At 42.1% G+C, this 62,035-nt stretch overlaps 2 protein-coding genes across 7 annotated transcripts; both read right to left on the minus strand.

Annotated features, from left to right (window-relative positions):
• Positions 1-1,414: 1,414 nt before the first annotated feature.
• mrpl24 (mitochondrial ribosomal protein L24) lies at positions 1,415-6,378 on the minus strand. Its single transcript, XM_055894223.1, has 6 exons — positions 6,269-6,378; positions 5,463-5,648; positions 4,895-4,990; positions 4,134-4,237; positions 3,502-3,632; positions 1,415-1,904 (listed from the first exon to the last, which is right to left on the minus strand). Exons 2-6 carry the CDS (start codon positions 5,643-5,645, stop codon positions 1,768-1,770), a joined length of 651 nt encoding a protein of 216 aa, XP_055750198.1. The 5' UTR covers positions 5,646-5,648; positions 6,269-6,378; the 3' UTR covers positions 1,415-1,767.
• A 6,000-nt stretch (positions 6,379-12,378) lies between these two features.
• On the minus strand, positions 12,379-60,396 carry LOC129831149 (semaphorin-4A-like). Of its 6 annotated transcripts, none has more exons than XM_055894229.1 (15): positions 60,269-60,396; positions 44,494-44,740; positions 28,269-28,429; positions 27,858-27,917; positions 25,702-25,800; positions 24,238-24,343; positions 22,956-23,078; positions 22,464-22,591; positions 22,161-22,342; positions 20,485-20,629; positions 19,426-19,615; positions 19,173-19,288; positions 16,819-16,982; positions 15,051-15,133; positions 12,379-14,387 (listed from the first exon to the last, which is right to left on the minus strand). In XM_055894229.1, exons 2-15 carry the CDS (start codon positions 44,588-44,590, stop codon positions 13,552-13,554), a joined length of 2,490 nt encoding a protein of 829 aa, XP_055750204.1. In that variant the 5' UTR covers positions 44,591-44,740; positions 60,269-60,396; the 3' UTR covers positions 12,379-13,551. The 6 variants fall into 6 exon arrangements, with proteins under 6 accessions (XP_055750204.1, XP_055750201.1, XP_055750200.1 ...); XM_055894226.1 differs by lacking the exon at positions 60,269-60,396 and adding an exon at positions 59,237-59,537; XM_055894225.1 differs by lacking the exon at positions 60,269-60,396 and adding an exon at positions 59,211-59,537.
• Positions 60,397-62,035: the final 1,639 nt, after the last annotated feature.

Genomic DNA, 62,035 nt, shown 5'->3' on the forward strand with positions numbered 1-62,035 from the left:
GATGTTTATGGTTAAGTACACATTGGAGCAATGCCAGTCATTGATTGATTGTTTTTTATAAGATAAGTTTAATGCTAGCTAGCAACTTACCTTAGCTTACTGCATTCGCCAACAGGCAGGCTCCTCGTGGAGTGCAATGTAATCAGGTGTTAGAGCATTGGACTAGTTAACTGTAAGGTTGAGTTTGGATCCCCTGAGCTGACAAGGTTAAAAATCTGTCGTTCTGCCTCGTTCCTAGGCCGTCATTGAAAATAAGAATGTGTTCTTAACTGACTTGCCTAGTTAAATAAAGATTAAATAAAGGTGTAACGAACAAGCAGGATGTCAAAGTGACAAAAAACAGACTTATGAAGATTGCTTTTCAGTTGACTAAGGACAACTGTAGGTTCTCCACTATTGACCGACAGAATATTATTACACTTCTGTAAAATAAAATGTAAAGATGAATCAATTATAAATCATGGACTTTCAACAGTTCAGTACATCAGTTTTGTTATTTTTTGGGGGTGGGCTTTTCCCTTCTTGACCATCATATAAAACCTGTATGAGTACTTTGTACACTACCCTGTGGTAAAAGTTTGAATGTCACATATCCAGCTTCCAACAGAGTCAAATGAGGTGACTGGGCATAGAAGACGACGCACCCTAATCAAATGAGGCGAGTGTGGTCCTATTGAGAAGACGTCCAGCTCCTCGCCACACCCTTGCCAGGGATTTACTTCTGGACTATGTCCATTACTTGGTCCTTCGCCTCTTTCCTTCAGACGGATTGAAAAGAAACCCAGACATTTGTCTTAAAGCTTAAAATGGCATTATTACACCCTGGCCCAAGTAGTATAATTTAACTAATTTTAACATATAAATGGCCAAAGTGGCAGTGAGCTTTCCCAAGATGAGTAATGACTTAAGGTATTTTCTACTTCTTCTTCCCAAACCCTTTTACAAGAGAGGCTGGCAGCTACATTTCTTTCCTGGCACTGCGTTTGCTGCAGCTCAAACTTTAGAGCTTTGACGTCTTTCTCCTTAACTCTGATTTCAGCTCGTCTGTCAAATTCTGAGCTCTCTATTTGTCAAAATGTCCCTCAAAAGCCAAGTTCTGTCCTGCAAAGTAAAAACCTGTTTTAAAAAGCTTGAACTAGTTGCTGACTGTGCAGTTTTGGTAACACGAGACGTCATTGCAGATTTACACATATTCATCTAAGTATCAGACATAAGTTCACTTGGGGATGCTTTGACAAGACCAATTGTTCAACATCTGAATGGATAACTAAAGTAGCCAATTCTACAACAAATGCAGATGTAGTAATTACAGCATGTACCTGCTCAATTTGTAACACAGAAACATTAGGATTACTTCTATTGTTAGTTTTTATCTCCCACTATCTAGAAAAACAAAGTCAAATCTAGAAGAGGATTGTAGATTACTTAGACATGTATTTATGACATAAAAACAAACCAAAACATTTGAGACAAACTCTGAAAGCATCATAAATAGTGACTTCTGCTGAATTTATGCCTGACAGAGGACCTGTAATGCAGTTACATTTCTATGTGCACATGAAGGTTCCCATCACGTTACTGTACTCACTCAACCCATTTCCACTGATATCCATCTGGACTGAGCGATGTGGAACATTTCTTTAAGACACAGATATAGGCCTACTGTAGGTCCATACAGAGCATTCAGTAGGGATACCGTGGATGCAACGCCCCAACCCCTAACCCAACCTGTGGCTGTGTGGCCCAGACACCAGAGGGTCTTCCCCCTCAGTACCAGTAGGTCTTCCGGTTCCTCCTGGGTTCCTCGATGCCCAGTTTCTCCATCACCTCCTCCTCCAGAGTCTTGAGGGAGGGCGTGTAAGTCTTCTCCAGGGTGTCCTCCGGACTGGTGTCCTTAGGGCCGTCTAGGATGGCAGACACCAACCAATAAGGGGATTCCAAAATTAGGGGTGGTTAATTCAGAAGAAAGGGCATACTTACACTAAGTACACAGCATGTAGCTGACCCAAATCACCTAACCAGTCTATAATCTGGTACACATCACCCTAGTAATTGTTCTGTGATTGACTGTTACGAAAATGCACTGATGAAGGAAAAAGTTTGTTGGCTTGATTGAACCATATTATGCAGTAAATGTAAGCGATTGGTTGAAACAGCGAGCCCTGTTTTCGTAGTGTGTGATCGGTCACTTTTTTGTGATATTGCGATGATTTTACTGTTTTATGCGGTAATTGATCAAATTTGCGGAGTATCGTTGACTTTGCAAAAATAAATAATCTAAAAATGCCATCGCAGAATCGCTAAATTATGGAGGGACTGCAAAAGGATCCTAATCATAGGCTAAATTCTGACTAGAGACGCAGTGAACTGTTAACTTCAGCACAATTCTCACATTGCTATAATACAATTATTTAAAGGCCCAGTGGAGTCGAAATGAAGTTTTCCTGTGTTTTATTGTGTAATAACAGCTGATGAAACTAGCACTGTACAAGTATTTATATATATATATATTTTTTAATCAGTGTTATTTTCTGATAGTTGCTGGTTGAAAATACAATCTACACAGGACCTTCTAATTAGTAGGTTTTGCATGGGTGGAGTTAAGGCCTGCCTGGTGATTTCACAAGGCGGTATATGTTAAAGGCCCAGTTCCGGCCAAAATGTGATTTATCCTGTGTGTTATATATATTTCCACTCTAGAGTGGTTTGAAAAGACCGCCTGCAATTTCAGCCTGTTTTGGTGGGATGGAGTTTTGGTAAATTAGTTAATAGACCAATAAGAAAGACTTCTCTGCCAACAGCAGCTAGTTTTCAGTTTTCCCCTTCCCGCTCAGATCAGTCCCAAACATTCCTAGTAATATTCTTGCTTGAGAAATTGCTCTTTGCTAAGAATTTTAATTGAAAATCATTACAGTAAATTACTTAATTGTTACTCAGAAATGATTTGATACGGAGATAAAAATAGCTGGATTGGGCCTTTAAAAGGGCAATCTGAAGTTGCTACCAAATTTTGCTACCAAATCCCATTGATTCTTGAAAATATAACTTATTAATGCCTCATGAGCTTAGTTCAACTGTCATACCCTATCAGCAGCCAAAAGGTAAGCCTGTTTTACTCCAATGTTTGAAATAAAATAAAACATAAAAACATTTTTTTAATTAGAATGTTGATATCATGGACAGTTTGCATCCATAACTCTGTGAATAAATTTGAGTGGTTACATTTCTCCAGTCCCATCCCTCAGCTTTTACCAAAACAGTGGCGGACACTACGCTTTGTTATTGTTTCAACTGCTGATTACAGCTTTAAACAAATAAAGGCGTTCCTTATACATCACCCAGACCAGCTTGTGTCTTGCTTTTCCACTCACTCATCTTCACCCAAATTGTTGACAAGCTTGACTCTCATTCACAAAAGCTCCCTCTCAACCTCATCAATCCATCTAGATTTCTTTACTCCTCCTCTAGCCTTTGTTCCTTCCTCCCCAAACGCAGACTCACCCTTCCACTGCTGCGGTACGATACCGTCTCTGCGCTGGAACACTGGTTTGGGGACAATGCGACCCGTCCTGAGGGAGACGCGCACCTTCTCCCCCTCCTCTGTGAACCTCCACTCCACCTCAGTGGGTTTCCTGTTGGAGCAACAGACAGGAGTCAGGTTTGGTATTAAACTCAAGACTAAAGTAGTCAAGATCAGTCAGGGTTCAAGTCAAAGCATTCACTAATCATAAACTATTTAAATACAATAGAAATGTGGGTACATCTATGCACAAAAATACTACTTATTGCACCATTAAATCCAACCCCTGCACATAAAATCTACTGAAAATCTAAACTAAATCCAGAACTAAACTCTGAGCATGGACACAAAACCCTGGTTGTAGATAGCTACTGGGTGAGCAGGCTATTGTCCCGCTTCTTTTTTGCCTGGGTGTTTTCTGCACCACCCTGTGGTAAAGGTTTGAATACCATGAGACTTTTCCACTGAAGCCCTGGTTAACTGAATCAGTTATTTCAGTATTGGACTGTTACCAAAGCCTGCACACCCAGCAACTATCTAGAAACAGGTTTGGTGATCATAGGCTTAGACAAATGTTAAAATCTGGACCTCCCCATAATGCACTGGGACTCACCTGTCAGTAGGGTCGACAAGTGAGATGTCTCGGATTAGAAGGGGAGCCTCGCTGGCAATATAGGTCCCCCGGTAACCTGCAGTTTTCCCAATGTACCTGAAATGCTAAAATTGAGAAATACTGGGTTCATTTAATCTATTCAAACATTGCAGAGATAACAGAACTTCAATTATTGTTGATATCAATGTCGATCGTTTGTAACGCAGCCTAAAAAGGGCAGTATTCTTTTTTAATAATATAAAGTGGGGTTCAACATAAAACATACCATACTTGTTAATCATCATAGTCCAAAACATGACAATGGATTCTCACTAAATTCACTGTAATGATGGTAGCAAAATAAATTACTGGATGGCATTAAGTCTAGTTTGTGAGTTGTAGGATCCTATGGTTCTAGCGATGAAACCGGGCCCTGGTCTTTGCAACTGTAGCTTGGCCTGTGAAGCCATTGAAAAGGCTACCCGGATTCAAAGACAGTGCACTAGAAACCAGTATGATAAAAATATTAGAAGGAAGCCCATCAAGCATTTATGAAGCTCCTCATTGGTAGTAGGGACAGTTTTCTAAAATGCAAAAATAAAATAAATATGTGACTACGCAACAACAACCATAGCTGGCACTATATCAAGTGGGTAATACCGTATGTATAGAAAATATTATACAACTGTTGGGTGTTTATACTGAATGTAGTGTATGAATGTCTTCTCTGTTATGGAAGTGGCAAACATATCCCGTCTTACAACGATGACTAGGATTCTTACCGTGTTCAGCCCGTCCAGGATGACCCAGTTTCTGTGTCTGAAGACCTGGGCCACTTTGCCCTGCTTTCCTTTGTCTTTCCCAGAGAGAATCTCAACCTGGTCAAGGTGGAATACCAGTTTAGAATATCAAAGCATCAAAACATCAGGCAAATGGCTGAATAAACCTTGCCAGTGACACTCCCTTTTCAGTCCTACATCTCATTATTGTGACCTTCCATGTGTTGCTTTTATAGCAAGGAATTGATCAACTCAATGGTTTGCCTAACAGATTGTTTGTGTCTAATAACTGGTATCTCTGCAAAGGAATTAGGCATATAACTGCAATACCAGTCTTTAGATGGAAGCATAACATTTTCAGTGTATAACATTTATTATTAGAAATTATAAAGTTTGTGGTATATGGCCAATATACCACGGCTAAGAGCTGTATCCAGGCACTCTGCTGCATCGGGCATAAGAACAGCCCTTAGCCGTGATATATTGGCCATATACCACACTCCCTCGTGCCTTATTGCTTAAATATTCCATATCTAAAAATCTTCATTGTCCTTTTGGCATGACCACTTACTGTGTCCCCTTTGAAAACAGACCAGTCCTCATAAGCTATGGGTTCAATGAACACCTTTCTTCTCTTCTTGCCTGGTGGGTTCAATCTCTTGGCAGCTATGGTCCATGGCCGACTTGTGCCGTAGCGGTAGTCTTTAGGGAAGGCAGCCTTAGCGGCCATCGACAGTATGGCTGTTAATCGCATTTCCTGGAGAAAACAACGAGAAGTCATTGTCTTTCAACATTTACTACTCAACAGCCTAATTATGGATGCCTATACAGTATAGTGACCATATAATTAGGATCTCTCTATGATAGTGACAGTATAGATAACTTGCTGGATACATAAGATGAAATGTGCTGATCAGCAAATTCTCCTGTGATGTAAAGTTGATTATGAAATAGATATATTATTTTTAAGTATACACTGTGTGAATAACTGTGTGCATTTTCATTATGTTTTGACACAAATGCAACACTGACATTGACCAGTTATGCTAGCTAGAATGGTAATCGTTCTTCTGGCTATAGCAAAACACACCTGCTATTTTCTGGTTAGTAGTACGTTCCCAAGCAAATATGTAGCTAGTTAGCTTAATGTTAGTAGCTAACCCCAAAAGACTAGAGCTAGCAATGTAGCTAATTGTTGTGACATTTTGTTGACAGTTAGCTAACGTTAGTTAGCTTGAAAAGAGAGATGCATGCCGAGGATTCAAGGAAGCTTGAAAGTCAATCGCCTCCACAATCCAGAAAACGCAACTAAAATAGATAGCAAACCAAAGCATATAACATTCATTTCCAAATTATCAATCAGAAAATTGCATTTACCCCTTCTCGTTTTCAATGTCACATGCGTAAATCGTTCCACTTTGACCCCTACTACTTCTTTAGGGGTTGTAATTAGTTTACTGGCTCTCTACCGCCATCTATTGTACGGGTGTAGTGATGAATCTGTGCCACTGTCAGGTGAATGAGGAATGACAGCCAAACGAAATCACCTGCAGACGCCCAAGTCACGAACTGACTTGGGCTCGGTGTCATTAATAGTAGTCTATGAGCCAGCCCCCCAAATTTGGGAGTTTTCTGTTATCTCTTTTTCTTTCACCCGCCATCCCATACATTTTTCCGATAGGACTTTTACCCTATGACAAACATTGTCAGTATAAAACAAGTTCTATAATTCAATCATAAATGGAATGCTTAGATTCACAGCTATCCATCAGACACATTTTCAGGACTGTTCAGTTCAACAGAACTTTGACCTCTAGGGTACCTTTCAGAATACCTGATACATGTTAAACTGTGTTTGACAAGTGGTTCTGAAAAGTCATGAAATTACCTTTTAATTATATATTTAACATAACAAACTTTGAATGCACTAGCTACAACTATTGTTGAAAAATCTCACAAATTGTGCCATTGACATTAGAATGTTGGAAACATAGACATGGAATTAATTGTAACTTTAGTGATAGAAGGACCAAATTGCACACACAGCTAGAACAGGTTTTAAAAAAAGACTTGTAGATAGGCCATCACAGGATTCATACATTAACCCCACAGAAGCCTTTTTCCAATATAGCTACCAAACAACTCATTGGATACATTTCGCCTGACCATACCTGTATGAAATATAATTGTAGTATCCACAATTATATCTTAAAATGTAAATTGTGATGACGAATACACAACCAAATGATCCAGGTGTGCCAGATATATATGTACAATTATTCACAGAATTGTGTTGAATGTGCACAAAAAGCTGTTTGAATCACTAACTTCTGGAGATGTTATGATCAATAAGTGCAATTTTTCATCTTCAAACAAGCAACATGGAGAAGTACATGTGAATAGTCATGGATGTGAGTGGATTCAAATGATATACAGTGTTATCCTATTAAAAGGTTATTGTGGTTATTATGACAGTTTGATAGTTTACTACCACCGGATATGTCCCTGTTCACAGGGTGGATTGCAGAACTAAATAGCTGAAGCTCCTTTCGTCATGTCTTTAGTCAAATCAGTATCCTAGTGTCGAACAGAAACAACAGCTGCCACAGAGGTCAAGTCTATAAAACTATAACTACAGCAGCAGTCAAACTCATAGGATAACCTATTTAACTCATTCATGGAATGACAGAAACACTTTACATTTTTCCATCGATTTAAATTAGTCAAGTGTGTGGCTGCATGTCAAATGTGTTACTAAAGTCTGGCATGGTTATAGCCGTATGATGAATCCAAAAGGGTGTAATTGGAACTTTCCCCCAAAGAAATTCAAATTTAGTGGAGACACAGAGGTGCTGGCATGTGTACAATAAATACATTAAATTAGAATTAATAAAACACAATAAAGCCTGGAGTCTTATTTCCTTTGTGATCCTTCTATTTAATGTTATTTCAATTCAATTGAATGCGGTTTTAATGTTATTGACCATTCAGCACTGGAAGCTGTCCCCACACAATTTGCCCAGTTTGTGACTTGTTAATTTCATACTCTGTTAATTGTAGTAGGCTAGTTTGACAGATTGATATTGAATATATCCAACTTACTGACTTGAACCTCATGTCATGTTTAACCATCACAATAAAATGGTGACAAACTAGTTATTTTATAAATATACAATTATTTTCACATACAAATGGATTCTATTTCTATGTTTTCACTCAATGTTCTTTGATGTACACTACATGGCCAAAAGTATGTGGACACCTGCTCGTTGAACATCTCATTCCAAAACCATGGGCATTAATATGGAGTTGGTCCCCCCTTTGTTGCTGTAACAGCCTCCAATCTTCTGGGAATATTTTTTCCCCCACTAGATGTTTGAACATTGCTTTGGAGACTTTCCATTCAGCCACAAGAGCATTAGTGAGGTCGGGCACTGATGTTGGGCAATTAGGCCTGGCTCGCAGTCGGCATTCCAATTTATTCCAAAGGTGTTCGATGGAGTTAAGGTCAGTGCTCTGTGCAAGCCAGTCAAGTTCTTCTACACCAATCTCAAGAAACCATTTCTGTATGGACCTCGATTTGTGCACGGGGGCATTGTCATGCTGAAACAGGAAAGGGCCTTCCCCAAACTGTTGCCACAAAGTTGGAAGCACAGAATCGTCTAGAATGTCATTGTATGCTGTAGCGTTAACATTTCCCTTCACTGGAACTAGGGGCCTAGCCCGAACCATGAACAACAGCCCCAGACCATTATTACTCCTCCACCAAAATTTACAGTTGGCATTATGCATTGGGGCAGGTAGCATTCTCATAACATCCGCCAAACCCAGATTCGTCTGTCAGACTGCCAGATGGCGAAGCGTGATTCCTCACATCCAGAGAGTGCGTTTCCACTGCTCCAGAGTCCAATGGTGGTGAACTTCACACCACTCCAGCCAACGCTTGTCATTGCGCATGGTGATCTTAGGCTTGTGCACTTCGTGGCTGAGCCATTGTTGCTCCTAGACGTTTCCACTTCACAATAACAGCACTTACAGTTGACCGGGGCAGCTCTAGCAGGGCAGAAATTTCACAAACTGACTTGTTGGAAAGGTGGCATCCTATGATGTTGCCACATTGAAAGTCAGTGAGCTCCTCAGTACAGGCTATTCTACTACCAATGCTTGTTTATGGAGATTGCATGGCGGAGTGCTTGATTTTATACACCGGTCAGCAGAGGGTGTGGCTGAAATCAACTAATTTGAACAGGTGTCCATATACTGTTGGCCATGTAGTGTATTACTGTAATGATCACAAGGAAACAAGATAGTTTTACGCAAAATGTATGCGTATAATTTTTGTCAACGCTTTAAGTTTTATGATAAATTGTTTTTAAATTGTTTTTTTCCAAAAGTTTCAGGTCCTGGCATAAAAAGAGAGTCACTGGATTCCTCTGAGAAGAGTGTCTGAGATTCGGATCTTGTCATTTGTGGCCTCTACTGCACATTCTGAAAACTGAAATTGTCTATGTTGTACCCTTGCCTTGTAATATTTAAGGTTTTCACACTCCATGGTGCCCATCCTCTATGTATTTCTCCAGAAATATGTCAAGCATTTTCTGGAGGACAGTCCCTGTCAAGTTGCTAACAATCTGAATACTCCTTCAGTACAGTACTTCAAACTCTTTTGGACTCGGTTTGCCCTCACAGAATCCAGACTTAATGGTTACCCTTAGATTTCTTCTGTCAACACCGTCAATTTTTCCATTCACAATCCGGATGACACCCTCTGCAAACTTGAGCCTAGCAGCGGATATGCTTGTTACAGCCTCAAAGCAGGTTAGATTTAAGTAATCTCGCGTAGTGGCCTTGGGTGGGCTGATGCTTTGCTGCAGATAAACAGAAATGATCATTAACATTTGAAAATACTTGGTCACAGTGAATTGTGTCTCCTCTGTAAATCTACAGAATCCATTTTCAGGTATTTAGATGTAGGAAATAGATTGATGGCACACCCCGGTCTCATGTCCCTGAGAAAATACAGCCAAATAGAGTTAAGGATGTCTTCTCTCTGTGTGCGTGTGTCTGTTAGTGAGAGTGAGTTTATTACCTGGGATCCTTAGTCGATCTATTGTTGGTGTTTGTACTGTTCTTTAAGTATCATTATAACAATGTTTAAAGCATGAGTGCTGCAGATTACCGAATATTACCTACTACTGTAAATCTAGTTTGAATAACTTGGTGATAAATGGCAAGATTCCAAGACTAATGCTAAACCACAGAAAGAACATTGAGACAGATATTCCACCGGATGTATAAATGTGAAGCATCCGGTTTGCGTTTCCACTCACTACCAAATATGGTGATGTCGCATACAACTGACCAATCACGCGCTACAAAAATAAGGGCTCGCAATTGAAACCAATCTCGCACATTTACTGCATATTGTTCAATCAAGGCTGACATCAACAAACTTTTTCCCTCGTCAGCGCATTTGTGACAAATTGGGCAAAATCATTGTCGGAGCATCTGGTTGGCGTTTCTACCCATTACCAATATGGTGATGAGAGGAAGCCCACCGGCCAGCAGTGGGAGAAGATGGAGCGAGATGGACTTTGGCCGACATTCTGATTCATTTTCTCATCGATGAAACATTTGATCGTCATACAGTTTTCTGTTTGCAAAACTAGAATCTGTAATAGACAGAGTGGACTGGGTTTTGTAGACTTTACCCTTTGCCAAAGTTAATTTTTTTTTGCATTGTTTAGGAGTGCAAGGGCGAATTGAGTTATTGCACACGGGCACTTCACAGAGTAAGAGTTCCCTAACGGAAATATGCAAATAAATGCTAGAATGCACCAATAGGATCTCACTAGCTTGTGCTTGGCCCAGCCCACCCTCTCGCTTCTTCTGCCGACTATGATTAATTTACTCCCATTGGACACGATATGCTCTGGTCTATCTTGGGTTAGTTACAAAAAAATCTTTGGCTAACCTTGCATCAGTTGTGTGGCTGTTTCTGTGTAGTGGTTGCCACCCAGTGGACAAATGGGAGAACTTTTAAAGTGACATTCAAAAATGTAATAAATTACCTATCTACATGATATGGAGCAAGTTCCTGTACTCCCTGTTCACTCATGACTGCACAGCCAGGCACGACTCCAACACCATCATTACATTTTCCGATGACACAACAGTGGTAGGCCTGATCACCGACAAGACAGCCTATATGGAGATCAGACACCTGGCCGTGTGGTGCCAGGACAACAACCTCTCCCTCAATGTGCTCAAGACAAAGGAGATGATTATGACCTACAGGAAAAGGAGGACCGAGCACGCCCCCATTCTCATCAACGGGGCTGTAGTGGAGCAGGTTGAGAGCGTCAAGTTCCTTGGTGTCCACATCACCAACAAACTAACATGGTCTAAGCACACCAAGACAATCGTCAAGAGGGCACGACAAAACCTATTCCCCCTCAGGAGACTGAAAATATTTGGCATGGGTCCTCAGATCCTCAAAAGGTTCTACAGCTGCACCATCGAGAGCATCTTGACTGGTTGCATCACTGCCTGGTATGGCAAATGTTCGGCCTCTGACCGCATGGCACTGCGGAGGGTAGTGTGTATGGCCCAGTACATCACTGGGGCAAGCTTCCTGGCATCCAGGACCTCTATACCAGGCGGTGTCAGAGGAAGGCCCTAAAAATTGTCAAAGACTCCAGCCACCCTAGTCATAGATTGTTCTCTCTGCTACTGCACGGCAAGCGGAACGTCAAGTCTAGGTCCAAGAGGCTTCTAAATAGCTTCTACCCCCAAGACATCCTGAACATCTAGTCAAATGACTACCCAGACTATTTGCAGTGACCCCCCTCTTTAATAACTCTACCTACATGTACATACTACCTCAAATAACCAGTGACATTGACTCGGTATCGGTACCCCCGATATATAGTCTCGCTATTGTTATTTCACTGCCGTTCTTTAATTACTTGTTACTTTTATCTCTTATCCGTATTTTTTTGAAACTGCATTGTTGGTTAGGGGCGTGTAAGTAAGCATTTCACTGTAAATTCTACACCTGTTGTAACCGGTGCATGTGACTAATAATTTGATTTGAAGTTCAGTATATTACATCAAGACACTGATGAAAATCAATATGATCATGTTGAGTCCAGTCATCTTATCAGTTCATTGTAGCAAGCCATCAAATGTATTTCTCAAACAAGCCCTTCTGTGTGGCATATGGTACTATGGCTGCGTTTACACAGGCAGCCAGATTCTGATCTTTTGACTATGAAGATTTATGGGACAGAGAATCACATCTTTGTGAAAAACTGTTTCACAACACAGCACAATGGCCAATTTATATGGAGATTAGCCTGGAGCCATTTTCTCTGTTAAATCCTACTCAACTAAGCTTACATTAATAACATATTACTGTGAAGCTTTAAAATGCTGTAAACTGTGATTTTCTCCAGTAGGCTTTAATTCAACTCAAATTACAGATATTATTTTTGCACAAATTGAACAGTTTATTTGCAACATTGAAACAGTAAGATACAATTGTATAAAAATAAAGACAAAACAATTTTTTAAAAAGTGGTTTGTGATCTGTACCGAAGACAAGGAGTACCATATATTTGTTTAATAACTATTAGTCTCTCATCGTTATCTAAAGCAGCTTAAAATGAACCAACATTCTCATAATCTGCTTTCAGTTTCTGAATAGCTGTCTAGCAAAAAAACACGTTTTCATTCAAAATGCAATTTTGGCAATATCACAGTTTTCAAAGTGATTTGAGGATTTATGTCCAGTTAATATGCTGACAACACAAATTATAAAAACTAAAAGGTCTCTAAACACCAGCATAATCTTGTTTGTTCTGGAAGAGATAAGCCCTACAGTGTCAAATCAACATGTTCTCATGGCTTCACAGACCGCAGGATAAAACATTTAAAAAAGCGTTTTGGGTGAAAGAGAAAAAAGAAAAGTAAATTGGCAGCACATTCAACAGAATGACAAAAAAAACAGCTAAATAAATAACAATAGAACATTGTACCATACAACGTGCTCCGCTAACTTTCGCAATGGCGCTGCATACAAAGAAAGTGGTTTAGCAATGTAGACCTGATGCCACAAAAATACTGTTAGAAAAAAGGCATTTTTTTGTGTTCCTCGCAATATGCGTCCACACTGCCTGTGATTTGAGCGGACACGTTAGTTAGTCAGGAGCCATTTTTCTTTTTTTTGTGGCAGTGTAGCGGCAGTGGCAGTTGTTGTGGCAGTGTGGTGATGCAGTACTTCATGTACATTCGATAAATCGGCTTTCTTGGCTCTTTCATTAAATACACTTAAGTCTAGTCAATGGAACCTCGTCTCCAAAGTATATACAGCACAATATAATACACATTATTATATAACAGCAGTGAGTCATGTTAAACAGTCTGCCCTTTGATTCACACCGGCTGGTATCGTACCAGAAGAAAACGGTGTCCTTTTAGTTGAGTTACCACATCAGGCCATACAGTCTTACTCGTTGCCATGACAGTCCACACACAGTGCTGCAGTTAGCTGTGTTCATGTAAAACCCCATGGCTCAAGAGTGACCACGTAAAGGCTACATTGTTCTCAGGTAGAGTGGATACGGTATGTCAATAGGGTGAGGTGTGGTTGACTGTGCTCAGATAGGGGTGTTGGGAAGATGCCCATTGGAGCCCCTCGGCGTGCCGTTGCACACGACCCCGGTGGCTTGGCCGTTGTGTGCCATCTGCCCATTCCGCATGCCATTGCTGCATGGCGACTGATCCCCCCGAAGGGCCTCCCGCTCCTGAGGGCCACCCCTCTCCGAGTCCCTCCCTGGGGTGCTGGCCTGGGGTGCCGTCCTGCTGCGGCAGCGCTGCCTCACGCTATATAGCGTCATAGTTAGCAGAATACTAACGCAGCACGCTAGCAGTACAGACACCACCACCAGCTCCATCAGGTAGGTTTGCCCCAGCAGCAGCTTCTCCCCTCCCCGCCACTCCGCCTCAGTCTCAGTCTCCCCCGACTGCTCCACCCAGAAAGTAAAGTTCCTGCTGGTCCACCTCGTGGTGACCGGAGTCTCCCTTGCTGGCGCGGTGGGCTCCGGCTCGGTCTGCTTGGGCCCAGTCAAGTGAGGAGTGAGCCTTCCTCCTGAACCAGCCTGGGTGGTTGGGGGGAGGGCTGGGCTCTGGGGGCGTGTGGTCGTCATGCCAGGGGCAGTGGCCTGAGGGGTGGGGCTGCTCTTCTGCTTTACCTGGTAGATGGCCAGGTTCTGCTGGAAGCCGTTCTCTGTGGAGAGACACAGGTAGTGGCCCAGGGTGGCGGGCGTGGCCAGGAAGTGCAGGCTTCCATCCTCCAGCTGCAGGTAGAGGTCTGGGGAGAGGCGGCTGTTGGGTCGCTCCCAGTGGCGGTGGGCCAGGCTCGATGCCTCTGGGCACTGCAGTCGCACCACCTCATTCAGGGACACAGACACCAGCTCACCTAGGGGAAAGGAGTCTAACAGAAATCAGGAGTCACTGACTGAGGCCCAAGCTTAGACTGAGCCGGATGCTAGTTATAGCAGTTGGCGGCTAAGCTAGCGGCTAACCCACAAGCAAAGGCTTGAGCACACACACACTGCAGTGTGTATCTATGTTTTCATGGGTTGCATGTTTCGTCACAATATTGTTCTGAACGTTCGTTCTGGATTGATGACTGAGCATTCTACTCAATGCATCCTCAATGAGTTCTGATTAAGATTATCACAAGAGCATTACGGTGGCTTCGAAATACTATGTCAACCTTTTGTCATCATTTTGTTGTCACCAGATTGACTTTAGATGCAGTATAACACTAGTTAGCTAGCTAAGATCGAGGCCACCGGATTTTAGCTAGCTAATGTTAGCATTGCTAGTTATTTTTGACAAACTTTGCTAGCTAATGACAACAGTGCTATCTGACTAAAGTACATTTGACGACATGATAACGCTGGCAAATGTCATCATATTTTCAGGCACTATGGTGTAATTTAGACAAAAGAGCAGTTAGCCTCCATCCAGAATGGCTGGGCTTAGCACCACTTTAGGGCACCACTATGTTGGTGCAACCTATGAATACTATACTATCTAGCTATACTAGTCTGACGGGATAAGGATAAGTATGAAGATGTGTGATTCTCACCTGCTTTTCCTTTGTGCAGTCCAAATCTGGATTTGGGCGAAGCACACGCCTCCTGCACATTCCCTCCTTCCACATCCTGGCCTCTGTAGAAGACAAGATAAACACTGTCAGTTTGTGTGTGGGTATATTTGTTTACGTTTGAGTGATTTATTCTGTGCGTCGGTCCATGCAAAGTTCCTGTTTACATTCTGGTTAACTCTATAATGATGCATAAAACGTACTTAAAAAAATATATATATTATTATTCACTGTATCAGGGATAGCGTAGCGTACACAGACGTTTTGGAATTACAACCTGTTTCACTGTGTAGGTACAAATTATTGTATTATTTTTTAGATTGGGATTACGATCTTGTCTCATCGCTGCAACTCCCCAATGGGCTCGGGAGAGGTGAAGGTTGAGTCTTGCGTCCCCCGGGATCGAACCCCGGGCTGTAGTGACACCTTGCCTTAAACCGCTGCGCCACTCATTAGGTCATACAAATATATATATATTTTTTTATTATTATTTTTTTTTATCCCATTTTCTCCCCAATTTTCGTGGTATCCAATCGCTAGTAATTACTACCTTGTCTCATCGCTACAACTCCCGTACGGGCGAGACGAAGGTCGAAAGCCATGCGTCCTCCGAAGCACAACCCAACCAGCCGTACTGCTTCTTAACACAGCGCGCCTCCAACCCGGAAGCCAGCCGCACCAATGTGTCGGAGGAAACACCGTGTACCTGGCCCCCTTGGTTGGCGCGCCCGGCCCGCCACAGGAGTCGCTGGAGCGCGATGAGACAAGGATATCCCTACCGGCCAAACCCTCCCTACCCCGGACGACGCTATGCCAATTGTGCGTCGCCCCACGGACCTCCCGGTCGCGGCCGGCTGCGACAGAGCCTGGGCGCGAACCCAGAGACTCTGGTGGCGCAGTTAGCACTGCGATGCAGTGCCCTAGACCACTGCGCCACCCGGGAGGCCTATACAAATATTTTTTGAATGAAGATTTGTACCTACACACTGAAGAAGACTGCAAAGCCGTAACTTCTGTGTACACCATCTCTGATGCAGTGAATTTTATTATTTTTTATATATTAAAAAATGAAGTAAGCTTTATGCGTCATCTTTCTGATCACACTTTTTTACTTTTCTGAATTCACAGGTTTTAAGCACCAACTACACTTCTGGGAGAGTGCAGTGGGCTCTATAACTCTATAATGTAAAAAAAAAAAGTTTTTTAAATGCCCCAATGAAAGTATCTACTCTACCTACACCCTAAATAAATACCCATTAAATGTTATTCTGTTAATTCTTAAATATTATGGGCCAGTTTAAAGGACACATTAAGCCTACTCCTGCACTAAGAAGCATGTTCAATGGAGATGATCAATTTAAAGTTATTTTTAGTAGAGGAATAGTCTCTTCTGTGCAGGGAATACAGCCCTGAAGGAAATAAATGAATTCCACAATATCAAACCTTTATCCAAAAGTTATTTTTAACACCCAGCTCTTTGCAAGTATCATATTATACTTGCCATGGTAAATTTTTTTTTTTTACATTTTAAGTCATTTAGCAGACGCTCTTATCCAGAGCGACTTACAAATTGGAAAGTTCATACATATTCATCCTGGTCCCCCCGTGGGAATTGAACCCACAACCCTGGCGTTGCAAGCGCCATGCTCTACCAACTGAGCCACACATACATTCTATTAATCTATTTGATTGGTGTTGTGCCTGCCGGGTGGAGTGGTTGTAATGTAACATGATGGGGTGTGACACTCACGCGTTGTCCTGGATGCTGGTGGCGTGGGTGCAGACGTTGACGGAGGGGTCCCAGCCACAGAAGGGATCCCGGGACAGCACACACCCGGCACAGCTCCAGTAGTAGGAGCAGTTGGAGACCGGGACCCTCGCCACGCCTTCTGATGAGCCCACAAACACCACACCCTGTGGGGGTGAAGGATAGCATTAGTGCTAATTCGCTAATTTTAGTGTACATGGGAGATAAGGACAGAACCATGTTAGCATTAATATACACTTAATGACCAATGGCACAAACTGATGATTGGGTAGTAATTAAGAGAATAATTAATTTAAACTAATCTTGTCCATCTTGGTTAAACCAAGGCGCTCTCAACACTGGGGTTGTGGGTATGGGTCACGTACTGAATATAACACCTTCAACTGATAGTTGCTTTGGATAACAGTGTCCGCTAAATGACCATATTTTAGCTCAGTCAGAGAACAAAGATTCTCTGCGACATGGTGTGACCCTTACTTGACATGACGTCCTAAAGAACTTGAGTTCTACAGCCAGCCATACTGAACCAGAACTAAACTGAACCGTGCACACCTTGATTACATGTGTCACACTGGAGAGCTGCGTTGTGATATACACACCCCATACAGACAGCTTGCCACTTATGTGTATTTAATGAAAGAGCCAAGAAAGCCGATTTATCGAATGTACATGAAGGACCGCATCACTACACTGCCACAACAACTTCCACAAAAAAAGAAAAATGGCTCCGGACTAACTATTAACTAACGTGTCCACTCAAATCACAGGCAGTGTGGACGCATATTGTGAGGAACACAAAAAACAGCCTTTTTTCTAACAGTATTTTTGTAGCATCAGGTCTACATTGCTAAACCACTTTCTTTGTATGCTGCGCCATTGCGAAAGTTAGCGGAGCACGTTGTATGGTACAATGTTCTATTGTTATTGTCATTTTTATTTTTCATTCTGTTGAATGTGCTGCCAATTTACGTTTAGTTTTTCTCTTTCACCCAAAACGCTTTACAAAAAAAAAATCCTGTGGTCTGTGAAGCCATGAGAACATGATGTTGATTTGACACTGCAGGGCTTATCTCTTACAGAACAAACAAGATTATGCTGGTGTTTAGAGACCTTTTAGTTTGTATAATTTGTGTTGTCAGCATATTAACTGGACATAAATCCTCAAATCACTTTGAAAATTGTGATATTGCCAAAATTGCATTTGAATGAAAACATGTTTTTTTGCTAGACAGCTATTCAGAAACTGAAAGCAGATTATGAGAAAGTTGGTTCATTTTATTATTTCTCTCGCTCGCTCTCTCTCGTGCAGCAGATCCGAGAGAGAGGGCTTATCAGGGCTAAAACCATGGCCTTCTCTACTGTCATGCTGCCTCGGACACATAGTCCTGCAAAACCTTACCAACTTCTGTTACTTTAGCCTACACTACGGTGTTCAGTGTACACTTAATAGTTCAACGGTCCCAAAAATGCAACAATTTGTATTCGTCATCAGTATTTCATTATGTGTGAAGGCTGTTAGATAAACTTTGAAATATTATATGCAGTGGTAATACAAATGGTTCACAGAGTTTCTGCATGTGCAATTGACTTTGTGTCTATTCCGTGCTAACCAATCACCTCGCACTTCACAGACGGCATGAAGCCAGCAAGTGACACGGACTCCACAGGCCATGTCCATCTGTCAGTCACCAGCAGATGTGACGTGATTGGTTGAGACCTCTGGGCATGCTGGTGAGGTTAGAGAGCAGATGAACCCAGCGCACGCATACACACACTGACCCCTCACCAGGGCCTGCCTGCCCCACCATACGCATCACGCGAAGAACTAGCGTGAAACTCGCTCCACTGTCGCGTGATTCACTGTGTTATACTTTAATGTGATCTGTTCCTCAGGGGCGAGCAATTGCTTGCCTCGCTGTGAAAGGAACTGACAAGGCCGTCACGCATGAGGTGACCAGATGTTTGGCTGTGGGGAAGGTTGAGGGAAGAGATGACAGGGGCAGTTAATCTACAGGAAACATCTTCTGAGAGCTTTGGCGACAGGGGGATTCACAGTTTGCCTCATGCACGGTTGAAGCACTAAAGTTAATTGCCAGCGGGTTCTGAATTTTTTGTAATTTTTTTATTTCTTTTACCGTTATTTTACCAGGTAAGTTGACTGAGAACACATTCTCATTTGCAGCAACGACCTGGGGAGTAGTTATAGGGGAGAGGAGGGGGATGAATGAGCCAATTGTAAACTGTAAAAATTAAAATGTTATGTGACAGCGAGGCGAGGGTAAAGTGGAATGAGTACTCAACTTGAGACGGAGAATACCTAATGACTAGAACGGTACCTTTGATATGGAAAGCAGGAGGTTCTTCACGGGTTGAGGCTGCTCGAAGACCTGGATCTCCTCAATGATGTGTGCACCCTTCTCCAGCAACACTGCTTTGTGGAGGTAGCCTGATTCTGAAAGCAAGCGTTTGAAAGAAATGACTAACACGGTAATGGTGTGCACATGCATACATGTACTGAGTAATACAGTCATATTTAGGCCGATTCCAGGTCAATTGCCTGCCACACCGAGTTAAATACATGTCCAGTACCTGTGAGCAGGAAGAGAACGGTGAAGTCCTTGCCATTGGCGGCCTGTACTCTCTGGGTGACCACATGGCTGTAGCGCTGGTCAGGTGACACCATGGTCAGGCTCCGCCCCACAGGGTGTACGCTGTCATCCGCGAGGAAGTTTTCTTTGACAAAGCGAAGGGTGTTGTCTGAGGCATTGTGCAGGCCACACTGAGATGAGGGAGAGACAAATGGGATTGAGCCAGGCACAGCTACTGAGAAACATCCAGCTGTGTGCCAATTGCCTGGTCTGGGAGTCATCCACAACAATTATGTTAAGGAGTTTGAGGAAAAACGTTGAATAAAGAAGACTCCAAAGTCTTAAAACTCCAATATCACATTTATTATTCCAATGTGTGGAAGTCTATTCTTACTGAACATCAAACCAGGCCATGCTTATGAGCTAAGGCAGTGGTATTCAAAACTTTTTCAACAGGGACCCCATTTTTTCAACAGGATTTCTGGGGACTCAATTTTCCCCCCAAGAATTTCACCCCATCCCAAATCTGATGACACAACTTTAAAATCTGTAAATTTAGATTTTTACAACCACAAATAACCTTCAATTAATTGCATCTTCATCTCTTCATCAAAATGAAAAGAAACCAATAAATACATTTACTCAATAAAATTGTATCTTTCAAATGATCTATCTCAAAAAGGTTAAGATAACTACAATCTGGTAGCAGCTAAATTTGTAAAAACTTGAACACCCTTCTGAAATTACACTCCCATACAATAATCTGTACTCTGATAAATGTTTTACATTTAAAAACCACTGATGTAAGGCATGGCTGATTTAATCCTCAATAGGGAGACAAAACAATATGTCAATGAATTCAAGACAAATCAGAAAGTTAACATCTACCTGGGCAAGGATAAACACGTCATTCTCCCAGCATTGTTTTGTCTAGAGAAGGTGTTTTAACTTCATATGTATATTTTCCTTTTATCCAACTTCTTAGAAGAAGCTAACCAGCCAATTTATTTCTGCTAACCCTCTGGGGACCTCTGTCATTCGAGGCGGGGACACCGCTTACCTCTCCCGGGTTGGCGACCTTCTCCTGAACCCGCATGCTCCACCGAAGCGTGTCCCGATTCAGGACCTTGTAGTTGCCTGCGAAAACCGCTTTGATATCGCCAAGGCGGAACGCACACACTGCCGACTGCCCTGAGTTCACCGACCTAGTAGAGCACAAACATCAAAGACACTTGCGGTCACAACCATGCAACAATCTGGTAGCAGCTAAATTTGTAAAAACGTGAACACCCTTCTGAAATGCACTCCTTGTTTCAAAAACCCTCGACACACCAACCAGTCTTTCAAAAACAAGTGGTCTTATTTGACAAATGTTTTTCAGGGATTCAAATAAAATTCAGTTCAATAGTAGTTCAATACTGAACTAGCAAGGTACAGGTAACTGCCAAAATAAAGGAAACACCAACATAAGTGTCTTAATAGGGCGTTGGGCACCACGAGGCAGAACAGCTTCAATGCACCGTGGCATAGATTATACAAGTGTCTGGAACTCTATTGGAGGGATGCGACACCATTCTTCCACAAGAAATTCCATAATTCGGTGGGGTTTTTACGGTGGAGGAAAACGCTTTCCCAGGTGCCGCTCCAGAAAATGTTCCCATCAGTGGCGTGCTTTCATGAATGCCAAGTGAAGCCACGCTTCCGACCAAAAAAGATTTAAGAAAAAAAAACATAAAATAATATATTTCGTCTTTTCGTCATTTCCTTCAATTTGCAAGAGGCTGAATATATCAACCACAAAAAAAGAGGGGGGGGGGGGGGGGGGGCTAGTTTGGATTTGGCGTCACTCCTATCAAATCGCATTGAGAGCATACCTCATTGACAAAAACAACTTGAATTGTTGCATCTCATTGTGTTGTTGTTCTCCAGTGGTTATCTAGCTAGCTAAAATTGTCCCCATCCTAAATCGCCATGGATTTGGACTTGTGGTTTAACTTAATTCTCCGTACTAGTCAATGATTATAACAGTGATTCTGATCCAACCATTAATTAATAGATTGTACCCCTGGCCTGAGAAGATGGAAGTTCAATACGCACCCACCTACAGAGAAAGAAATCTGAACCATGGACAGCCACATTATATTTAGCTTTTGTTGATTGGACTAAATAGTTTTTGGTATCTTTTAGTTTTACTGTATTAGACTAAGCAGAGGTGATTTGATGATGTTGAAATGGTACTGGAATAGTGGAGGCAGCTCCTGTTTTCTTTGCGACTTGCGGTAACTCTCCACGGTTCTAAAATAAATAGTTGTTTAGTGATCTGAAAATGTCAGAAACATTAACTTGCTTGCCCATGCTGTAGGCCATGTAACTGTTTGTTACATGTAATATGCTTTGTTGACTTCACCAGAAAGAGGATGCTCTCCGGTTTTTTGATGAAACGAAGATGTGGTTGAATTTAATTAAGGTATATGAACTAACAGGTTATAGAGCAAACAACGCAATTTTCTCAATAAATAGGTTGTAATCTGGCTTTTTCTTTTCTGGCTTCACCAGTGATTTTACCCACACACCACTACTGGTTCCCATAAGTGTTCAATTGGGTTGAGATCTGGTGACTGAGACCTGTACATATCATTAAGACCTGCTAACAAGAAACAGTTGCCATGCCTACGGGAGACTGTCAACAGATGACTTCATCCCATTCATAGCGTATAGAATGTATAAACTACTGACCACTGAGAGCTGAAGATGCCAAAGAAGAGGGTGTCGTCCACTGGGGCGCCCTCAGGTGGCGGGAGGGTGACGATATCCTGGATAACGTTGTAGGGCAGCTCGTTGTCAGACTGGCACAGGAGCTGGGCTTTGGCGAAGGTGGTCCAGCGTCGTTGCAGGGTACGCTGGCCCCCAACGTCACTCTGGGACAGACAGGAAATGGTTGAGAGGATTACCATTAACACACATCCGCACACACGCAGGCATACAACCACACAATCAATGGTTTACAAACACACAATAATGCATCTCTTAGGGTCTTACCGTGCAGACTTGGGCGATGCGAGATACAGTGAACTTGTCAATGAAGTCGTACTCCCGGCCCACCTCGCTGAAGAAGAAATAGATCTTCTCTTCGCTGGGGACAAAGTTGGAGCTGATGAAAGTGGGATCTGGAGAAAAAGATTGAACAATTGGCTAGACTAATTGAGAGATAAGTGCTTTACTGAAAGCTGGTTAGGCAAATTAATTAACGAAGGAATCATTGGAAAGTATTCCAGACGTATTGTTTAGGAGGCTTAATCAACACCAAACGACTTATCATTTAACGATTTCCTTTAAAAAAAAATTGAGTGCTTTAAAATACCTGTTTAAATACAGAAGTCAAAATGTACATTTCCTTTTAGTTGTGATTTATGTGGAAAAAGTTATTTGTAGGTATTTCTCCCTCTGTCACGTCTTGCTAAATATCCAATATATGTAAGAGCCTTGGGGGTGTGTGTAATACATCATGAGTAGTTTGTTGCAGACACGTACCCTCCAGCCAGCCCAAAGTGTCGTCCAGCTTCAGATCAACATGGCCGCCCTCGCTGAGGTGACGGGAGATGACCGGCCGGTTTCCCATGTAGTCCGCTACCGTTCCAGTGTACAGCTCTCCATCTAAACACACACACACACACACACACACACACACACACACACACACACACACACACACACACACACACACACACACACACACACACACACACACACACACACACACACACAGTGAGCGTCATCCAGTACGAGCCCATGTGTGCCTCAAACATGTGAATCTGAGTAAACATACAGAAGAATGACATAACAGCCAAAGCTGAAAAATTCCAGAGTGCAATACCTCTATTAATGATAGAGTTGTACTGGCTTTGGATGACAACAAGGTCATTGTCAGAGGAAAGAAAAACGATTGTTGTACAGTCAGTGCATGTAATCATTATGTACTGTACTTGAGATGGCCTTCCACATCAAGACACAATGCCTTAGCAGGTGACGACAGATTCTGTCAAGGCTTGATATTTATTGCGAGGGATACAAGATGTTTGCAATGTTGGAGACAGATTCAGCTGGGGACAGATTCTCACAATCAGTCAAAATTAAAAATGAACATTAACAAAATTAACAAATTAATAATTAACATAAAATGTTAATTATGGCCATTGGCAGATTTATAGGCCTGATCAGGATACATATGCAAAACTGCTGCCCACCCTCCTGTAACGTTTGCTAGCAGTCACATGTCGCCCACATAACGATAAAGACATCAGGCCAAGGATTTATTGACAAGAGGATTATCCGCATCTGCTCTTCCTCTCTCTCACACAATCACAGATTAAAACAGCACCACTTTATCATGGCAATCTCCACCCCCTTCACGCACACTATTCTTAACCCTACAATGATACGGGACAAATATGATGACATTGAGACCAAGAAGTTCACATGGATCACTATCCCCCTAGGCACTCCTGTAGATCTGAAAGGATTGGATTGGTTCAAGCAATATGTTAATTGCTTCATGTTGCCTTCTCATTCGTTGGGTATTTTTTTTGCCATATAACTCAGACCTGTCAAATCCTTTCAGATCTCAGGAGTAGACACCAGTATACCATGACGTGCATGATATCGTTGGTTCCGTTCAGTGCATTGAAAGCCATTGGGTTGAGTGACTACATTGACTGGAGAATGTGTAAGGCTATGTCGTCATCATTGTCCTTTGCCAATTATATTTCCTTGTTCATTTGGCTACCCCCTCCACTTCCTGTGAGTCATCTCTTACCGACGATGATGGCCGAGTTACGTTGGTAGGGGTCGTAGGGGCAGCGACCTCTGCCCTCCTCTGGCTTTCCGCTGAGGCTCGTCACCAGGGAGAACGTCTCAGAGTTCTGTAAGGAAAAGAGCAGAGCAGGGTCACACCAAAGGTCATGACTCATAAGGAAGCCTATGCAAATCCATGTTTAGTGCAGTTTTATCTAAAACCATAAAAGTTACAGATCTGCTACACTGGACACTTCATTTTCTGCTGAGCATATGCCACGAGTAACACCCCCCCCCCCGTAGTCAATTAATCCTGCTACAATGGCCGTATGAGCGAAGCGTCCTATTGAAGCGTGACAGTAGGCTTGGAGTCTATTTTCTGCTAATTGAACATCGGCTCATGAGGGTAAATACATGATTAAGTGGCTTGAGCTGCCAGTGTTGCTGCTAAAAACCTACAAGTGTTATTAGGCTACTAGAGATCGTAACCTCTCCTGTACAACCTGGCTGAAATGTAAAAATGACTACTAAAGAAACACATGCTTCTTTGACGCTAAAGGATGCTTAATTCTAGCTAAGTATATAAAGGAGCAACCGAATTGTCTTTGTCTATACCACAGATGGAACTACAAGTGTAGCCCAGTCTTGGGAATCATTATATGTGAGGGATGTCCTGTCCGAGTGGCCTGGCTAGCGTTGGCTATGTGAGTGTAGTAGGGCAAAGCTGCCAGCATCAACATGACCCGAGTTAACAGGCTGGACTGGTGGTCACGCGAGGATCCATCTCTTACACATTATCACACAGAAATGAACACACACAGTCTCAGCCCCTGGGCATCTCACTCCGGGGGCGAGCCAGCAGAGTATGAAAACATTGCTGGGGCTGGTTGTTGAGCTCAGTACCGCACATTTATAACTGGATTAAGAAATGATCAACCTCGTGTGAAGCACCGGCACGCACGTTTCTGAGCAAAAAAATGACCTACAGACGTGATGTTCTTGGCACTAATGTCATTGCCATTGAATATCTAATATGGGTTTACTGTACAGCCCATGACCAAGCACCATTACCCTCTTAAGAGAGTTGGAGAAGATACTCAGTGGGTGGGAGAGAGGTGATAGATGGAACAAAAAAACGAATAGAGGGTGAGGGAGGCAGTGACGGAAGGAGAGAACAAATAGGGATAAACAACCAATAAAATAAGCTTGAGACGGTGATAAATGCAAGATTGTGTGGGATGGATACTAAAACCTGTTAAGTTCTTGTTCTCCTCACTATTTGCCCTTGAGTACACTGCTTGGATAACACTGAATCATACATTCGGTGACGATAAAGCTCGTTTTTATTTGAATATGGCGTATGAGAAAAGTATTTTAAGAAAATAATCTATGTAGGTGTGGGTTACAATATACTGAACAAATGTATGTCACGCCAGTAAAAGCTTGGAGTAAAAGTTAGATGGAGAAGGAGAAAAAAGAATCTTACGATGTAAGCGCAGCGTGGGCTGAAGGCGAAGGTTCCACAGGCGTACATGTGCGTGGAGTTGAGGAACTGCAGCACCCGGATGAAGTTGGGACAGTCCGTCTGAAGGGGGCGACAGGAAGAGGGGACAAGATAGAGATGGATAACTTTTTTTTTTTAAACAGTGCAAATAACTAGGTAGAGTTCCTAGAAATGTGAGTGCAGGGAGAGATGGAGAAAACCACGACATGTTAATGTTGTCAAACGGGTTCCTAATCCTGGTCCTTGAGGCACACGGTCTGTCACTCCAGTCTACACAATACTCTTGTCCTAGGAACTGTAGAATTTAAACTTTGGCCAAGTTTGTTGGGTGATAGCCAAGCCAAATAAATAAACCTCCAAAACACAATGAGCATCCAGAACCAGAACTGGGTGACCCTGCAACAAAGCTCGTGTCAGTCTGCCTAAAGATAGAAGGTAAGGGGGAAGAAGCACCGTTAGCGCTGGTAACCCTAATCTTATTACTTAGTTTAATGGAGCCACATGTGGAGGCTTACTTCATGGAAGACCTACATTACAATAAGCCATGGCAGTCCCCTGTTTCTGCCCCAACAACGTTCATTTCAATTAAGGCCATTGGCGGCCGAAACGTCACGTTTTTAACTTGAATTAGATCAACTGTGAAGTTTTTATTGCGAGAATTGCGCATATTCTCCCCCACCACACACACACACTTAGACCAGCTTGCTTCGCATAATTTCTTTATCCCTCTGTAAGATATAACGTATCATAGCTCCTTCCTCAATCCTTAATCATGAGATATGGGGCATGTTGGTAATTATGACATATTTACCTTCGTGCATAAAGCGGTGCAAGGTACCTTCGTGTATAAGCTCCTGCATAATGTTTGAAGAGGATCAAGTCTATATTATATAATGGAATTGGTCTTTCTTTGTATGCATGGCCATTATGGTCATCGCTCATCTGATTTATACTATGGATGTGTATTGAATGGCTCTGTTTGACCTGTCACAGAGGAAGATATGTCAAATGTAGCTAAGCCCATTGCCTGTGACGCAACGTCAGGGTTCGCGTTAAGAGTTCAGAAATCGGCATTTTCAAAACGCAGACCGTCCAAAAAAATCTGTTTTAAAGCATTTCACCTGCATTTTATTTTGAAAGTCAACCGTTTTTTTTGTCTTCAATACAGTGATCAGAGGCGTGCAACTATAGTTTTTCTTCACAGTAAATACATTAGTACACATTCGGCAGAAAATAGAGTCATCAGATGACAACAGAAGTGCAACACTATTTGGCCTGCAGCTACACAAGTAAACGCGTTCACAATGAAAAAGCAAGGTCTTTTTAATAAAACTATGCATGGCCATCATATTTCTAATGTTGATCAAAAGAAAGTAGCCATTTACATGTACTAATGTTTTGCTTGAAGTTAATCTAGCATTTTACCGGAGAAAGTAGGATACACATAGCAAAGTACCAGAGAAAAGTAGCTACACAGTCAGATTGCTGTCTGCTAAAATAATGCCTGTTTGTGAATTCTCATCCAAGTGGAGAAGTGCAACTGAAGCACAAAGTTAGTCTGATGCTGAACAGAAATCACAATAAGAAGCATTTTAGATCTGTGTTTACAAAATGTAAGACATTTCTTACACGTTTTATCTTCTGTGAAAAACGCAGATTTCTGCATTAACGCAAACCCTATACCTACAGGTCCATAGGTCTGCTAATCCCTATTGGCTAAGACCATCTTGTATCAACTTCCTCCTTTTGTATGGCAAACACATTGACGGCCAGGAAGCCGGTGTACGTTATCCAATCAATCAAACAGTAAAAAAAGTTCCATTAGGGAATTACAGTCTTGGTGGATAGTAGTGGAATACAGCGACAGCTGTGCCTCCGGTGAGTCATGTTTATCCTCCCGAAGACCGACCCGCTTGCCCAGCCTTATATCGCCCCACCTACTTGCTTTGTTGTTTTAGTCATTTTTAATTCTAACGTATTAAGTTATTTATTTAACTTCTAAAGTTCAAATGAAGTGCTATTGAAAAACCTTGCGATATTAATTGCTTGGCCAAGATCAAATCTAGGGGGAAACACTTGGCAGCATGTGGCATTCATAACGCTAAATGGGTGGATTGTATGAGCCAGGGTTAACTTGCCTTTTTCTTGCCCTTCATGGAACATTCGTCCAGGTCCTTCTCTGAGGGGGACCAGTCCAGCTGAGAGAAGGATGAAGGGTGAGAGGTCAGTGTTAAGACTGTTGAACCAGCTGTGTTTGTGTTTCACATGACAACCGCTGCACTAAACCACTGGAGGGGGACAGTTCCTGCAGCATAGACAGGCCCTAGGCAGTATTGAATATTTCCCAATAGAAAACTGCTGATCGATATAGCCTGCATGAACTGTCGGGCTTAAGCATTTTCCCACAAAATCTGGTGGGCTTATGCATGACCTTTAAAGCTTATGGGGTCTATAAAGCTTCATGAAGTCTCATAAAGCTCATAATCCTACGTTAAAAACGTGTTGATAACACGGGTGTAAATGTCAACGGTATAATGTCAAACCCGCACCTTGCTCCTGATCACAATGGCGTCCTCCTGGCTGACATCCAATGAGAGAACTGCGTTCCGTGCTCCCACAAACAGCGTGTCGCCGTCATCGCTGAGCAACAGTGTCGTGGTGTTGCCGACGTCCAAGCTATCGAAGTGGCTGAGACACCTCCCGGGTGTACCTGTTACGCAATAGATTAAAGTGACAGGCATTAGGCTTCCCTTTCACATTCAAAATGAAGTGCATACAGATAGAGCTGGACCTTCATATAAATCAAGGAGTATCATACGGCTCAGATAGTTAAAACATGGTGTCAGCCCCACAGAGGTCGTGGGTTCAAATCCCGCATATGCTATCCATGTTGGATTTGAGTAGCTAGTAAATGGTCTACAAGAATATTAGCTTAGGCCTAAATTTTCATCCAGCAGAAATGTCAAATCAAATGTTATTTGTCACATGCGCAGAACACAACAGGTAGACCTTACAGTGAAATGCGTACTTACAAGTCCTTAACCAACAATGCAGTTAAGAAAAATAAGTGTTAAGTGAAAAGTAATGTATATTTTTTTATAAATAATTCAAGAACAGCAGTAAAATAACAGCGAGACTATATACAGGGGACACCGGTACAGAGTCAATGTGCGGGGGTACAGGTGAGTTGAGGGAATATGTACATGTAGGTAGAGGTAAAGTGACTATGCATAGATAATAAACAGAGAGTAGCAGGGGGGGGGGGGGGGGGGGGGGGGGGGAACCTAGACTTGACGCTCCGGTACCGCTTGCAGTGCGAGAGCAGAGAAAACAGTCTATGACTAGGGTGGCTGGAGTCTGACAACTTTTAGGGCCTTCTTCTGACACCGCCTGCTATAGAGGTCCTGAATGGCAGAAAGCTTGGCCCCAGTGATGTACTGGGCCGTACTCACTACCCTCTGTAGTGCCTTGAGGTCGGAGGCCGAGCATTTGCCATACCAGGCAGTGATGCAACCAGTCAGGATGCTCTCGATGGTGCAGCAGTAGAACCTTTTGAGGATCTGATGACCCACACCAAATTTTTTTCAGTCTCCTGACGGGCAATAGGCTTTGTCGTGCCCTCCTCACGACTGTCTTGGTGTGTTTGGACCATGATAGTTTGTTTGTGATGTGAACCTCAAGGAACTTGAAGCTCTCAACCTGCTCCACTACAGCCCTGTCGATGAGAATTGGAGAGTGCTCGGTGCTCTTTTTCCTGTAGTCCACAATCATCCCCTTTGTCTTGATCACGTTGAGGGAGAGGTTGTTGTCCTGTTGTCCCTATAGGCCGTCTCCTTGTTGTCAATTAGCCTATCAGAAGCTTCTAAAGCCATGACATCACTTTCTGGAATTTTCCAAGCTGTTTAAAGGCACAGTCAACTTAATGTTTGTAAACTTCTGACCCACTGGAATTGTGATACAGTGAATTATAAGTGAAATAATCTGTCTGTAAACAATTGTTGGAAAAATTACTTGTGTCAAAGTAGATGTCCTAACCGACTTGCCAAAAATATAGTTTGTTAACACCTAAGTGTATGTGTATATATATATATATATATATATATATATATATATATATATATATATATATATATATATATATATATATACACACACACACACTTATTAAAATCGGCACAGAGCTTCACTATGACAGCTTTGTGTTCAGTGATTGCGAAAGGTGCCTGTGTATGTGTGACATTGAGCTGACGAAGAATACACAAAGCCACTTCCTGCTTAGGGCAGTATTTCTGGTGAGGAGATGAGATCTCGGTTTTATAAGAGATAAGATAAAGAGATTTGGAGTGATGTGCTAACAACAGCGGAAACATCCATGTACCGCGGCTCAGCCATACGACTAGCTACTGAATGCATGCACAGAAACGCACACACAGTCCTTACTCCAACATGGCCACACATAAAACAGAGGTGTTTAAAACACATGCACACACCCTTAAATTTAACACACAGGCCTTGAACACAGCACAATTGCATGCGTGCATAGTGATCTATACGTGTGGATGCCTGACAAGTTCATCAGTGTTCTGAATTGTTCTAACACTTCTGCTTACTGAACAGAGGCACTGCCATCCAGAAAACTGTTATGATCTGTTACAATACCTCCTGTCAAGAGAGAACGCGCAAGCCTGGGGCATCAGAAGTTGACAGAAGTTACAGACGACAAAACATTGACAGCATTAATGAGACTTGAACAGTAAGTTCCGTGAGTGAACCCAACAAACAGCTTTAGGCAATTCCTCAAAACCAATCAGCAGCCAAACTGATTACATTGATTAGGCCTAGGTCACGCTTTCACAGACACGGTTATTTTTGAAGATTTGTGAACACATTCGTTCTACTTCCGCATGGCTTTCCTGTGTTCACAGCTGTCAGACACACGGCTGGTGGACAAGACTAGTTCCGCTTGAACTCTGAAGAGTAGTTTTTGCAACAGTACAAAGTTTGGTGAAATATGGGTTTACTCTGCATGAGCTGCAGTGAAAATAACGTGGTGGTGTGACAGGTTTGTGTCATTGTAGCAGAGAGCTTGGGAACCATTTACATCGACCACTATACTTAGCACCCTAGAATCAATGCAACGATCATACGACTGAATCATAAAGATGTTAAAAATGACGCTTTTGAGAAGTATTCGCTTCAAGTCTTAATTTCCTTGCAATGAAAGCAAATTCTACCTCTGGGTTCACAAAGGTTAAGCAATCTGAATATTTTATGCAGTAATGTCCTCAAATTAGTAATGTATTCAGCCAATAAATATGTTTTGAACAGACTACAGCCCTACATAAAAAATATGTGATTCCAGTTGATAAAGTTGGTGTTAATGTAGCTAAGGTAGTCAAAACTTGTCATTAGGCCTGGGGCAAGGTTGCCTCAGGAGCATTTGCCACCCCTCTAGTTTAACACTGGTTTCATTGTGTGCAAGGTCACCTTTCACCACTCCGTCCTTCTCCAAGCTCTGTTAGCGGGAGACGTCTCGCAAAAACGCCAGCTCAGCGATCAAGGCAATTGTTTGTCCTCCATGCCCACCCCACCTATGAAGTTGCTCTTTCCAGGCCCTGGGCACACAGTGCTCCTTTGTTGTGGAGGTCATGAGAAAACCGCTTCAGCTTAGGAGTTAGTGGAGAACGTGAAACAGCAAAAATCAACTGTTGCTTGTTTGTCTGGGCAAGGCCTCCTCCACACGGCCTTACTCAGGACCCCTGTGAATCCCGTGCCAAGCTTGCCGGGGTTGCGGACAACATTTCACTTGAACGGTTGCCAAGGACTGTTTGCTTTACTCCTCGGGCCTCATGAGACTTGATCTGTGTGAAGTCATGCTCTGCAGAGAGTTTACGTCTCAGCACGTGCCTGCAAGGGTGTGGAGTCTGATGATTCATCTGGCCATGCATGGGTGTGTGAGAGAGTGCAAGAGTGTGGCGTGTTTGTGGGGGACATCAGCCAACGGCCATCATTCATACCCAGCCCATCTGAGCGTAGAGGAACTTTGAGGTTTTGGGAGAAACTTCCAGTGTGCTGTTGGCCCACCCCAGGGAGAGGGAGATGTGCCCAGTAATAATGAGTGTGGTCTATGCTTCAACAGGGATGTGCTCCTCCACTGGGATTCTCACTCACGGAAGTGATTGCTCCAGGAAATGGGAGGATGGCAATACACATGAATTAATTAAAAGGCGTGAGAGAGATATGCCCTGTGAGAGGAAATGTCCAGTGGAGAGAGAGAAAACGAGAGAAGACAGAAATAGAAAATTCACTCAAACTATCTTTTGGTATTTTTTTCATTAGTCCACTGTTGATACAGTCCCAAAATGTTGTGCATGTCAGCAATCAAGTTTTCAAGATATAGAACTTTAAAAAACTGGACTTTAATGATGTGGCAAGTTACAAATAGCTTTTTGACAGTCCTATATCTTGAAAAGTTGATTGCTATTTTGTGACTGCATGAAGTGGACTAACAATATATATATATTTTTAGAACTTCTGGACATGAAAGTTTGATATTTTACTATTTCAAGTGAAGTCAGTGTGACTCTTTAAATGTAAACTCATCTCTTTAGCTCATATCCTGCCACATCTTCCACTCCAGCTGTGTTGCGTTAAAATACCTGTCTGAAAGGCAACACCCCCTCACCTCAGGGTCTGATATGGGTTGTCACTCTCGGGTGCTCAGTTCTGGTTAATCCAGGAAGAACTGGACTCGGGCCAAGCCATTTGTGTTCCAGATCTCAGTGCGGTGTACACACACACACACACACGGGCCAGACTCGAGGTCCGACAGTGAACATTTGATCAGCACCAATCATGGTAGATGTGTTTAGTCACAACCAACAGTCTCTTCTCAGCCTCCCAGGCAAAGCCATAGACAGGGGTTCCCAAACGTTTTTGGCCGGGACCCCATTTTCATATCAAAATTATTTTGCGACCCCACCATGTAAAAAAAAGTGATGTAATCAACGGCCAATGTTTACTTCTTTAAATTGGGGTTATTACAAACAGTCTATTACAAATCAGTCTGACAGTACTTTTGATAGTATTTCAATCTGAAGGAAGTATGGTTTGAAGTGACTGAAATGCATCAGAAAGGTATTGGGAAGTTCAGAAGATCAGGCAATAACGATGTATGATTTTCTACAGCAGCAGCTACTCTTCCTGGGGTCCGGCAAAATTAAGGCAGTTATACAATTTTAACAACATTACAGAATTCAAAACACACTAAGTGGGCCCCCTCAGGCCCCTACTCCACTACCACATATCTACAACGCAAAATCCATGTAGAAGTGTGTGTGTGTGTATAGTGCGTATGTTATGGTGTGTGTATGCATGCGGGCATGCATGCGTCTATGTTTGTGTTGCTTCACAGTCCCGCTGTCCCATAAGGTGTATTTTTACCTGCTTAAATCTGATTCTACTGCATGCATCAGTTACCTGATGTGGAATCGAGTTCCATGTAGTCATGGCTCTATGTAGTACTGTGCGCCTCCCATAGTCTGTTCTGGACTTTGAAGAGACCTCTGGTGGCATGTCTTGTGGGGTATGCATGAGTGTCCCGAGCTGTGCTAGTATTTTAAAAACAGACCGCTCAGTGACTTCAGCTTGTCAACACCTCTTACAAAAACAAGTAATGAAGTCAATCTCTCTTCCACTTTGAGCCATGAGAGATTGACATGCATGTCATTAATGTTAGCTCTCCGTGTGCATCCAAGGGCCAGCCGTGCAGCCCTGTTCTGAGCCAACTGCAATTTTCCCAAGTCCCTCTGTGGCACCTGACCACACGACTGAACAGTAGTCCAGGTGCAACAAAACCAGGGCCTGTCGGACCTGTCTTGTTGATAGTGTTAAGAAGGCAGAGCAGCGCTTTATTATGGACAGTCTTCTCCCCATCTTAGCTATTGTTGTATCAATGTTTTGACCATTACAGTTTACAATCCAGGGTTACTCAAAGGAGTTTAGTCACCTCAACTTGCTCATTTTCAACATTATTCATTACGAGATGTAGTTGAGGTTTAGAGTTTAGTGAATGATTTGTCCCATTTACAATGCTCTTAGTTTTGGAAATATTTAGGACTAACTTATTCCCTGCTACCCATTCTGAAACTAACTGCAGCTCTTTGTTAAGTGTTGCAGTCATTTCAGTTGCTGTAGTATCTGACGTGTGTAGTGTTGAGTCATCTGCATACATAGACACTGGCCTTACTCAAAGCCAGTGGCATGTCGTTGGTAAAGCTTGAAAAAAAAGCAAGGGACCTAAACAGGTACCCTGGGGAATTCCTGCTTCTACCTGGATTATGTTTGAGAGGCTTCCATTAAAGAACACCCTCTGTGTTCTGTTAGACAAGTAACTTTTTATCCGCATTATAGCATGGGGTGTAAAGCCATAACACAAGTTTTTCCAGCAGCAGACTGATTGATCATGTCAAAAGCTGCACTGAAGTCTAACAAGACAGCCCCCACAATCACTTTATCATCAATTTCTCTCAGCCAATTATCAGTCATTTGTGTAAGTGCCGTGCTTGTTGAGTGTCCTTCCCTATAAGCATGCTGAAATTCTGTTGTCAATTTGTTTACTGTGAAATAGCATTGTATCTGATCAAACACAATTTTTCCCAGAAGTTTACTAAGGGTTGGTAACAGGCTGATTGGTCGGCTAGTTGAGCCAGTAAAGGGGGGCGTCACTATTCTTGGGGAGCGGAATGACTTTAGCTTCCCTCCAGGCCTAAGGGCACACCCTTTCTAGTAGGCTTAAATTGAAGACGTGGCAAATAGGAGTGGCAATATCATCTGCTATTATCCTCAGTAGTTTTCCATCCAGATTGTCAGACCCCGGTAGCTTGTCATTGTTGATAGACAACAATCATTTTGTCACCTCTTCCACACTGACTTTACGGAATTTAAAAGTACAATTCTTGTCTTTCATAATTTGGTCAGATATTATAGGGAAACAGAAGACACATACGTGTTCCTGAGAGTCTTATCGTTCAGTGAAGGGTCATAATATTTGTAGCTTAAACCTTCCAAAAGATAGAGCTACATTTTTTTGAAGAAAAAAATGCGCTGTTTAAAACCACCTCATCTAGTGGCAACCGGAGGTTACAGACGTAACCCCTGTTTAAAGAACCAACACTGCCATAGATCCTTAGATCCTTTCCCACCCCCTCATCCTCAAGCAATGACATTGATCCTCACCCCACCCCAACTCCACCCAGCAGCTGTAGGCTCAGGCTGGGCCAAGAGGTACTGTATTATGGAAGCACGCTACATCAGGTTTTACTCACGTGCTGTTCTTTTTTTCACGTGCAGTTTATCATTTTCACTTAAAGGAATATCCACTCAAACTATATTTTGGTATTTTTTCTTTAGTCCACTGTTGATGCAGTCACAAAATAGCAATCAAGTTAAGATTTAGGAATGTCAAAGCTATTTGTAACTTGCCACATCATCATTATAATTCGGTTTTTGAAAGTCCTATATCTTGAAAACTTGATTGCTGAGATTCACAACATTTTGGGACTGTATCAACTGTGGACTAATGGGAGAAAAAAAATATCAAAAGAAAGTTAGAGTGGATTATTCCTTTAAGCCAACTGTTTCAGTGGCCCGGTCTTTCTCATATGTTGTTTTTCTCTCACCCACATTTGCTCTCTTTGTCTCCTCTCACTTTTTCCCTCTCCCCCTGACATTTTCTTTCACATCCTCTCACAGAGCATTTCTCTCTCTCTCACACTCATTCACTCATTCATGTGTATTGCCACACGCATCATTACTGGGCACATCTCCCTCTCCCTGGGGTGTGCAAAACACACACTGGAAGATTCTCCCACAACCTCAAAGTTCCTCTACACACAAAAATACACACACAGGTCTTTCTCAGTCTGACTGGGCTGGGTATGAATGATGTCCGTTGGCTGATGTCCCCCACAAACATGCCACACTCACACACCCATGCATGGCCAGATGAATCACAGACTCCACACAGTTGCAGGAACGCGCTGAGACGTAAACTCTCTGCAGAGCATGACTTCACACAGATCAAGTCTCATGAGGCCCGAGGAATAAAGCAAACAGTCCTTGGCAACCGTTCAAGTGAAATGTTGTCCGCAACCCCGGCAAGCTTGGCAAGGGATTCACAGGGGTCCTGAGTAAGGCCGTGTGGAGGAGGCCTTGCCCAGACAAACAGTTGATTTTGCTGTTTCACGTGCCTTCAGACAGGTATTTTAACGCAACACAGCTGGAGTGGAAGATGTGGCAGGATATGAGCTAAAGAGATGAGTTTACATTTAAAGAGTCACACTGACTTCACTTGAAATAGTAACAAACATTCATATCTAGAAGTCCAAAACATCTGTGAGCTACAAACACTTCACATTGTAGAATTAGCCATGCGAGACATTTGACAGAGGGAGTGAATACTGCATTTCCCGACTACAGTGTTGCTCTATGGGTCATGGGTTGGTTACTCATGAATGAGCAACAGCTGGGCTACTGTGTGAGCAGTCACCCATTTAGAAAGAGAGTGGAGTGGGGGAGGGGCGGTTGTTGCGCAACACGGCAGATAAGACCTGTCATCCTGGGGATTAGGATGGATCCCGTCCCGTATCTGTCAGCACGCGTCATCATCCCTCCGCTATCTGGACACACATACAGACACACACCGGGGTTTAAGGCTCGTCTCAGTGATGAAATGAAGAGACCTCAGTGGAAACTAATCCTCAGAGGTTATTTTCTCTCACACACACTGAACACAATTGTGGATACAGGACTCATGTTTCTCCCTTTCTCTTGGCAATTTGATGCCATTTTGAATCGAAATAACTACCGTGATGGACAGCCATTTTTAATGAGATCAACACTTGTGTGATTCCTTGTGTCACACTCCCAATAAAACATCATTCACTAAAACTTGTGTATCTATAAAATGTGTGTGGGTGTGAGCGCACGCATGTGTACACAACTCGTGTTCCACGTTGCGTGACGGCTACTACATTAGTGGCTGGCTCCAGCCGACTGAGGCTCCACTGTCTGAGACCGAGTGGTTAAGTAAAGCCTGATGGAAATGGAGATGAGCGAGTTTGCAAACAGCAGAAATGTACTGCCCAAGGGCATTTCCTCAAGACCAACGAGACGAGGAACTCCAAAAATCCTCATGTCAACACAACAAAAATGAGTGAGTTCTGTAAAGTGATAGTCAGGTCTTCGCTGATGGCCAACTCAAACACTATTCTGTGGAATTGTAAACAGCACAGAGTAGGGTCACAAGGAGTTTAGCTTGTAAACGTGGTTGTCCATCTCAACCATGTATCTTGGCTCTCACACTACCAAAAATGTGTTTGTACTCATTTATCTAACAGAGAGTGAGCAGAAAACACATTTTTCACAAATTAGTTTCTGCACCTGCCCTGAACACCTGAGGTAAACATTTCTACACCATATTCTTAAAACGAGTCAATTCTCTTGCATTTGTAAAGGGCATCTTTTTAAAAAAATCTCAATTTAACTACAGCAGAGGTAGACCAGATATTGCTGTTAATAAGCTATGCCTGGCAAACTGGGAGAAAAGCATAAAATACTTATTATACTGATTTGACCACAGGTCTAACATACTGTAAGACAAACCGCTTTGTAAGTTAGGCGATTCCTGTACACAAACGCCAATAACGCAATGTTATTGTGAGAAAATAAGACTACAACTAGTGATACACCGATATGACATTTTTGGCCGATAACGATATCCGATATATTCCTTTACAAAAATTCCTGATATATTTTTTTTTTGCAGCCTTTAAAGCATTCTAGTACAGTTAAATAGTTGGAAACACACACCACCTGACCAAAAAGTTATATTGTAAGTATTTAAGTATCCCCATCACTTACTTGCTGTGCTGTTTCGTTGTTCATTTGTTCAGTCTCCACCAGGATTTCATCATACATGTCAAACAGTGAAGTTTCAGCTCTGTCTACCCGTGGCCTCTCTTCATCGGTGACCACTGTGTCCTTTTCCATCTTGTCCAGCTGTGTATGTAACATTTCACGTAAACCCTGTTTCTGGTCTGCATCGAAGTAGTGGTCCTTGTACCTAGCATCGCGCATGGTGGCAACACAGTAGAGGCTCAGAGAGAATGCCACCGAATCGCTTGTTCACATCCTCTAGTAGAGTACTTCTCCAAGTTAACCCGACGGTCTGTGTTGGCATTTTTGTTGAGGTGTTTCAATGTCATGACATCACGTCTGCTGCAGACGCAGTTGAGTCTATTTCTCAAGTTACTTTTTCGAATGGGATTTGGAGTGTTCATGTTTCAAACATGCTCTCAAATGCCATTGAAATGGCAGCAGTGATATAAGAACCAGGAAATTCTTGAGCATGCAATACGGTTTTCCTCAGTACAAAATCCTTGTTGACCCACTGTGCTGTCAGTAGTAGTTGCAGAGGGTTGGAAACTTTCCATGAGAAGTCAAGCCCTGGAATTTGGAGAATGTTGCTTAAATTCATCAAAACAGTCAGCTTATAACAGTGAACCTTTTTTGTGGGATACACATAAGGCAATTCTAGGTCTTGTGACATACTTTGGTTAAACTATCCCCAATTCAATAGAATTGCACCCCTCTGCATGCACAGTGCATTCTTCCATCACATGTGCAGCTGATTCTCAAGATCTTGCACACTAATGAGATGCTCTTGAGCCCACACTACTACACTGTCAGCCAAGGACTACATGCCTTCTGGTAAGTTTTGATTACAATTACGGAAAAATACGTGTGTATTTAACCTTTATTTAACTAGGCAAGTCAGTTAAGAACGAATGCTTATTTACAATGGTGGCCTACCGGGGAACAGTGGGTTAACTGCCTTGATCAGGGGCAGAATGACAGATATTTATCTTGTTGCTGGATCGAATCCCTGACCTGACCTTTCGGTTACTGGTCCAACGCTCTAACCACTAGGCTACCTGCCGCCCCACAATACTGGGTGGGGGTGAATATATTTTATATGACATGATTTTTTGTAAACTAGTAAATAGCAGCCCACAATAGTGTGTTTAAATCATTTCTAACTTGTTAACAATTTCTGCTAGTTAGTTTTTGCTAGCATGTGGGTTTTGGCTTGCTTGAGCCTGCTAACTGAGTGTTAATTCACCTTTTTCTAAACATGTTTCATTTAAAAACATATCTTACAAAAGGAGTTGTTTAATCTAACTGCTTAACTATTTATCTGAACATGGAATTGTATTATTATTATTATTTTATTTGATGTGTGGAGACATTTCACTGGAGCAAATATAGTGAATACTGTGCCAAATCATGTGTGAAGAATGCAACAAAGATGAAGAATCATCTGGCCAAGTGCATAAAGTTCCCTCAGCGCTCACAACAAGCAACCTCTGAGAAAAGTCCCTCTACTTCTTTTCGAGGTGAAAAGTGAAAATGATGAATCAGACACCTTATCAAGAGCAACAGCTCATGGTCCTCCTGGAATCAGAAGTTTTTTTGACCCAATGGAGGAACGTAGTCAGAGAAATGTTGATGAATGTCTTGCTCGAGCTGTGTATGTAACTGGTTCACCTCTGATGCTCACAGGCAATGTGTATTGGAAGAGATTTCTGAATGTTCTTAGCCCAGCATACACCCCTCCAACCAGACATGCTCTATCTAGTAATTTACTAAAAGGTCAAGCAAATCATAGAGAAAGCAGACTGTATTGCAATCATCTCTGATGGGTGGTCGAATGTCCGTGGGCAAGGAATAATTAACTACATCATCTCCACCCCTCAACCAGTATTCTACAAGAACACTGACACAAGGGACAACAGACACACCAGTCTCTACATTGGAGATGAGCTGAAGGCCAACAGAAGGTATTTGCACTGGTGACAGACAATGCTGCGAACATGAAGGCTGCTTGGTCTAAAGTGGAGGAGTCCTACCCTCACATCACACCCATTGGCTGTGCTGCTCATGCATTGAATCTGCTCCTGAAGGACATCATGGCACTAGAAATAATAGATACACTCTACAAGAGAGCCAAGGAAATGGTTAGGTATGTGAAGGGTCATCAAGTTATAGCAGCAATCTACCTCACCAAGCAAAGTGAGAAGAATAAGAGCACCACATTGAAGCTGCCCAGCAACACCCTTTGGGGTGGTGGTGTCATCATGTTTGAAAGGTTCCTGGAAGGGAAGGAGTCTCTCCAAGAAATGGCCAAATCAGTCTGCCGATATGGACAGCCCCATCAAGAGGATCCTCCTGGATGATGTATTTTGGGAGAGAGTGGTAAGCAGCCTGAAACTGCTGAAACCTATAGCAGTAGCCATTGCACGGATTGAGGGAGACAATGTCATCCTGTCTGATGTTCAGACTCTGCTTGCAGATGTAAGATAAGAAATCCATACTGCCCTGCCCACTTCACTGTTGCTCCAAGCAGAGGAAACTGCAGTTCTGAAATACATCAAAAAGCGTGAAGACTTCTGCCTGAAGCCCATACACACCCCAGCGTACATGTTGGACCCCAAGTATGCTGGCAAAATCATCCTGTCTGGTGCAGAGATCAACAAGGCCTATGGTGTCATCACTACCGTCTCGCCACCTTGGCCTGTATGAGGGCAAGGTTCTTGGCAGTCTGGCGAAGTACACTTCCAAGCAAGGGCTTTGGGATGGAGATGCAATATGGTAGTCGTGCCAACGTATCTCATCAGCCACCTGGTGGAAGGGACTTTGTGGATCTGAGGCTCTTTCCCCTGTTGCCTCCACCATCCTCCAAATCCCACCAACATTAGCTGCCTCAGAGCGCAACTGGTCCTTGTTTGGGAACACACACAACAAAGCATGCAACAGGCTGACCAATACAAGGGTTGAAAAATTGATGGCCATCTGGGCAAATTTGAGACTTTTTGAGCCTGACAACGAGCCATCCTCAAGGTTGGAAAGTGACAGTAAAGATGACGCTTCAGAGTCTGATGTTCAAGAGGTGGACATTGAGGAGGTCCAGGGAGAAGACATGGAAGATTGAGAGGAAGACAACCAAAGTTTTAGTTTCTAGACTATCATTTTACAGATGTATGTTGAAAACGTTTTTGGGAGATGCGATGGACATTCAATATTCCCTTTGTTGTTCAGTGAAATCATCCCATGTAAAGAGTCAACTCATTTAAAGTTCAATTCGTAAATACATTTTTTTAAATTATTATATTGGAAAGATTTAATCATTTGCAATTGTCTACTTGTGATAAGGTCAAATGTTTATGTTTGTCTCCATATGATATGGTAAATATATCCAATGCAAAACATTAATTTTCATATATTTCCATTAATTACCATATATTCCTGTTAATTCCCCAAAATGTGCAACCCTAGCTGTCAGACTCCTAATGCTCATGGGGCTGACATTGCTGGTCCAAATGTCAGTTGCGTTGGATGTGAGTTTCAACAATACTGTGCAACTCCGGTAGGGCAGCATCTGAAAAATAGCACCTGCTTGGTAGTGTGTACCAGTCCTCGAAGTGCAATGAATTCCATTATCTTGGCGTTAATGGATGTCGCCTTTGAGTTGTCTAGCTGAAATGTTGTTACTCTTTCAAATTCCTGCTCGACTTGTTGACTGCTCGATCCACACAGCAGACATTGTGGGCTACATTAGGAATGCTGTGTTACACGTGTAGAGCTGTATTTTTTGTGGTGTCATTACCTCATCTACCGATGTTATATAGGTATGCACGTCAGCTTTGACATCGGTTTTGCACATCAGAGTTAAACTAGACATCGGGCCGATGCCGATGTTGGCATTTTTAGCTAAAAACGTCCGATTCCGATATGCTTACAGACATATCGTGCATCCCTAACTACAACCAAACTAAAGCAGCAGGCAGGTCTTAAGGCATTAGACTGCCAGGCTCTCTTGGTCATCCCAGCCACAGGTAGCAGAGCTAATCACCTTTACGAGCTGCATTGGAGGAGGGGGACGTCACAGGTTTCTATTAAGTTCCCCAAACCCCTGCCTGCCGCCAACCCTCCTTAAGTGACATCTGAAAGGAGAAAAGACCCTGAAGCAGCTTTGTCTACATTCACCTCTCAGGAAATGATCAAAGATCAGCACCCCAGACCGTAATCCCAGGCCCTACACATTCAGCATTGGTGGAGATGCTGATCTTGTGTCCCTAGATGGAGGAAGTGTAGTCAACTCAAACTTAGCATTTGTGCTGTATCATTGAGTGTGGGAAAATGGGTCTTGAATGGGGTGTTGGCAATTGTCTATGAGAATGGGCATTTTTCCAGGAGTTCAAGTCAGGCTTCCAGCGAAAACTAAAAGCTTACCCTTTTCACACTACTGAGCTGAGCTTAGCTATACTGCAACGGCCTGTTGCTGGAACCAAGCTGAAAAAGGACAATGTGAAAAGATGTGTCCAAGCCAGCAAAGAACGGTTTGGGTCGGTACAATACTGTGAAAAGGGTATGAGTGACCCCTACTTGTACTATTCCTGTGCAACACATACAAACCACACACACGCAACCTTATCTGATACTGTGCCCAAACAACGGAGCTATTCATTCCAGGCCACAAAGAAAACAAAAGGCTTCACCTACAGCAAATCTATCAGCTTTCACATTCCTTTTTCTCCTCAATCAGGTCATCTTCGCTTCCTTGTCTTGTAGTCGGACCCCATTTGGGCTTCCGTTTGTGTTATACAGCAGGTCCTCTTAATGTGAACTTAGGGCCCTATAAACGCAAATAGAATCACAGAGTCGTAGGAAAGCAACTAAATGTATTGAACCTATTAGATTTATTCATTGTAAATCATAAGACATGAACAAAATGCATCAGTGACTAGTATTTTCCTTCAACTTTCTGAAACACCACAGGAATGCCTGCGTGTGCGTGCGTACGTCTACACTGTTTAGCGGTTAGCTATAATGCTAATGATAACCTTCAAGCAGATATGGAAAGGCTTTCCCAAAAACCTTCTCAATTAAACGTTAGGTTACTTTGTAGTTACGATTGTTTGCATCAATCCAGTGGCCATTTGTTTTGCAAACTCTGCAATCACATGAGCGCTACAGAAACATTGCTAACCAAACGGCCTCTTTCTGGTGTGCACTTGCATTAAAGGGTAACTACACCCAAAAATCATTTATTTTTATTTTTCTACCAGACCTCAAAAGTAGGTTCAAGCATTGTTTTGGTTCAAGCATTGTTGTGGATTCAAAAAACAACTAAATTGGATGTTCCCTTAAAACACGTGATTTTCAGAGCGAAAAACAAACGTTTTACAGAAACCTTTAAAAACATAACGAAGAAAAAGAATTTGTGGGTTTTTTTTTTTTTTTTTAGGGGCCTATGAACATTATAGGACTTGAAACAGTTTTCCAAATTGTGCCAGTGTCCATATCTTGTCCAGTAATATTTGCAAGCCAAGGGCCTGTTCGATTCCCTTCATGACACTGCAGACTATTTCCTTGTTTTACTGAGTAGTTCTCGGCAACTCAATATTTAGCGTCGCACAACACTTCCGATGTTAAGTATAAATCCATTAGGGCCTCGGTCACAACAGACAACACAGCTTTTAAATGAACCACAATCCATACTCTAGAAAGATAAAAGGTAAATATTTGTGTGTGATACCGTGCATCACGAGATATTTGATCAGAAATTGAGGCATTTTCAGTACAAACTAAGGCAGGAACAGTATTGTTATACAAACAAATGGCCAACAGTGGATGCTATTTACTTTATGTTACAACTTCCAATACTCAAAACTGGAGAAAAACAAACTGAAACAGTTTAAAAACCATATCACAAAAAAAAATATTTTTACCCAGCCCCTTAACGATAGTAATGAATACAAGCTTTGAAGACGATGCAACCAAACAGTTCAACCATTGTGATGTCATCAGCTGGCTGCCTCGTTAACCATAATGCTTGTCCCATTAGTAGCTCGTTAGTTGGGACAAAACCCGTGAGCTTTTCTTAAGATGGCAGAGAGCCGTGCTTTGTACGAAAGACAACAGAGCATCGGTTCAGCTCAACTTTCATTCCCCTCTCCAGAATATCCACAAATGATGTATGGCAACAGACCTGTAATAGTCTCACGTGGGACAACTTTGGACCTAGCAATACAATGTGCACAAACACAGCACCACCATACACAGACGACAAAGATTTTGATTCAATTCTTGATAATGGACTGAACTAACACAACTTAAAGCTGAAACTCCCTCATCAAGAGAAATGATTTGCCTCGCTCATCAGTCACGGTTGCATTTCCACTCTGTTAGGGCTGTGGCACTTCTGACCTGTTGAACCTCCATCTTGTCATGTCAGGGATGCAGTTAATACCAGAGCTCTAATAGTGACCACCATAACAGATATCAATACTTCCCCAGCCATTCCAAGTCCTTACCATTTTCATTTCACGACACAAGTACGGGAGCACTGTTAAATTGGACGTGTAAATGTCTGAGGACTGGGTGGGTGTCTTCAGCCCAAGCAGGGCATGACAGACAAGCATTTACACCAAGAGTGTCTTTCTGATCTGTTCTTAAGTCAAAAAACACAAATCCATAACTAGACAGTCACTGGAGCGTATCACAGCTGCAAAGTACTTTGCTTTAAGCGACTGTCACTTCATTTCAAGACAGTGAGACTAAATGAAAGCATTGAAATGTATCACTCAATTTCAAAGTTCATATTCACAAATCGAGGAGTTAACAAGATCATAAAAATGTGTTTCGACTTACCCATCGGAAAGGAGACCCGGGGGGTAAGCCTTGCCACACACACAGCCATAACCCATAGAATGACCACGATGATAGAGAGTAGGCCTTGGTGTTCCATGATGACCCAAAGAGCAAAATCAGGGCTAGGGAGCTAGCGTCAGGCGAAAAGTGGCTGGTGCTTGTCTGAGATATCAAACACTGGGTCTGTGGGGGCAGCACCGATGCAAAAGCCACTTCCTCTGGTCTCTGGAGGCAGCCGTCATCGCATCTGAGGGAGAGAGAAAGAGATGGAGAGAGAAAAATACAGAGATATGGAGGGAGGGTCAGAGAGAAGAGCAGTACTCCCTTAGCACGGTGGAGATGTGGGTGGACAGAGCCTGCATGCAAGGGAATGACTAATTTCTCACGAGAAGGGGGGGGAGGAGGAGAGGCCACTTCCTCTGACAGAGTTTCCCCAGACTCGGTCCTCGAGACCCAAAGAGGTGCACATTTTGATATACAGTGGGGCGAACAAGTATTTGATACACTGCCGATTTTGCAGGTTTTCCTACTTACAAAGCATGTAGAGGTCTGTCATTTTTATCATAGGTACATTTCAACTGTGAGATACGGAATCTAAAACAAAAATCCAGAAAATCACATTGTATGATTTTTAAGTAATGAATTTGCATTTTATTGCATGACATAAGTATTTGATACATCAGAAAAACAGAACTTAATATTTGGTATAGAAACCTTACAATTACAGAGATCATATGATCATATGTTTCTTGCAGTTCTTGACCAGGTTTGCACACACTGCAGCAGGGATTTTGGCCCACTCCTCCATACAGACCCACTCCTTTGGCCCACTCCTTCTCCAGATCCTTCAGGTTTTGGGGCTGTCGCTGGGCAATACGGACTTTCAGCTCCCTCTAAAGAGTTTCTATTGGGTTCAGGTCTGGAGACTGGCTAGGCCACTCCAGGACCTTGAGATGCTTCTTACGGAGCCACTCCTTAGTTGCCCTGGCTGTGTGTTTCGGGTCGTTGTCATGCTGGAAGACCCAGCCACGACCCATCTTCAATGCTCTTACTGAGGGAAGGAGGTTGGTGGCCAAGATCTCGCGATACATGGCCCCATCCATTCTCCCCTCAATACGGTGCAGTCGTCCTGTCAACCTTTGCAGAAAAGCATCCCCAAAGAATGATGTTTCCACCTCCATGCTTCACGGTTGGGATGGTGTTCTTGGGGTTGTACTCATCCTTCTTCTTCCTCCAAACACGGCGAGTGGAGTTTAGACCAAAAAGCTCTATTTTTATCTCATCAGACCACATGACCTTCTCCCATTCCTCCTCTGGATCATCCAGATGGTCATTGGCAAACTTTAGACGGGCCTGGACATGCACTGGCTTGAGCAGGGGGACCTTGCGTGCGCTGCAGGATTTTATTCCATGACGGCGTAGTGTGTTACTAATGGTTTTCTTTGAGACTGTGGTCCCAGCTCTCTTCAAGTCATTGACCAGGTCCTGCCGTGTAGTTCTGGGCTGATCCCTCACCTTCCGCATGATCATTGATGCCCCACGAGGTGAGATCTTGCATGGAGCCCCAGACCGAGGGTGATTGACCGTCATCTTGAACTTCTTCCATTTTCTAATAATTGCGCCAACAGTTGTTGCCTTCTCACCAAGCTGCTTGCCTATTGTGCTGTAGCCCATCCCAGCCTTGTGCAGGTCTACAATTGTATCCCTGATGTCCTTACACAGCTCTCTGGTCTTGGCCATTGTGGAGAGGTTGGAGTCTGTTTAAAGAAAAACTAACAGGTCTGTGAGAGCCGGAACTCTTACTGGTTGGTAGGTGATCAAATACTTATGTCATGCAATAAAATACAAATTAATTACTTAAAAATCATACAATGTGATTTTCTGGATTTTTGTTTTAGATTCCGTCTCTCACAGTTGAAGTGTACCTATGATAAAAAATTACAGACCTCTACATGCTTTGTAAGTAGGAAAACCTGCAGTGTGTCAAATACTTGTTCTCCCCACTGTATGTCCTATCACCACACAGCTGATTCAAATAACCCACTAATCATCAAGCTTTGATCATTTGAAATCAGCTGTGTAGTGTTATGGCAAAAGCCAAAATGTGGCCCCACTGGGGTCCAGAGGACCGAGTTTGGGAAACGATGCTCTACACTATGAAGCAAAACCACTAGCATGTTTGAGCATTATAGATCATAACAAGGCACCATCAACCTGAGGGTTCTTTAGTTCTGTCATGTGACAGAGTTAAAATGATCTAATAAGTTCAGAAAAACATATCCAAAATCAGTCGTCCCCAGTCTGCATTAAGAGGAATAAATTACTTCAGACTAGTACAGGCTCTTTAGGGGAAAACATTACTAGAAACCTCATGGAATTTCCTAAATTAAATTAAATGATTCATATGGTATAAAATTCTGTCATTTCGGTTATAACTAGAGAAATACCTGACAAACTGATTTTGGACTTAAATGGAATTTCAAAGTGATAGTTGACATACCGAACATCACGGGGGTTCAGTGACGAATACAGATAAGACCTACTCTACACTAGGTTGAAATGACTGCTGCTCACAACAATATGATATTTTTAAAAGAAAATGATATAGGGAAATGCATTACCAATATGTTCATTGATATCTACTGTGCAAGGTAATTAGGGCCATGTAAAATCTATTTAGATTTGTCTAATTCCGTTTTTCCCCAAAACGACTTTTTCTTGGTTTAGTTTTTCCAGGTTAAAGATTGTTCCTGTTTATTCAGGTGTTTGCTCTTAAAAGTATTTCATGTTTTCAAGTGATCGGCGTTCAAGCAGGTAGAAATCCGGAAGGTGTGACGTAGCACCGTGATGAAGTTTATAGGAATACAACTTAAAGATTGAAAAAATGTCTATCGTACATGTCAGATTTCAATACTGGCTGATGTCATAAGTAGGGAGGATGTCTTATCTCGAAGGAGCCATTGATCATATTTTTGCAATATTCCTACCCAGAGAAATGTGTAATTTAAAAGGAGGGTCTAGGACATTTTTCCTATTTGTCCAGCTCTTTAGTCCAGGGTGCATTGCATGGTGCCGTTGCCAGAGATATTATAGAAAGGAGCTAGAAATCCAATGAATGAAGGAACGTATAACGTCCCACCCAGCATAAGTTCACGTTGTCATGCTGCGTCACGCGGTTGCTAAGCTAATCATCACGCAATACCTTCACACAGTCGGTGCATATGTCGAGAAACGTGCCTATTTTTGTTGCGTGTACGTAATGTCACGATTAGGTTTGCACATTTTGGGACACATTCAGAGGTGGAAACTTTCCGTGGGAATTAACGGGAATATGCTAATTAATATTAATACCATTTAAATGTAGTTGATTTTTTGCATTGGATATTTTTACCATATCATATGGAGACCGAAACCTTTTACCTTATCATAAGTAGACATAATTGCAAATGATAAAATCCTTCCAAAAGAAACAAAAAAATAATAATTTAGTTACAAACTGAAATTTAATTAAATGAGTTGACTCTTCACATGGGATGATTTCACTGAACAACAAAAGGGAATATTGAATGATCCCCAATGATCCATCGCAACGTTTCAATTCTCAAAAGTATATCTGCCCTTGCGAATGTTGACTCTACTCTGCGGCACAACGATCAGATTGAACATGGTGAGATTGTAGAGTCCTCAATTGATCGCTAAAATCACCTAAATGTGAAGTGCACTAACTAGCTACGTTACATGCTGATATTGTCTTTGATATTATTGTGTAGCTACGTTTGCAAGCTAGCGACTCAGATTTACAATGATTTTCCATGTTGCTACCAACCTTATTATAACGTCAAAATAAAGTAATAAAATCCCCAAAAATATTGTTCTCAGAAGGTTGAAGGCAAATGCAGAAGGTTGAAGGCAAATGCAATTTATGCAATATGTTCACGTCTTATGATATTCTTGGTCAAAATCATTTTAGAATATATGTACTACTAAATTCTATACATTTTCGAATATTGTTGAATTCCGTTTTAATGTCTGGATTCCGTGATTCCGTCCGCGTTCTCGACATCCAGGATTTTATAGGGCCCTACTTAAGTACGCTCTACATGGCGAGGAGCCCCCATAACGCCATAGACGGTGCCAACTCGGTGTTGGGTCAATAGGCCAATCAAGAACAGAGTCCACCCCTGTCAGAGTGACATAACAGGATTACCCAGATGCTGGAGGCATGAGGATTAGCACAGATATGTCAGCCTTTACCTGTGGCAATGAGGACAGGTTGAAGTCTCAGGCTGTCTAGACAGAAGCACCTCGCCAACAGATCTCATCATTAATCTGAGTAATCGTTCCAAGTCAATCTACGGGAACTATAAATATACCTGCCATTCATCTGTCTTGCCACAACCCTTTTGGAGAATATTATCTAACTCAAATAAGTCTAATGTAAAATATACAATATTTTCACAACATCTACTACAACAGCCATTTGTCCAAAATGTGAACAAGCATAGCCTAATTAGCCTACTCTTGGAACATACACATTCCACAGCAGGTATGTCCTTGGTTAGTTTGTCTTTTCTTATTTCACCTTTATATAAAGTACATTCACCTATGTCAGGGTGACCCATCTTCTGGGGGTTTCAGAGTTTCCTTCTGTAGAATGAAAACATCCATTTCAGGAGCTCTTAATCTCCCTATTCCAGCAAAACAAAAAAACACATCTCAAACATTCATTCACCCTGGGGTTAAAAGTTCAGAGAGCAGAGCCTGTTTGAGATCTCCTTGGTGGTCAGTCTTTGCCTCTCCAAGCTTCTCCAATTGTCTCCACCCTGGTTTATCTCGCAGTGTCAACCTCTCTTTCTCCCTTTCAGTTTCTCTCTCCCTCACCCTGTTTCTACCTTTCTGGGCAGTGTTGTGAAGGATGCTGGTAACTTGTAGGGCGAGATGTACTCAGGCGATGCTGCATTCCTGCAGGGCACTAATAGAAAACAGAGCGTTGTCTGGGGGATCTTACAATTATTAGGGACCAGCTTTTGCAGAACCGGTTTTTCAGGCTCGGTAGACCAGGTTACATCACTGGAAAATCTGGCTGGTTTTTCCATCACCTAGATTGAGCCTGTAAACTGGGTCAGTGGTTCCCAACAGTTTTCATTTACTGTACCACCAACTGAATTTGACTCTGCCTGGAGTACCCACTATTGTGCATTTTACCAGTAAGTTTAATGAGTCTTCTCAAGTACCCCCTGTGGCTAGACCACATACCCCCAGGGGTCCTAGTACCCCTGGTTGGGAACCACTGATCTGGGATATGCACAGATTGATGACATTGAGCGTTAACTTAATGTACATGCATTGAGTTATTATACTTGGGTGATAAAGTATAAAAAAACTCATTGGAATCATTAAGACTACTAGTCCATGAACATCAGAATAAGAAGGATTAGGGACACCAGCATGTCCATGTGACACCTCCAGCGAGACAAACATGTGACGAGATGAGCCCTGCTGTCACGATAACCCACATAGCTCAAAGATCTCTGGGTCGTTCCTAGTGTTGTCACCAATGTTCCCTCTAAGCTGCGTGTGTGTGTGTGCGCTAGCCCCGAGACTTCCATGCAGCTCCCCGGACTGCCACAGAGAAATATACGCCCACAGAGAGATTGAACTTCACCCAACTTTCTAGAGCAGTGGTCACCAACCGGTCGATCTCCAAGCCATTCCTATTCGATTGGGGGGACAGGGGGGGGCTGTTGGCAGTAGGTGCACCCATTCAGCTGCACTGCACGCTGGGTCGGCAAACGGTTGCCATTTTGAACCATTTCATGTGTCTGAAGGTACAAACTCTGCCTTCACGGCGGGCCCAAAGAGGAAATCAAGAGCACTATAGGCCTACCGCTGGCCAATCGAATGGCTCAGAATACAGTGTCTGCAGCAACGTAGCAGGCATAAAAGAAAGCTACAGAAAAGTTGATACTGTGAGAATTCAAAATGTTTAAAACCAGGACAAGAGAAAACTGTCAACACATATGGCAAAGAGATGCTGTTATTAAGAGTGAGTTCATGTTTAAACTTCTTACTCCGCACTGTCAACACCCATTTCCACTCAGCGCTACGACAAGCAGTGCAGCAGTAATGAATAAGTAGGAAAGTGCATCTATAGGCTTGCATTGTTATTATTAGCGGCTTGGGTCTTCTTTAATATATTAGAGGAATATTTCACTTTCTCTGTCTGGTCACAGGAGTAACAACATGAATTTGTGCATGATGCGGTGTGACTCGAGTTTCACTAGCAGCTGGAGGACTGTGTACCTTTTTGGTCAGTGTCAGTAGAGTAAAGGGAGAGTGGAGGGATGTTGAGAGGCGGACCCTCAGTCTGCTGCTTTCTCCCTCTGCTGAGACTGACCAACAGATGCAGGCACCATCAGCCCAGTAAAATAAAAAGCAAATGATTTTAAAAAGTATGAATGAGCAATGCCCTAAACAATACTTTGGCATGGCAAGTTAAGCAAAACAAAAATCTGATCGTAGATAAATATCGGCTTGCATTTTGACTCAGAAGAGGTTGGTGACCACTGTTCTAGAGATTTCCCTGTTAACACCATCAACGTTTCCTTTTACTGTGGCAAATGTGATAGAATCAACGCAATAATAGCCACTTCAATGCAAAATACCAAAACAAACTATTCAAAGAGATTTTTTTGTAGGCAGAACGCATCGGAGTAGGATTCTATTGACACGCACTACTCAGCCCTTACTCTACACATACCGGTGCGGCATAAACAGTCATGGCTGCAATAGGCCTATATGCAACTGTAAACTCGGTGGTTCGAGCCCTGAATGCTGATTGGCTGACAGCCGTGGTATATCAGACCGTAAACCACAGGTATGACAAAACATTTATTTTTACTGCTCTAATTACATTGGTAACCAGTTTATAATAGCAATAAGGAACCTTGGGGGTTTGTGGTATATGGCCAATATACCACATCTACGGGCTGTAATCCAGGCTCTCCGCATTGCGTTGTGCATAAGAACATCCCTTAGCCGTGGTATATTAGCCATATACATTACCCCCTCATGCCTTATTGCTTAAATAGACCATTGCCATATGGATCTGTGCCATTTACTTTGAACTGGAATGTGTTTACAGCATGAACGGTCATGAGTAGATGCGCTTGTTTTGAGAACAACGCGAGAGCTGCATGTAGCCACGTGTGCACACTGTTTATATCCTTTGCTCATTAGTGAGTTATTAGCCCAGTTATAGATCATTTGTAGTCAGCAATAGGGGAGTGATTGCTTCCTACAAGGGCACAAAACGAGTACATTTCTAGACATCTTTGAAAAGCGAGTCATGTGAAGAGTATTCTTTTGGTCTTAAAGGTGCAGTGTTGCATTTTGAGACAGGCTTGAATACGCTAAGTCGCCAATAGGCAAGAGGATACAGATTCTCTGTAATAAATGGTATGCCAGTGGCTATCAAAAGGTGAGCATTTACCCACTGAAGTCGGTTACGAGGTAATCTTCTCCTATGCATTCCGGACATGCATTGGTTGTCTAACTCACTAATGGCCTGGTACTCAAAGATCTATTGTCCTTCTAACCACTGACATCAAGTCTGAAAAAAAAAACAGAAATAAAATAATGATTGTGCCGTTCGTTATACAATACATAGCTTACAGCAAATTACGCACAGCAGAAAATCGTGTAAAATTGTTTTTATATAAGATGTCTTTAATTGTTCTAGCCTATATTCCAAAATTAAACAAATTCTAGTCTATTTGAACGTGGAAGGTATTACGAATACTGGATGGACTGGTTACCTTGTGGTACACTCCAAAGTTTTTATCAATGAGTCTGGGAGAGAACCTATGGGCCTAGGCGATGCTGTCGGTTCATTGATTGTGCAGGGCGGCTTACAGAGTTAGCCTACAATAGTGAATTTGTATTGATATTTAATAGCCTAGTAATATGACCTGTTAATATTTTCATAATTAATAGGGTGACACATTAGGATACCTTTAGCTACAGAATCTCTCACTACCGTCCGTATGGAATATCACCTGTCGTGCAGCGAGAGGCTGCATGCTACTCAAACAGAAGTTGATGCATGGAGTGGAATAACCGGAGTAGCCTACCCAAAAGAAAAGGGGGATAGCGGCCTCAAGCGCATAGGTGGATGACATCTTTTTTTCCTCTGACCCTGCTTATTTGATAATGGGTCATTCTAAATCGAGATAAAATTGGAATAGTCTGAAGGATGGAAATATGATCGCTTGAGAGAATAGTGTGTAAGGCAAGGAACAGAGCGCTTTCTCTGCGACTTTCTCAAATAATCAGTAGTCTATAATCCAGGCTTGCTGTAGTCGCACCGTGCAGCCCAGATACAGTGCCTTCAGAAAGTATTCACACCCCTTGACTTGTTCCACATTTTGGTACGTAACAGCCTTATTCTAAAATAGATTAAATTGTTTTGTTTCTACATCAATCTACACACAATAACTCATAATGACAAAGCAAAAAACAGGTTTTTAGAAATGTTTGCTAATAAAATGTTTTTAAAAAACTGAAATTTTACATTTACATAAATATTCAGACCTGCTGTGCGTAACCCTTTACTCAGTACTTTGTTGAAGGACCTTTGGCAGCGATTACAGCATCGATTCTTCTTAGGTATGACGCTACAAGTTTGGCACACCTGTATTTGGGGAGTTTCTCCCATTATTCTCTACAGATCCTCTCAAGCTCTGTTAGGTTGGCTGGGGAGTTTTGCTGCACAGCTAATTCCAGGTCTTTCCAGAAATGTTCGATCAGATTCAAGTCCGGGCTCTGGCTGGGCCACTCAAGGACATTCAGAGACTTGTCCCGATGCCACTTCTGCGTTGTCTTGGCTGTGCGTTTAGGGTCGTTGTCCTGTTGGAAGTTGAACCTTCGCCTTATTACGGATCTCTCTGTACTTTGCTCTTTTCATCTATCCCTCTATCCTGACTAGTCTCCCAGTCCCTGCTGCTGACAAATATCCCCATAGCATGATGCTGCCACCACCATGCTTCACTGTAGGGATGGTGCCAGGTTTCCTCCAGATGTGATGCTTGTCATTCAGGCCGAAGAGTTAGTTTCATCAGATCAGAGAATCTTGTTTCTCATGGTCTGAGAGTCTTTAGGTGCCTTTTGGCAAACTCCAAGCGGGCTGTCATGTGCCTTTTACTGAGGAGTGGCTTCCGTCCGGCCACTCTACCATAAAGGCCTGATTGGTGGAGTGTTGCAGAGATGGGAGAACCTTCCAGAAGGACAACCATCTCCAAAGTGGAACGCTGGAGCTCTGTCAGAGTGACCATCAGGTTCTTGGTTACCTCCGTCACCAAAGCCCTTCTCCCCCAATTGCTCTGTTTGGCCAGGCAGCCAGCTCCGGGAAGAGTTCTGGTGGTTCAAAACTTCTTCCATTTAAGAATGATGGAGGCCACTGTGTTCTTGGGAAGCTTCAATACTGCAGACATGTTCTGGTACCCTTCCCCAGATCGCTGCCTCGACACAATGCTGTCTCAGAGCTCTACGGACAATTCCCTTGACCTCATGGCTTGGTTTTTGCTCTGACATGCACTGTCAACAGTAGGAGCTTATATTGACAGGTGCGTGCCTTTTCAAATCCTGTCCAATCAATTGAATATACCACAGGTGGACTCCACCTGGACTCCAATCAAGTTGTAAAAACATCAAGGATAATGAATGGAAACAGGATGCACCTGAGCTAAATTTCGAATCTCATAGGTCTGTTATTTGATATAAATATTTTTATTTGCAAAGAATTCTAAAAAACAGTTTTCGCTTTGTCATTATGGGTTATTGTGTGTAGATTGCTGAGGATTCCCCCCCCTCATTTAATCAATTTTAGAATATGGCTGTAATGTAACAAAATGTGGAAAAAGTTAAGGAGTCTGAATACTTTCCGAAGGCACTGTATGTTTTGATTTCTAAGACATTCTAACATGCTGACCACACCACTCACATACATGTTATTCAATTATTGAATCCACACTGCTCGCGAGCGTCTGTGTGGCCAAGCGCTAAAATAGAACTCGGTTCTATTTGTGTCATTTGATGCGCTGTAAGTCCTGCCTCTTCCATCTCCTCGTTGGGTTTCAGGAGCATATTACCCACGTGCCATCTCGTCATTAGTTTTGAGAAATATACCCACGTGGGTGATTGAAAGATGAACTGAGGTCCACACTCCAGCCCAGTTGGTTGTGGTAATGCACCTTAAAAAGGATCGGACCCTTTCTTCAATTTTCGCCTAAAATGACATACCAAATCTAACTGCCTGTAGCTCAGGACCTGAAGCAAGAATATGCATATTCTTGATACCATTTTAAAGGAAACGCTTTGACATTTGTGGAAAAGTGAAAGGAATGTAGGAGAATAACATATTAGATCTGGTAAAAGATAATACAAAAAAAATTATAAATGTTTATTTTTAAATCATCATCTTTGAAATGCAAGAGAAAGGCTAACATATGACTTAGGAATCTAGGTGAAATGTAGATTTTGGCCACTAGATCGCAGTAGTGTACGTGCAAAGTTTTAGACTGATCCATTGAACCACTGCATTTTTGTTCAAAATGTTGCATCACGACTGCCCAAATGTTCATAATTGGTTTATTCATACATTTAAGTTCATAACTGTGCACTCTCCTCAAACAATAGCATGGTGTTCTTTCACTGTAATAGCTACAGTAAATTGTACAGTGCAGTTAGCTTAAATTCTTGTTAATCTTCCTGCCCATATTAGATATGTCTATGTCCTGGGAAATGTTCTTGTTACTTACAACCTCATGCTAATTACATTAGCCTACATTAGCTCAACCGTCACGCAGGGGGAAACACCGATCCTGTAGAGGTTAAAGTTAAACCGCCATATAAAGTCCAAAGGAGGAGAAGAAGCCTGGAGAGATCACTAGAAACGAACTTGGTTTAACGGTACCCTTTTAATCTGTGGATTAATTGTCCTAGAGGACCTTGTGCATTTCAGGTAAAATAACAACCCAATGTTTATATCCCAGGACAAATTAGCTAGCAACAGCAAGCTAGCTAGCTATTGCCATAAATGTGTAATACTTTTCGACCTGTCCCCAAATTAATATAGATGGTTCTGAGTTATCTTTGATATTTCAACCTGCGTGTCCCGAGTGCGTCCGGGGTGGATTGACAAAAATCTACGTGCGGTCTGGTCAGCATGTAAGGTTTGTATCATTAACAACTAGAGTTATTTGGCAACTTTAAATCTAGCATAGCCTATAGAACCTGTTTCAAATAATCCCTTTTACACTCAACCTAGCATTCATATGCGCACTCGCATATGTGAAAAATATCCTTTCAATTTTATTCAGCTAAGTTCAATTATATTCTTCTTACTATAAATTCATATAAAATAATGACACATCTTGTCTGCTAAATGAACAAGCCTGTTGCATGTGGCATAGCCAGATAACATACAATAAATAGGCCAACCCATATTCTGTTAATCTGAAATACATTTTCTTCATATCATGTTTCTTTAGACCGGCCTAAAACAAACAATGGATTTACTATGGTATATATATTCAATTAATTTATTATACTTTTTAAAATGCAGATGTTCCAAAGGCACGCAGCAGCGGCTTGTACGCAGCTTGTATGTGTGGAGGTCTGGACTTGCTAAACATGTTTATGTTCATTAACTGTCAATTACCCGTGAGACAGGCAGTCTTTCGCATGACAAAATGTCATGACCTCTATAGCCCTAGGTAGGGGTAACCCCAGCTGCAAAGAAATAGAAGACGAGAAAGAAAGAGAAGACTTGTCTGTGTGTGTGTGTGTGTGTGTGTGTGTGTGTGTGTGTGTGTGTTTATATATATATGGCATTGAGAGAGTGGACAGAGAGAGCACGTGGAAAGCGAGAGGAAAGTCTCCTGGAATGGCTCAGGGAAGGCTTTGATCCCCTAGGCCCCTGTGGGGTTGCCATGACCACAGCAGATCTGACCAGCCCAGAGCATAGAAAGGTGAGGAGGAAGAACTCTACAAACCGTTCATGTCCGGAAGTAATTTAGCCATTGGCGCTCTGTAGAGTTGCTATTTCTTGACTTGTCGTGTCAATTAACTTGTAACTTGACATTCCTTAATTACTCATTATACTAACAAAGTCAGATTTAAAGTGGAATTGACAGCTTTTTAGCAACATGAAATCAGATTTTAATACGTTCATATACACCCACATTCTGGGGCTCCCGAGTGGCGCAGCGGTCTAAGGCACTGCATCACAGTGCTTGAGGTGTCACTACAGAACAACCTGGTTCGAATCCAGGCTGTATCACAACCGGACGTGATTGGGAGTCCCATAGGGCAGCGCACAATTGGCCCAGCGTTGTTCGGGTTTGGCAGGGGTAGGCTGTCATTGTAAATAAGAATTTGTTCTTAACTGACGTGCCTAGTTAAATAAAAATAACATATGGCCATTTTCATACTCTACTTCAATCCCAAACATTCACATACTCTACTTCAATCCCAAACATTCATATAAGTAATTTGTGAAAATTCTATAGCAATATAGAGAGTTATAAAGCGACTGTGCGTTTGGACAATTAATAGACACTGCACTAAATAAACCAGAATAAAAACATCCGTCTTGTCCGGGACCGAACTCTACACAGCAATAGCCAATCAGAGCTACATTAGGCCTATATGAAAATAAGCCATTTTCCACACAGGCCTGCCATCATTCACTTTAAACTGGGCTGCGTGTTTACAGGCAGCAGTAACAGCGTGACTTTACACCATTAAAAAGCATTCGCCAAAAGCCACAAAATACACCTGAATGGATTTCTGCAAATATGCAAATTCCACAGGAGTCCTCTTAGATTTGGGAACTTTACAGTCTTGTTGATCAAACAATGAGGTAGGCTCTCTCTGGCTCAGTTGCCCATGCACATCAACAACCAGATCAACTAATGTTAGCAAGAGTGAGATAGTGAGATGTTCACTAACAGGGATGTAAACAAATTTCTGCACAAAACTTGAGAAATTTGCTTTTTGTGTGTATGGAACATTTCTGGGATCTTTTATTTCTGCTCATGAAACATAGGACCAACACTTTACATGTTGCATTTATAGCTAACATTAGGCTCTGTGTTTTTAGCTTGCTAAATAAATGAATACATAAATAGATAAGCTATCCTATTAGCCACATTATGACTGACTTGTTATCATTGCCTATGCTAGTATGATTATATTGACATTCCCAGCCTTCGTTACATTCAACCATTTTTGTCCAAAGTATTAAAACTGAGAAAGTGCATCTCAATAGGCTTGAGGCAGCAAACAATGTACCAGACCAGCTGTGATTTACAACCTGATAGCATTATGTCAGTTCCACTTTAATCAACAAATATTATAGTCATTTAAAAAAAGGTTAATGATACAAGACTGTACATAGCTGACAGACTGCCTGGTGACAGGTGTGTGAATGAAGCATACAAAGCCTCTCTTAAAAATAGACAAACCAGCAGATACCTGCACTTCTGCCCACCACACCCCTTTCTCTGCTATCAAACATTACTCATTGACTCATGATACAAAGATCTGAGGGAAAATCCCCCAATAATGAACAATAGTGTCAGATGAAAGGACTGGACAACGACTACCGCCAGGTTATAAAGCATCAGCAAGCATGTCCCGAGGATGAAGCAGAGTTCATGCAAGATAATTGTGCTGTGCAAGCTTTGGTTTAAAGAGCTGTGGAATTCCTCCTCAAAGGCCAGAAGCAATTGTTTGTGCCCCTTTGATGCACACTTCAACTATCTATCCAATTTTCCACCTCATTAGGTAAGAGCAAGAAGACCCTCCCTCTCCATAAAGACAATAGTCAGTCAATTATGACTTCCTTGCCTTTATATTTGCAGCCCAGCCTGGCTTTCCCTTGGCATTAGGTCGGTCATAGAATAACAAAAAGGGCATTCAAATCACTTTGTTACGCAGATATAGCCTATTCATGGGTATTCTGTATCGCTATGCAGCAGTGGAATCAGGGGGGGTAGACTCACGTTTGAGACCGAGTGTAGACAATCGTGACACGTTTCGCCATGTTATGAGTTTGGTTGGAAACGTTGCCGGGAAAACAGACAGGGCAAAGGTTTATGTGCCAGTGAATATAGCTGATATTTTCACTGCTGATATTACTCAACACCCACAAACGTCGAATTCCTGAGGGAACGCTGGGAGCAAGTTGCATAACGTTACAATAACAACCAAGTACATGAACATGGAAAACAGTCAATACATGCCACAGACAGAGGGAAGCACGTGTTTTCCCATATTCATCCCAGAATTGTTGCGTTCTCTACGTATATAGCGCGCAAAAGTCATTCAGAATCATTTGCAAAATACAAGCGTGCATTATCACACATGTGCATCGGTTTTGTTCCGGTTTTTTGTTCTTCAAAGCAAATTACAGAAACATGTGCAGGCTGCCATGAGTATGCTGGCTATAACATGGGCTGTTTGCAATCAAAACACTCACTGAAAAAAGAGTGAGCTAGCAAACGTTAGCAGGCTAACGACATTCTCGTTGTGCTGGTTGAAATGTGCTAATTTCAAGTGCATAAGTAGCTATATAGCCTATATTTAACGTGTTGTGCAAACGAATTGAACAAAAGCCGCTAAAATACCCTACTCGACACAGCGTTCTTACCCACATCTCAAAGTGCAGAGGATTGTGTACCTTCACCGAGTGTTGGTGCTTATATTTCCCTCCCGTTGATCTAACCAGAGCGCCCTTGCGTTCAGGTAGACGGTCTGATTGTTGTAGAAGCCTACCTACGCCACTAAGGTAGCAAGCTCTCTTCTCGCTACGAACGAAATAAATCGTGCCCACAAGAGGAAACCTCTGACCGTAAACATTTGCTCATGGCGCTCCCAGATGAAAAACGCCTGTCTGCCTGGCCTGCTTTCTCCCATACAATTGTATTGCCCCTGTTCAGCGAAGTAAACACACACCGTTGATCAACAGATTGCTGTTAGTAGACTGATCTCTAGTGATCAACAGGCGCCATCTACAGGAAGAAAACCGATAAGACAACCAACATGTATTTTATCCTCTGCTGCTTTTAACACAATATTGTAGGCTATACGAACAAATCCACCATGTCGCTTGAGGTCACATCATTACATTTTCCCTTCATTACAATTCATGTAAACACATTTTCTTCAATGCCATTGTCAACTTAAAGCCCAATCTGGCTTTTACTGGCATCAACCACTACTAACTCAACTTCAGCAGAGCATTCTGGCAGACATATTACTTGACTATCCGTTTTTGGAAACAAAACAATGGCGATTATAAATAGGTCTACTGTAGGATATATTTGAATAGGTAGGCCTAGCCAAATTGAATTGATCAAAACCTTAAACTAAGATGGCCACTTGATATCTACAAAATGACAGAAAAGCATCTCATAGCCTAAGCTTTTAATTACAAATCAAACCATTGGGTAGGCTATTCACACATACCTTGCAGGCGAAACCATCTCACAGGTGATACCTGGATGAGTGTAGCCAATAACGTGCAAATAAATTACCTGGGATAAAGTAACATATTGTTAAGCCATTCATTAGCTTGATATGCTGGACCAGCTTGCTGGGTATAAAACAAAACTTAACCTACACAGCACAGGATGCATAAACCCCCTGCAACCCTGCGCCTCAGAGCTCATGACAGGTGCAGACATGTACTGTAGATAAAGAATCAGTTTACCTGGTCATGACTTGATCTTGCTCCCTCCACAGAATTTATTTTCAGTCAATCTCTCGCTGGTCAATTCTCTGGTGAAAATGATAGGAAGCCCTTTACTCAGCCTTCTTTTCGGGACGGTTTACAGAAGGTCATTAAGGAAAGGACAAGAGAAACGCTTATTATAACAGACCATCATTTTCTTCTCATGTAATCTAAACCAATTTGCCACCGCAGCCGCTATCTTGGATAGTCAGATGGGCGTTACATGCCTATACCGGCGGCAATTTTGAACTAGGCAGTTTAACAACTGCTAAAACATATCAACGCTGAGAAAACCTCCAATGAAGAATTTCTCAATGGATAATCGTGAGGACGAAACGGTTAGGGTAATAGGGGGTAACTAGCCCACACTAAGAACACTGTCTAATTGCTGACACAAAAAAAGCAATGTTTGGAGAAAAATTGGTATGTGGATAAAGGTCATGTAAACAAATGGCTACAGTATTTTAGTTATTTCATGAAATGTTGTTTTTAGAAAAGGGGCGGTTTAAAGAAAAATAGCCCCACACCTTTTTTTCTTTAGTAAGTAATCCTTAAAAGCTAAGTCTAGTTGTCTTATTTTATTATTTAAATAAAATATGGGGGGGAAATGGTGTTGCACATGTCACCATTAATATCCGGACTATGAGGAGATTTGATGTAAAGTCCCCTTTATTTTATTTTTTTACTCATCTGCACATACATTTTCTTGTTCGATGTTTGTTGTTCCTTTCCCATACAATCCATTATGTACACTTGCACTAAATAGTATTTGAATAATGCAAGATTTTAGATCCCAGCAGTCTTTAAAATGACATTCAGGAGCAAAAGGTTTTCAATATTTTTTAATTAATTAAAAACAATATTCATTGGAATATAATATTGGAATGGAATATAACATTTAATAACAATAACTTAACTAATTAATTCAGTGTAACATTGATGTGGCAACTCTCTTATGTTCTGCTATTGCACAATTCTAACTTGTACATAGGTAACAAATAAAGCTATCCCAAGTAAAATTGGAGCACAACTCAAGTTAGCGTAAACTAGCGCTAACTGGCCTAGTCATTGTCTAAATGACAGGTAGAAACCCATTCATAACCATAAAGGGGCCAGTTACCCTCGAGTTTCCCTCAACACACTCATCCAACATATTACTACTTTCGTAAAAATTCATAAAAAATGTTCTCTCTAAACAAATGTATTATTTATCTTAATGCTTTCCTACTTGTATATATAAAAAAAAAAATCTAGATCTAACTTCATTGGAATATATCTACAACTTTTTTTAAATTGAAATAAATTAGATCAACTTACCACACGCGTTGTTTTGAAATATTTCCAAAAGTTGTGATGACACAGGACATTTTTGGTTGAGCAAGAGTAGTGTCAGCCAGGGAAAGTGTTGGGGAAATTATTTGGCAATAGCTTGTGGTCTTAATGTGAATTACGGGGGGGGCTAGTTACCCCCTGAGGGCTAGTTACCCCCTAGTACTATATTATTGACACAACTCTTGCATCGCTTGTTTAGACTGTCCATTATTGGTTCCTTCTTAAACCGGTCTATTTTTTGTCATCTAAAGTATTGATCCTGACATTTAGGCTTTATTAGCTCGAGGGTTCCAGTTTTAGCCACAGTTATGTGTAGGCTAAAACACATGCGTAATTGCTGGTTTTGTACCGAGGTAAAATGTGTTTTATATTGGACATTCGGTGGATATTCGGTTTTCTCTCTCAATAGCTATT

Source organism: Salvelinus fontinalis, chromosome 32 (assembly GCF_029448725.1).
Source record: "Salvelinus fontinalis isolate EN_2023a chromosome 32, ASM2944872v1, whole genome shotgun sequence".
Classification (NCBI taxonomy): Eukaryota; Metazoa; Chordata; class Actinopteri; order Salmoniformes; family Salmonidae; genus Salvelinus; species Salvelinus fontinalis.

Excerpts from the sequence above, each read along its gene's own strand:
- LOC129831149 (XM_055894229.1), bottom strand. The coding sequence starts at position 44,590 with ATGGAACACCAAGGCCTACTCTCTATCATCGTGGTCATTCTATGGGTT. Across the intron at positions 22,592-22,955 it reads CACTTTGGGCTGGCTGGAGG|ATCCCACTTTCATCAGCTCC; the intron begins GTACGTGTCTGC and ends CTTTTTCTCCAG. Across the intron at positions 16,983-19,172 it reads TCCTGCTTTCCATATCAAAG|GGTGTGGTGTTTGTGGGCTC; the intron begins GTACCGTTCTAG and ends TCACCCCCACAG.
- mrpl24 (XM_055894223.1), bottom strand. The coding sequence starts at position 5,645 with ATGCGATTAACAGCCATACTGTCGATGGCCGCTAAGGCTGCCTTCCCT. Across the intron at positions 4,238-4,894 it reads TCCTGGACGGGCTGAACACG|CATTTCAGGTACATTGGGAA; the intron begins GTAAGAATCCTA and ends TCTCAATTTTAG. Across the intron at positions 1,905-3,501 it reads CGTACCGCAGCAGTGGAAGG|ACGGCCCTAAGGACACCAGT; the intron begins GTGAGTCTGCGT and ends CTGCCATCCTAG.